Source organism: Cibotium barometz, chromosome 9 (assembly GCF_041138505.1).
Source record: "Cibotium barometz isolate CiBa-2024 chromosome 9, ASM4113850v1, whole genome shotgun sequence".
In the NCBI taxonomy this organism is placed as follows: domain Eukaryota; kingdom Viridiplantae; phylum Streptophyta; class Polypodiopsida; order Cyatheales; family Cibotiaceae; genus Cibotium; species Cibotium barometz.
Genome location: NC_141054.1, coordinates 7070551 through 7142639, shown reverse-complemented (window position 1 = coordinate 7142639; position 72089 = coordinate 7070551). Strand labels below are relative to the sequence as shown.

Sequence of the window (72089 nt, the reverse complement as noted above, 5' to 3'; positions counted from 1 at the left end):
CATGCACATGTAACACTTAAGTATCTTATGACTTTCAAGAATCATCCTATTGAAGATGCCAAATGGATGCTAGAAAATTTTTCTATTTCGACCAAAATCTCATCCACTTTTACCATCTACGTAATTGAGGTCAAATGTAACCTGTGCAAGAGGGAATGTTAGTTATAACCTCTATGGGGATGTTATTTCAAGATATTTTATTTTGGATGTTTTTTATTCATATCTTTTCTAGGATTAATGTTTTTTATCAGATGTGTGCATTGGTATGATATAATCAGGATTGATATGTCGAATCAATTGTGTGCGCTGATTAATATTATGCTAAATGTAAGCGATGATTAAGTGGCAGATTATGTGAACTAATCATGGATGAAACATCTGCTAGACCACTATGAGATATTTTGGGAGACGTGTAAACACCTATTATGGTTTCTTATTTTGGCATTAATATTTTTGTCAAGCTAAGATCTCAAACCTTTGTACATGCCAATTAGTATTTTATATTTTTCCTAGGTCCAAGACTCTATATTTATAGCTTGCTATATTTTTTGTAAGAGCTTTACGCTCAAAAACTCAAAAGCACTTATGCTTTTCTTTTCGGAGTTATCTTTTTGAAAAGCTTGCTTTTAATACATATAAATATGGGTGAGTGGTATAAGGGCCACACTCATCTAGGGGACATTCAACCCAATCTTATGTCAACAGGGCGGTGATCTCTTTCTTATTCTCTAAGCTTTCTTGTCTATTTAATTTTGTTTATTAAGGTTTATACTTTTAATTTGTGCAAGTCTATGTTAGTCTCTAATTTTTGTGCTTAAGAATTAGAATTTCTTCTCCTAGTGTCATAAAGGTCTTGATAATGTGTGTGTGTGTGTGTGTGTGTGTGTGTGTGTGTGTGTGTGTGTGTGTGTGTGTGAGAGAGAGAGAGAGAGAGAATAGAGAGAGAGAGAGAGAGAGAGAGAGAAACAGAGAGAGAGAGAGAGACATTAGGTATGAGAGAGGAGAGATAAGATATAAGAGAGAAGAGAGAGATTAGGTATGAGAGAGGAGAGGTTAGGTGTGAGAGAGGAGAGAGAGATTAGGTATGAGAGAGGAGAGATTATATATGAGGGAGGATGGAGATTAGGTCTAAGAGAGGAGAGAGAAGACAAACATGAAAGGAGTGAGAATAAAAAACTCTATAAATTATTTTAAAAAACTAGAAATCTAAAACCACACTTATCAAAAGCTCAAAGGAAGCTTGCAAAAAATTAACACCCTTACATAGCTACACTTTATCAGCTTCTAATCCTCTAATCTTGTTCTCCATAACAATATGTTATCCTCTCACATTAACTCTAGAATAGATCTGGATCAACAAACTGTTCCCCGGAATCCAGAGCGATCACCGGCAAGCGGAGCGAAGGAGCGAAGGGCTTCCCCGAAGGAAGCCTGAGCGGCCTGCAAGGCTTAGACTCTTTTCTTACAACCTTCTTTGTGCTTTACCTAGAGCTAAGAAGTGTAGAGTATATAGTATCCAAGAGGACCATTGTAAATCTAACTTCTAAGTACTTTATGCAAAGATCAACACTCTTCTTATTACTTGCCTTTGTAAGATTTCCAAGTCAATGCTTGTTACTTACTGATAAGTTGGAGAGGCATTTTGCAGAGTAAGGGGAGAAGAACCTTAGGCAAAAAGCCCTCAAGGGGAGAGAATGACATGCTGAAAATTGTTAGGGGTGTGTGCAGAGAATAAGAAGGAGAGAAATCTTATTTTCTCACATTCATTGATGATTATTCCATACATACTTTGATATATCCATTGAAACAGAAATCAAAGGTTTTTATGTACTTTAAGCACTTTGTTGCTATGGTTTTTTTTTGGATGTAAGATTGATACCCTATATATTGATCGAGGAGGGGAGTATATGTCTAAGGAGTTTCATGCATACATGGCTGATCATGGGATAAAACATCAATGTATTACACCTCAGCAAAGCGGTGTAGCTAAATGTAAAAATAGGTCTCTCATGGAGATTGCACATTGTTATGTGCTTTAAGCACTTTGTTTCTATGGTTGAAAATGTTTTTGCATGTAAGATTGATACCCTTGATACTAATTGAGGGGGAGACTATATATCTAAGGAGTTTCATGTGAATACATGGCTGATCATGGGATAAAACACCAATGTACTATGCCCTATACACTTTAGCGAAACAATGTAGCTGAATACAAAAATAGGTCTCTCATAGAGATGGCATATTGTATGGTCAAAAGTCAAGAGTTACCTCATGGTTTCTGGCTAGAAGCAATCATGTGTGCAACATATGTTTTGAACAAGTGTCCTATAAAGGCTTTGCATAGAATTACTCCTTTTGAAGCTTAGAATGGTAGAAAGCCCTCTATGTCTCACTTATGCATTTTTGGTTGTCTTGTCTATTTACTTGTGCCTGAGAAAATTCACCAAGCTTGATGATAAGGCTGTTAAATATATTTTTATCAGGTACTCTATCATCTTGGTACACCAAGTGGATTCTTATGTGAATAGAGATGTTGTATTTGTGGAAGACACAATTCAATCCTTGCTTTTGTGTTAAAAAAACAAAATGTATGTTTGCAGGACATATTTAACACTCTCCTTCTATTGTTCAATGTAGGACACATTGATGTAGAGCATTTGGGTAATCAAAGGAATGCTAAAAATAAGCCCACACAAGTTACAAAATAGCATGTTTTTTAGCCCATAGATCAACCTGTTGATGAGGTAAATGTGGATGATGTAATTGATGAGGAAATAAGGGAAATTGAGGAGACAAAAGTATGCCAAAATGGCTAGTGCAAACACTACATGACAATAAATTGGCCACTCCTTTGCCTAGCAGAATATGTGTAAGTTCTCATCACGCATCTCATGTTGATGCAAGTCATGCTCGCATTGCCAGTTTATGTAATGAGGGGAAACTTGTCTCCTTTGATGAAGCAAAGGAATCAGAACAATGGATGAGTGCTATGCAATCTGAATGTGATGCTTTACTCACAAAAATGATATTTGGGAATTGTCTGATTTACCTCATGGCAAGAAGGCCATTAGCATGAAATGGGTTTACAAGCTTAAAGATAAAGCTGACAGTAGTGTTAGCCATTGATACAAAACAAGGCTTGTTGCAAAGGTTATGCATAGGAAAAATGCATTGACTATAGTGATACCTTTGCACCCGCATGTCGTATGACTACCATGTAGAGAGTATCATTGCATTAGCAGCCCATAAAGATTGGAATGTACATTAATTGGACATCAAAACTACTTTTTTGAATGGAGGTTTGCATGAGGAGGTCTATGTATCTCAGCCTCGTGTTTTTATTTAGAAAGGTCAGGAATACAAAATATGTAGATTGAAAAAAGCTTTGTATGGTCTTAAGTAGAAACCCAAAGCATGGTATGAGAAGATACATGTATACTTGATTGTAGAAGGTTTTTACAACAGTCCTACTAATAGTACCCTCTACATTAAGGGGACTAAAGATGAATTTTTGATCATTGTGCTATACGTTGATGACATGTAGCTCACAAGCCCTGATGATGATCTTATTTTAGCTTTTATAGTAGAGTTAATTTACAAAGGTCTTTTGAAATGTCAGATCTTGGCCCATTATACGATTATTTGGGTATTGAGTTTTAGCAGCATAATGATGGCATTGTTATGCTACAAACACAATACATAGAGGCATTGTTGAAGAGGTTTAATCTTGGAGACTGTAAACCTGTTTTGCTACACATATGGAACCTAGTTTGCGACTTATATAGGTGACCCTTTTAATACTAGCCTATAACAAGAAACTATTGGATGCCTTATCTTCTTTTGCAATTCTAGGCTTGACATTTAGTATATTGAGAAGATTTATGCATAGCCCAAGCACAAAGCATTGGTAATCTATCAAGCAGGTGTTCCGTTACCTAAAGGGCACCCAACACTTTGGGTTGTTTTATCCCAAGGGGGGTAAATTACATCTGCATGCATTTACAGACTCACTCTAGTCTGGATGTTACGACACACGAGTGGTTTTTTCTTTTACCTTTGTGATTCATGTATATCATGGCCTAGCGAAGCAGCCCATGGTGGCTATATTCTAGTTGATTACAGGACAATATTTATAGCTACACTTGAGTATGTTTGGCTTAGACGCCTTATTGTTGCTGATTTGGGTACAAGTCCTTAGCCATTGCAAGGAAGTTTTTCATGTGCTCACACAAAGCACATTGAGGTAGGTGCATTATCATTATGTTAGGGAGAGGTGCTTCGCAAGGGAAATCATCTTGGCTTATGTGTGCCAACACAAGATAACATGGCATATTTATTCACAAAGGCTCTCTCACAAGAGGAGTTTGAAGATTTTCGTAAAGCTTTGAACTTACTTTCCTTTGGAGATTAGTCTAGGCTCCCTCTCATAGTCTAAAGAGCCTGGCACATCTTTGTACTTTTAGTGCCAGCTCACCTCTTATTCACATCATCACTCCCAGGGGAGATTTAGCCATATTTGGTAGTGATGAGTGCGAACACATCACTAGGACCAGTCGAGGTACTTTTTCCCTCTTTAGAAGGTTTTTTTCCCGTGCTAGTATATACCTATCTTGGGGTATACTTATCATATTTGTACAACACACATTCATTATCTATTTATCATCTCATTGTGTACTCCCTTGAGCTTTTCCACTCTGTGTGTGTGTGTGTGTGTGTGTGTGTGTGTGTGTGTGTGTGTGTGCGCGGTCCTGCAACCCTGTTTCTAATAATATATACTATAGATCACTTTATACTATTATATAGCACTATCTAGCACATATTTAACACATATATACAATGCACTATATAGTGCTATATATACTATAGAGAACTTTATACCATATAACAAAATATATACTATTGCTATATAGCACTATATAACAACACTATATCATATATACCATTACTATATAGCACTATATTATAGAGCACCATTAAGCTCATTGCACTTTGCTTTTCCTTCTTGAATACGAAGTATACTTTGGCATTAATTCTATGTGGTGCTATAATATGCAATATAGATTTAATTGTGTCTCTAATGTTCTCTATGTATATTGAGCTTTATATGAGATTCATGTCAACGTTATCACAAGCAAAAATTGGGCAATTTTGTTATACTATATCAGTAGTGTATCATATATACTATTGATATATAGCACTATATAATAGAATTGTGTTCTATGTGGTGTTGTGATATGTAATATAGAATTGTGTTCTATGTGGTGTTGTGATATGTAATATAGAATTGATTTCTTCTCTCATGTTCTCCATGTGGGATACTATATCAATATAGTAATAGTGTTTCATATATACTATTGCTATATATTACTATATAATAGAATTTTGTTTGTGTGGTGTTATAATATGCAATATAGAATTGATTGCTTCTCTCTTGTTCTCCATGCAGATTGAGCTTTACATGAGATTCAAGGTAACGTTACCACATGCAAAAATTGGGCAACATTGTTTTAAGAAGTTGAAACCATTCTTTGTGTTCAAGTTGAAGGATATGATGGCTCTTACTCATGAGAGGGCTCTTACTCCTCTCATGAGAGGGCTCTTAAGGATGATGTTGCTCTTAAGGATGATGGGGAAAGTGCAGTAATCAAGATGGCTCTTACTCATGAGAGGGCTCTTACTCCTCTCATGAGAAACTGATGAAGAGTGATGATGTTGCTCTTAAGGATGATGGGGAAAGTGCAGTAATCAAGATGGCTCTTACTCATGAGCATGACATGTCAAGTGCAGTAATCAAGATGGATCTTACTCATGAGCAACTAAAGAGTGATGGCGTTATTTCTTAAGGATGTTGGAGATGTGTGTTTCTTAACTGAGACACTAAGCAATGGATCAACCTCTACTCATGAGCAACTAAAGAGTGATGGCGTTATTTCTTAAGGATGTTGGAGATGTGTGTTTCTTAACTGAGACACTAAGCAATGGATCAACCTCTACTTATGCCTCTAAGGAAAATTATCAAATAAGTTTTTTGGGAGATAAAGGTAGGTGATATGGATCGAAACAACACTTCGGGATATGACACCATTAAAGGTACGTGATCCATGCATAGTGTATGTGGATTTTCTAAGCACGATGCAACACAAATCAGAACTATTGTGATGCGTGTATGTATGCATGGGGCATGTAAAAAAGTGGGTCCATGTCTAACTCCAACCTGGCAGATAAGGTTTTATCAGATGAAAGCACTACTAGTGACCCCGTCTATGAGGGGGGTTGTGAATATACTTTGGTTGATTTGCTTTGTGAAGGTGATAAATATGCTGTCAATGTAGAAAAGGGAAATGATGAGCAAGCCAAGTTCTTTATTTTGAAATGCACTGCAACAAAGGTAATGGGCAAAGAAAATAATTTTTGATACATGGGGGACTAAGTGCTCAAGAGGATCTTATTTTGTGTTGGGTATGTATTATAAACAACAACATGACTTTCGATAACTGACTAGTGTTTGATTTTGAAACACAAGACATTTTGAAAGGAATAAAATCTTCATCCAGCTTCGATGTGACTTGGGAACAAATATTTGATATTGATCCTATAGATCGAGCCCTGTTTTTGATTTATCTCAAAGAAGATTGTTGCAACTTAAGTCAAACCTCTCTCTCAGCTATACTCTCAATAATAAACGATGAAAGGCGCTTCTCTGATCCGAGATATGAAACACGCTCAATCTATAAAATTGAGGATCTAGAAAAGTATTTGATCACTACCAATTACTAGAGGATAAGCCAGTTGATTTACACTTTAGTTATCTAGTTAGTTCTAGAGCTATTAAATTCTCACTATAGTTAGTGGTGGACACAAAAGTGTTAGTGTTCTACCATTTTCATGAGGTAGATGAAGTGATTTATCATGTATTCTCATAAGATGTGGCAACATTTAATAGTTACTTTATTAAATTTCTATAGGCTTGGAGTCAAAGTACTTTTATTGTCAACATAAAATGATGAGGCACTGACTCAATCTCCGTAGCTTGACAAACTTCATTCATAAAAAGATAGTAAGCTTGTCCATAATTAGTTAAAAAGATATCTATATTGAGTTCATAGATGTATATACATTCATATCAGTATTTTTTCTTATCTTTCAGGTCACTTGTCTTGTTGGCCAGGTGTGTGGCAACAGTATACAAAAAACGATAGTAAAAAACATTGATAGAAATGTCATCCTTGCTATTCAAGAGCATATTCTATCTAGTGAATATCCGTAATATTCCACATTTACAACCACGACATAAGAAATCGTGTCAAGTACCATGGATCCTACTTATCATTTGGATTAAACGAATCTGGCAATATACAGTTCTCCCAATCATTGGGGATAGATTTATAGCAATCATTGTTGACCAATAATGTGTTTTTTTTATTGAACTTTGTGAATACACAGCATCAAGTTTCTTTCGAAAAATTGGTTTCTCCAAGTTCTTATGATGTTGGATGTCCTTGAAATCCTATAAGAACTATGAATAATATTGTGCGAGAATCGACCTACAACATAATAGGTGTTGTTAAATATTAGTTATATAAAAATAATAGTACTAAAAATAGGGAGATCACTATACCTAAAAATAATTTATTGTCTTTCCATTATCTAGGAAATGCTCAGACATATTACCTTTGACACTGAGATATACTATGTTTTGTAGGCTCTAGGAGACAATCCTACATAGCTATCTAGTAGTGCTATATAGCAATGGCATGTAGTAGTTCTATATAGCAGTGATATATATTAGTGCTATATATAGAAGGGAAACAGCTATATGTTATATAGCTACCACATACCTTGGATTGTATATCTATTTAGCATAGCAACCCATTCATGTCAAGTACCAATGTAAACTAGTGTAACTTTCTAGCAGATTTAACAGGATGACAAATAACCATGTGCAAACTATACAATACACACTAAGCTGAATTAAATTTGAGGCTTTGTTGGTTTTTTTTCAAAATAAAAACCAAAGGAGTGGTGCACATGGGTGGGTGAGTGTGTAAGTTGTATCTTTTGATTGGGAGTTATTTCATTGCAAATTTTTTAATGTGTTTTCATTGGTGCCAAATGTGGAGTTAGCATTTCTTTTCATGATTGGTTGAGGAGTTTACTTGCTTGCATTTGGAGTTGTTCTTTTGCCTTATCATTTTGAGTTGTTAAAGAAACAATTTAGTTTGGTGTGGAGTTTGAGAAGAAGAGTGAGAAGTGAGAAGTGTGAGAAGAAGAAGGGTGTTAGGAGAGTGAAGATTGATGAGATGTGGTTTTACAATAGAAAAGGAGTCTCTTTTTATGCTCATGAGGATGCTTCACCGATTGATCTCATGGGAGGAATGATAACCCCTATTTTTGGTACCAAAATAGTATCAACAAAGTGTTCTACATCAACAAAAGTAATTATTTTATCAATCTTTGATGGCATTTATGCCTTTGTGAAATTTTATTGAAATATTTTATGATCACTTTGTGATTGGCTATTTAGCGGGTCCGCAAATTTGTAAAAGCCAATGCACACTTAAATTTGTTTATTTCTTTGGTAGTATGAGAACCTTAGTTAACTAGAAAATTAAAGCCTCAAATTGAAACCTTAGGAGAAGTAAAAGTTGTACTCTTTTTAAATTTAATATAAAGCGTGGTTTGGGTAGTTGGATAAGTGCACAACTCCTTTCTCATGAAAAGGGAGTTTTGTCTTACTTTTTTCCCTCTCTTCCACTTTCTTGCTTCTTGAATTTTCTTCTCTATCTTGTGCAACCATGTCTCCTTATTAGTGAAGGAGAGAGCGAGAGAACAAAATCAAGAAAGCACCATAGCTTAGTTATGTGTGTTCTTTTTGAGCATAATCTTGTGCTAATCACCTTCTTAATCTCCTTCCCATAGCTTAAAGCTAAGCTTTGAGCATATACTTTGCTAGATTTATACCCGAAAATTAGACTACAAGAAGGAAAGCATTTCATTGGTGCATCTGCTAAGAGAAAGCAAGCTTTGGAAGGTGTGCAAAGAGGAGGTAACAAGCATTTCTAGTTTTCAGATTTCAAGAAGTACAAAAAATTTAGTTTTGTGGACAAGAAAAGCTTTAATTTCAAAGGTCATTTGTAAAAATTAGAGTGAAAAAAATTCAGTTATGGGCAGTAAGAAGAGCTTCAATTATTGTCCATGGGAGGGAAAATGCAAAAATCAAGGTGTTTGGGGTTTGAATTTCTTCTAATTTTGGACTTAAATGCTATTAATTATCTATCTAATCATTTTTTAGTAGTCAAATGGCTTGAATTTGAGGGAGTGTAGAGGCAATTTGGTGATAAATTTTCAAAGCAAGATGGGACACGACTGTAGTTCATAAAGAGAGAGATGAAGATAAAGGTTGCCCAAATGCCTATAGCCCATTGAATGCAATGAAGATGATGTTGCTGTTTGAGCCTTACAAGTCATTCAGCCAGGCATTGCTACACCCCTTAAACTATGAACATGGACAAAGAGACGGTGGGGGTCAACGCACATCTTCAATATCCACTTGTAGTGATGAGTAGAATTTTTTTTTACAATAATCAAGGAGAGGAATATTATGGGTAATATCAACCTTTCTACATTTGCCTACAATTTAAGTGGAAAACAGGAGGGCCTCGTACTACCACAGAGGAAAGGAGAAAATAATATCGCCTGCTTCTTTCATTTTGGGTGGCTACATGACACAAGAATCTTTTGTGCTTGATGAATGAATGTAAAGAAAAAGGCAATAGTATTGAAGCATGCTTCTGAGAAGAAATAATTAATGAAGGCCTCAATCCACTCATCCAAACGAGTAGCCTGTTGCATGCAAGAAAAGAAGAGGTGGATTCCATGTGGCAAGTGCATGAGAGAGAAGGTATGAATCTATAAAAGATGACTTATGGACTGAACATGGAGGGAGTCAAAGAAAACAAGTCGCCTATCGTGCTACCAACTCTTGAAAAGAAGAAACTATCAGTCATCACCTCCTGCTCTACAAGCACTTAAAAGGAGAAGCACCTCAAGATGATGAAAGAAACTTGCTATCATCAGAGGAAGTTTTATCATTATGTGCCATGCCAGAGTTGCTTAGTGCTCTTCATGGAGAATACAAAGTCAAATAAGAATTTGATCATGCAGTGAACTTCTATAGCAATTGGGCGAGGGCTTCTTGACCATGCCCATGCTAGAAATCATTACTGTTCAAGAAAGAGCGGTGTGCAGCACCTCAAGCTGTAAAGTATAAATATAGCATGGCCACCACATTCGATAAGAGGGTTGAGATAAGGTGCTCATCAAGGGGAGCCGTGTGCACAGCACTCTTCGAGAAAACTAATCATCATAAATTTTCTTTAAGGGCGTGTTCCTATGCAAAGTTCTTTGAAGCTGTGATTTTGCCCTTTTTCACACCAGAGAAGGGTATTTTGGCCATGATCAATGTCCAAACTGCATAATACACGCGAAGCTGAATTAAATTTGAGGCTTAGTTGGCTTTTTTTCAAAATAAAAACCAAAGAAGTGGAGCAAGTGGGTGGCTGAGTGTGTAAGTTGTATCTTTTGATTGGGAGTTCTTTCATTGCAAAATTTTTATGGGTTTTCATTGGTGAAAAAGGTGGAGTTAACATTTCTTTTCATGATTGGTTTGAGGAGTTTACTTGCTTGCATTTGGAGTTGTTCTTTTGCCTTATCATTTTGAGGTGTTAAAGAAGCAGTTTAGTTTGGTGTACGGTTTGAGAAGAAGAGTGAGAAGTGTGAGAAGAAGAAGAAGGGGGTGTAAGGAGAGTGAATATTGATGAGATGTGGTTTCACAATGGTAAAGGAGTTTCATTTTATGCCCCGCGAGGATGCTTCACGATTGATGGTGTGAGGAATGATAAACCCTATTGTTGGTACCAAAATAGTATCAACAAAGTGTTCTACATTGGCAAAAGTAATTATTCTATCAATCTTTGATGGCATTTATGCCTTTGTAAAATTTTATTTTTGTGATATTTCGTAAGTGATTGGCTATTTAGTGATGGAGAGAGAGAGAGAGAGAGAGAGAGAGAGAGAGAGAGAGAGAGAGAGAGAGAACAAGATCAAGAAAGCACCATAGCTTAGTTGTGTGTGTGATTTTTAAGCATAATCTTGTGCTAATCACCTTCCCAAAGCTTAAAGCTAAGCTTTCAGCTTATACTTTGTTGGCTTTTTACTAAAAAATTAGAATACAAGGAGGGAATTTCACCAATCATGTCATGATTTTTTCCATGCCATTAAAAAAATATCAAAATAAATATGTTGCCATGCCATTAAAAAAATCTCAAAATAAATACGATACCATGTCATCAATCATGATCCTGATGACTAGCATATCATCAATAACATGCCATAATTTTCCATGTCATCAATCATGCCATGAAAGAAAATTATAAAAAATAACAACAGTAAAATTTTACGATTAATGCCTGTGATCACACGACCACCACATCATCAACCATGCCTCTCTGGAATCACGTCCATGAAAACTTAAACCTGTAAATCACGGTGTACGAATAAGGTTAAAAAAGGAAAGAATGGCTAGCCTATAAGGTCAAAGTGTACCCATACACATGCGAATGTCTAATTTAGGCCTCGAAGCCAGCCCTATGTAGCAAATGAGACCAATGCCACACATTGAGGCCTCGCACTCCTTAGGGACTTCATACTCATTAAACTAACACTATACACATGAGTGCTCCAATCTTATCCCTTGTATAACACTAATTACATGAGTGCTCCAATCTTATCCCTTGTATAACACTAATTTCAACCCAATCACTTCTGAAATCCCTTTATCCTTTAGTGAACAAACTCTTTCCATGTTGAATAGTTTAGGAAGGGGGGTTGCTCATGGGTTAAAAGATGTCCTAGGCCAACAAGGAGCTCTCCAATAGCTCAAGGGATGGCCTTAAACATGTTGTTTGGGAAATATCCAAATATATGAATAAAGTTGATGGTTCCATGGACCCATATGAATTCATATGGTTCCATGGACCCTTATGAATTCATGCAAGTGTTTGGACAATGTTATGATGATTTTAGAGCTATTCACTGCATGTCTAAGGTTCAAGATTTCACATTATGCTTAATGGGAAAAGTCAGTCAATGGTTTACCATGCTATGGCCCGAGATCAAAGTTAGTTTTAGAACTTTGAAGGCAGCTTTCATCTATGGGTTCTCAAGACAAGGTCATTGGTGGTGTGTATCATGTGAACTTTTACTCAATTGAGTGGGAAACTGATGAAACCTTACGAGATTTTATCCTTTAGATAAAAACTTTGTATTCACGATGTGTACCATGGGAAAAATTGAATGATGCTCAATTGAAAAATCACATTTTTTTCATATCTCGCATCTCACAGCACACATGAACACATGCACCTACCCTTGTCAACGCCAACCCTTCAAGTAAAATTTTGGATGGGGGAACCATGGCAAGTGCAAGCTTAGCCTATGGTATGACCCATTGCATGGGAAACCATCGACCTTGTAGGTACCTCCAAAGATCTTCAATGCATGCAATTTACTTCAAGACGATTGCATGTCCACATAGCTAACCTCAGCTCGATTGATGTATTATCCCATGAAGAATCCCACTTAAGTATTACATCATGAGGTCGAGGCATAATATCATGTCACACCAAGATGATTTGGACCACCATCTACCCATGGAAATCATACATGTGGTCTTGGGGCCTTCAATTGCCTACACTTGAAGGACCCAAGTCATGTCCACAATAGAAGGAGGCCTTGTGTGAAGAACTTCTTCATCACATGTACCTTTCATGCCACCTCGACAAGTACCTTTCATGATGTCTCAACATGTACCTTTTATTATATCATCTTGCATCATGTACCTTTCATGCCACCTCGAAAAGCTACCTACCTCCAGGCCTACTCACTTTGCCCTACATTTGCTTTTGCAGATTGTTCCCAAACCACACCACTTAACCTCGCACAATGACACCAACTTCATGGTACCATCTACACCTTTCCATCCTAAGTCACAACTTCACTATCAACTTGGGTGACATGAGGATGTGGCCACCATTACCATTAGGAAGGGGGGTACATTAACCACTTTGTTGGTTAACATGGATTCACATGGCCGACTTATATCGTAAGGTACCTTTCTATCTTATTCTCTCTTGAACAGGCACTTATCTTTTGTGTAAGATGGTGCTAGAATATCTAAAGAAGAAGCCTTACCTTAAGCTTATTAATGTCAAATGGGGAAAGTCTTAGGACTTCATGTGCATACTTTCTTAAAGACTAGTAATAGAGGCTATACCATTTTTAAGTTTAGAAGCTTAGTGTAAAAAATGGAAAGTCCAAACACAATGGCATCTCGGTGGAGATTTGAAAACTCTAAAGTGTATGTTTGATATGTCGTGTGGATCTAATGTAGACTTTCTATGCCTGTATTGCATAAAATCTAGAAAAAACTTAAAGGATGGAAAGAAAAATTGGATTGCAAAGATAGGAAAGGAGGGTGCCCCAACTTATAATACGTAAGGAAAAATGGTCTACTTAGATCCAAAGTGGGATCCTATTCTAAAGATACCCTTAACAAGGATTCACTTTTTCACTTTACATGCCATGGTAAGGATGCTTGAAAAGTTGGTATATAGGAGTATGTGTTTTTTGCCTATAGGATGCAACCTGAGAGTGATTCTCAAGAGACATGTAAGAAAGGTCAAGTGGAAATTAAAAAGGATGAAAAGATGTCAGGGGAAAGTGGAAACTTACCTTATAAACCATGCTTTCGTGGGGCAAAGGTGATTTTTTTTTCTTCACCACCATGAAATGAAAAGGGAGATTTATTGATGAAGTAGCCAGAGAAATACAATGCATGGAAAAAGCTACATATGGTTGTTCTTAACAAGAGCAATGGAGGAAAGACTCGATTTACGAAGGTAAATTTATGGGTTGCACTTGACCAATTGGTAATTCTTTTACACAAGATGATAATGGATGATGCACTAAATTTCAAGAACATTATTACAAACTTTTACAAATTAATGGTAGAAGCTTGGGGTCATAGTAGTATCACCCAAATTTTCCAAATTTGGGTGATACTATATCTAAAAAGTGCTTTTATTTTTCTTAAAGTTATAAACTAATTATTATATGGACCTTACTTTTGCAGTACATTTTAGAGGCACATGGACCTTACTTTACCAAATAAGGAAGCTTAGCCCATATGGTCTACTCAAGGCATGGAACTATCTCATTAGCAAGCCCAATGTGGTTTTTAAAAGGGAGCATCACATGGATGTGGATTATATGATATTAATCCAATGAGGCAACTTGTTTATTGGTGGTACATAAGAATAGAAATTAAGTATGAGCAAAAGGTGTTAATGTCTGCTCATGATGAATCACATGAAGATCCAAGATATGTTATTAATGATCACCATTTATAAATCAAGTTACAAATTTTGAGCTCAATTAGCATCATAAAAACTCAGACTTATGGAACTTATACATCTAAAGGAAATTATATAAATTTTAAACACTAGTGGTATTTTAGGGGATAATAGGCCAATTTAGATACCTTGTGTCTTAAGGTCTAGTAATATATCCTCATGGGTGTTGAAGTATTTATAATAAAAAATGGCAAGAACTTCTTTGTTCATTTTACCAATACAATGACCAAGCCTAGAGTCCTTACTGATTCTTCCTCCTTGATTTGTACTAGTTTGTCCAAGAAACCCATCAGCATATTTAATCTCAAGCTGATAAAAAAAATAATTCATTAGATTGAAATAAATTGTATTGTAGATGATCTACAATGTGATAGAAAGCGGTAGAAAGGCATCCAAGGGGCCCCAAAGATTTCTCTTTATATGCTAGAGCACCTTCTTTTCTAATAAGGGTAAAAAGAACCTTCTGTGTGAAAAAAATTCATAGGAAATATCTATTGGTTTTTGTCACACTGACTAGAGATGACTCATCCCATAAGTTAATCGTCTATTTGCATGCCGGAGATGATTCTTCTTAGTAGACTATGGTATGGTTGATCTCCCAAAACTTGTTAGTTCCAATCTCTTGAATAATAGAAAATTATTCTTCTATTAGTAATCCATTCTAAGCATAATTTTATGCTTCCTTAAATAAGATATCGAGAGCCTTAGATGCACCAACATGATTTTTTTTTTGTGTCTAAATAAGAGAAGTTAGCCTTAAAATCCACCCAATCCTCCTCATCTTTAGTTTCATCTGCAATAGCATCTTCCCTTAAGGAGAACATCCTTTATATATCTAACAACAATACAAAGTCCTTATGTTCATTTGAATGATGGTAAGCATGGAAAAATCACTGAATTTTTCTAATTCCTCTCCACTAGAATTCTCCTCCTCGGTTATGAGTTGTGCAAAGTAAATTTCTTTACTTATCTTTACCTCAACTTCAAGCTCTAGAGGGTTCTCTATCTCCTCATCTTCTAGTGCATCTCTAATATAAATATTAGTTTATAGGGGCATGGTGGAGTCGAAAAACCTAAACTTTCTCCCTCCATGTGCAATACCTGTATGTATGCACTTTACATCCTCTGGAAGGGAAATATATATTTTTGTGAGTCTTAACTTCTCATTGTTAATCCTTTGAAATTCTAAAAAGAGATCTTCATAGTAGTAAGCAAAAGTTCTTGTTATAAGATCAACTAGATTAATCTTGGTATTGAGTATTTCTCTGATAGGTGTGGGCTCTTTTTCTAAAGTAAGTGTCTTTTCCAAAAAAAGTAAGTGTCTTTTCCAAAAAAAGTAAGCATCTTTTTCTAAGACAGTTACATATTATCTACATATGCTCATAGATAAAGATATGCACTCTCTAAGGAGAGTGTGATATAGATTTGATAAATCGATTGAGCCTGGCTTCTAGACATATAAAAGCCTTTGAAATACTAAATATCCCTCCAACTAGGAAAACACGTGATGGCGGGATAAAGAAGTAACGCATAATGTAAATACAAGAAAGGCAACTGATTTCATATTGAAAGAGTTCAAAAACTTGCAAAACAAAGGGCTCAAAAAACACAATAGAGAGTTACCCACATTGGATGCAAACAATGGACAATTACACTTGGACATGTCTCAAAAAGGGTCCAATATGTGCACATCATTTCTACCGATGGAGAGGGAATTTTGACTACCACAACTTAAGATGTGGAAATTCTAAGAGACATGAGAAGGGAGATCAATGATGTGAACATTATTCTCTCTTTAAGGTATACACTAGGCCCTTCATGATAGTTCAAAATAGTATTCAAAATGAATTCTTTATGAAACTAACTTTATTTTTTAGTTGAAGTCCCTTGATGATAAAGAAGTTAAATGACATACAAAGGCAAATTTGGATAGTGGATTCTATATTCTTAGCTTATATTAGACATTCAAATAGAGAAAAAGATGAATTAAGACATTGTTTCAATGGTGTCCCCTTAGATACTGTTAAAGTTTTTTTGTTCCTTTATCATGAAATATGCTCCCTCTCTCTATTCCTCTATGAGAAAGTATTTACTAATGAAAATGTCCCTTATTCAGCATCTTTTATTTTAGGAGCCATTGGAGCTTAATAGCAATTGATATTGAACAAAAAATAGTATATTTCATGAACTTGATTCTTGGTCTTCTGAGGATGCAAAATTGTAAGTATTTGTTTCAAGGTATCTCACCATGCAATAATGGAAACTCCAAAGCAAGTGCACCCCCTTCTATCGCACCATGGGCATCTTGATATCTCTATATATGACTTTAATATTTTCTCATTTTGAATTTATAATGTAAATATTTGTGAAGCATATGGTTAGAACAATAGATCATACGATGTCAGCAGAAGATTTGTATGGATCAATGAAATATTATAACAAACTTGTAAATCTTTATTTAAATATTTTTAGTTAACTAATTGGGTGGAAGCATGATAATGTGGAGTGATTTTTTGTGCTTTTAACATAGGTTCAATAGCACATTCCGTAGCACTTTCTATAGTGGTTTATAGGTCTTTGAAGGACCTTTACCAAATTACAATGCTTTTATTTAATAAAAAATTAAAGTTTTAACTAATCGCTATAGCTCGTGTCCAGTCAACAACCATGCATAATGAGCTAGACAACACCAGTCCTTTTGAGCGTGTGAGTTTGTTTCTCCCTCATATTTGCCCTAGGGATCTTCTTTTCTTCCCTCCCATCAAATGCCACTTCCCTATGTGTATCCCTCCTTCCCTAAACCATGCTATCCCTAGCTTCTTTTCTACTTTCCCTACAAGATGAAACGACTTTAGTCAAGGCCTTCTTGACATATATGAACTTCCCTATTGTATGCCCAAAGGAACCATGGAAGTTTTAGAGAGGATTAAAGGATTTTTGTGATACTCATGGGTGGATTGTTGGGGATGGAATCAATCCACGAGGATTTTTCAACTAGATAATGTCAATGATGAAGATTCGGAGTCAGTTTTCACATGCTCTAAACCCGTTCCCAAGCAAAAGATGAAATGTTACAATGTGAAGAGAGAACTATACAAGGACCTAATGATGCTATTGAACTTTAAGGTTTACTAGGATTATCCTACTAAGAAGGAGATTTCACATGCATTTATAACGGGAATTTCCTAGGAGAACTACACCTCAACCCTTTATACAGCAAATAAATCAGTGTGCATAGGGTGGATTGGGTAACCTTTGCTCAATCTATTATGGATAAGTTCATGTGCATAGAAACCTAGATAGTAAGAGGAGGGAGTTTGATATTTTGATGTATGGTGTTGACTCTTTGCACCTTTGAATGCATCTCCTAGAAAGACAACAAAAGTACAAAGATTGTGGCTATTCATGTGGTGATGCACAAGGATGCATGGCGATGCTCACAAACAAGGATACAATAGAAGAAATGTGTACTATAGGTAGAACACATCTTGCTTCAGTACTACAAGACTAGAGTGAAGGAAGCACAACATGCATTAGAAGATGCTAACAACGAATTTCATAGGGCTAAGGGAGCCTCCGCCAGCTATCCAAGATAGAATGTCATTGAAGCCACAACTATCCACATAAGACACACTGTCCTCGAAGGAGGCTGGCAAGCTTATGGAAATATTGTGATCTCTTTGTCCACCAAAGAACGAGGAGTTATCTAGGAAATTACATGCTGCAAAAGTAACCCTCTACCTTGTCATCACTATTAGCTAGATTGCTAAAACTTAATAATTAATTCCATATCAGCATTTGCTTGATTGTTCACACCTAGTATTTGATGCACCACATGTGAAGCTCCTAGATAGATAAGCAAAGTGCTATATAGAACTTACCTCTTATTTATTACACACTTTCCATAGAGCTTTTTTTATCAGCTAATCATTAACTTCTCCCAAATGCAACCATGCTATTATATGGTGTGATGACCATATAGCAGTTTGTTGTATTGCTCTATAATTTGTTCCTACTATATAGAACATTTGAGGTCAATATAGTACTTGATATAGTGCTATATAGAAATGGTTAGTACTATATATAGTGCTATATAGCAATGGTGAGTACTTGATATAGTGCTATATAGCAATGGTTAGTACTATATATACTCTTGCTACTATAAGGCCAAAGGCAACTTCTCTTTTACAAGAGAAGGATAGTGAAAAGATTGAGGGCTCCCCCTCCACTATAGCCATTCTATGCTTCTTTCACATTGGGTAGTTGTGTACAAAAGGGTTCTATACCCGAGGGTAAAAGGCATGATGATGTAGATAAGTGATATTATAATGGTCTCTATGTCTACAACAGGTAATTAGAGTTTAATTTTCCTCTTTATTGAGGGTTTAAGGCTAACATGAAAAGTATTAGTTCAATGAAATGGTTTAAGGCTAACATGAAATGTATTAGTTCAATGAAATGGTTTTGTCATACATGAATCTATATGACATACACACTACAGGTATTTATAGTATGATCTCTAAATATTGGAGATGAATATAAGCATGTTGTTTACATTGTTATGAATCTCATGTAATAAATTACGTGCTAGAATAATTTTCACAAGCTTCAAATTAGAAGCCACTTTCATCAAGGTGAAACTTTGAGGCGACATGACAACTCCAAATAAGTCATCATTCTTTGATGATGTGTAGTATATTGCAATCGAATATGCCAAAGAAAAGGCTTAAAAAATCAATTGAACACTTGCATGGAACTAGTGGAGGGGGTGGGAATGACAGCTTTAAAGATATGTGTGATGATGAAGCATCCATTCCCCTTATTAGTCATTCAGGAGGAGGCTAAAGTGTCAGATGAAAAAATAGATGTTCCCCTTAAAGATATGTGTGATGATGAAGCATCCATTCCCCTTATTAGTCAGGAGGAGGCTAAAGTGTCAGATGAAAAAATAGATGTTCCCCGTGCATTCTGGATAAAGAAGCATAAGAAGGATAAACTTAAATCTAAAACAATTGTTATGATAAATTATTAAGTTTGTTATGTTTACAAATTGAGATAGCTAGTATGATCTGTATTTAACTTGTGGAATGTAGGTCATGAGGTTGGGAAGACTAAGGTGCACATGCCAAAACCCTGCAAATGTTAATCATATATTGCAAATGTTAGAAGATGGGAGATTTTACTTGGAATATTATTCGGGATAGTTCTAAAAGTTCATAGTTGTACCAAGATGGGCGATCCTTTTTTTGGCATCAAGGCATGCTTCTCCATCCATGCCTTTTTCATCACTCTTGTGTGCTTCATAAATTATTTCTTTATTTGCTAATTTGAGCACCCTAATGAGGTAGAAGATCAACTTGGATTTCTTCATAGATGTACCCAATTGTCATCGTCTTCTTCTTTGCTCTTTAAGCGTTGTGCACACTTTGGAGATTTAATTACATGTTGGGTTTCCATTGAATGTGGATCAATCTAACTATAACAACATATACAAGATACATTTTAATCTAAGTAAAATAAAAAAACATATTTACGAAGGTAACAATAAATATAACTTACGAAATCTTGTACAATGATGTAGCCTTTGCTTTGAATTAATGTGGAGACATCACCATCTTCAAGAGGAAAAGGAAGTGGTACTTATCCCACCTCAATATCTTCAATCGACATGTCAACATACCTAGGCGGCAAAGGAATAGTTCCATTGATGGTATTGACAGTGGAGTTAAACACATGCAATACGGTGCCAATAGCTACTTTCATACCATTGAACGTTAAAAACTCTCGTGTTTCTTTTTCGAGTCATATATTTTGAAAACACATAGATTGCTTACATTTGGATGCTTAATTGTTAAGTTAATGTTTTGTTATGGAATGTGATTGGAGCTTATAACTTGGATTAGCATGTAGCTATAGTGTAAAATGGTAGGTGAGTAGATATAATCCTCTATACAAGAGAACATCATATCATAACCTATCCTCAAGACAACATAGTCTTAGCCTCCCTTGAGTGTGCCCCATACCCCTATTATATAGGAGGGCCCTCAAGTGACTCTTGACTCTCCATTTCCCATGTGTGACCCTTGGATGCCTGACCCTAACCTTAACCCTTAAGGTTAGTCCTAACCCATGCTCCACTAGAGCTTGTTCCCATGCTCCCATGCACAAGCCTAATGTGGGTTAGCCTCCTAGTATATGCACAAGCCTAATGTGGGTTAGCCTCCTAGTATATGCACACATAATGTGCATATAACATACTTCTCCTCTCTCAAAACATTGCACTCTTATGCAATGAAAAGAAGGAGAACTGTAGTGAACAATCTCAACCAACTCCGAAGTCGAATCCTCTATTTTCCTATCTTTCCACCTAATTTTAACCTCAGGGATTAGTCAACTACAAAGTTTCTTTTTCTTGAATTCAAGTACCTTATCAGGTTCATGTGGAACATAGGATAATTCTTTGACTTCAACGAGTTCTTAAGGAGTAACTATGTTATCCTCACCTCCCAATTTCCCTTTCAATCTATTGATATGAAAGACTGGATGAACTCTAACATGTGGAGGTAGTTTAAGTTCATACGTAGCTGTGCCAATCCGATGTATAAATCAAAATGGACCACAATATCTAGGAGATAAATTCGAGCATTTTCCTTTTGTGACAAAGTCTGAAAATCTTTAGGAACTTTTAAATAAACCAACGCTCTTGGTTAAAAAGACCAAGTTGAGCATCCTCTATTAGTATAGAACCGTGCCCTATCCTGAGCACTCTTGATAGAATCCCGAGCTTCGGTTAGCATTTCTTGCATATCATGCAAGAAATCCCTCGATGCATCAAGCTCGATGTCCTTAAGATCGACATCAATAGGTGTCTTGGGTTGATACCCATACATAAGCATGAACGGACTAAAACCAATAGCCGTATATTTAAAATTGTTATAGGCAAATTCCATCATTGATATATATTTTTTCCAATTTGATGCTTTTCCAGAGACATGCACGAAGCATATCCTCTACAATCTGATTCATATGCTCTGTTTGGCCATCAGATTGTGGATGATCATAGGAATTCATACTAAAAGTAATTTCCTCATTATAAACCTTTTGGAATAAAGTAGGAAAACATGGCATTATAACAGTAGGAACCAGGTATCCATCAACGGCCCGATGTACCCACATCTGCTCATGGAATTATCAGCGTCTCGAGTTACCCATATCAACATAGAGAGTCATCAACATGTCGATGAGTCACATAGTTCATCCAACCGTAAACCATCAGGTTGATTGTATAAATCACCTAAAGTACGGAACTAGAGAAAGAAATGCCAACAAAGGAAAAATCCAGATTTCCTTAATCCGAACACAACAAGAAAAACTCGTTGAACTCTAAAGAAAAAGATTTCAACAAGTGAATATGACGATGAGATTACCCTCATCAAACATGCAGGTTGTAGATAAAAAGAAGTTTATCTAGAGAATGCCCAAACAACAACTTTAAATAAATTCAAAAAATGAGATTGTCTTTAAATGTTGAGGTCAATATGCTAAGTGATGTAAGCAAAGGAACAATCTTGAGCCCAAATTATCCCATAAGATAATATATGTGAGGGATCGCTAGCGTCCCATACCACCATGATACCACCCATACATACCTTACCAATTTGAAACTCCCTATAGTATGTCGTCTAGGAGATATGAATAAAATTCTTATAAAAGAAATAAGATGGCCTTATCCCAAACTTTCATATACTAGAACCTGTCTCTATAATCCTGAGACCACATCAAGGAATAACTCTTTCCGAGTACATCATTAGAAAAGAAGTTTGAATTATTGGCGCCTTTCTAATGATAACTACCCAATAAACTCAATAAAGTTAGGGTAGAAAAATAAGATTAGTCAAGAAAGGGTAGCTCAGTGGTATGAATCCATAAACCTTCTATAATATTAGAATCATGATTTCGAGGTCAAGTATTAATATGCTCCCATGAATGTAGATGAGGAAGACATTGTCTAGGAAGACTTGAAGGTTCAGCCTAGGATTAGTGAGTAACTTGAGGATATTATAGAGCCTACTCATGTGGATGTTGGGGTTTAGCTTGGGATTGGTTGAGGATATTGCAGAGCCTGCTCATGTGGATGCTACGAAAAAGCCTCCTATTGGCCATGTGGATATTGGGCCCCCACTGCCGCCTCCACGCACCGGATTCTCGGTTGCTAGCACAGTGGAAGTAGCTTCCTCTTGTGCGGGGCAGGGTTTCCCTCTCGGGGCCTCACCCTCGAGTGTCTGGACATGAGACTAATATGGTGGTCATTCCAAAACCGAAATCGGGAAAATTTCCCTTGCCCGAAAAACGGGGATGATTCCAATTTTTTATTTTCTTAACGAATTTTCTAGGCCAATTATTTACATGCGAATCTAGACTCTACAGATCATGTGTACCTCAGGGAAGAGGGCCAAATGTTAAAACGTTAAGTTAAACACATCTCATGCATGGATACTTGGTGACAAATAGGGTAGTGTTTGTCCAAGTAATGTAGAGAAACTACTAATGAAGAAATCACATATAAACTACTTCTGGAGTCAAAATTTTGTGAGAATTGTGGATGCATATGTCGGTAATAATCAATATTATGCCCAAGGTAGACACTTAGATATGTAAGGAGAGTGAAAATCCATGTGTTTACGTGAACATGATGGGTACAAAATAAACTATGATGCTAATGAAGCAATCATCACTTAAACCAATTCCTGTCATCTGCTCCGCGCTTCTGCTAAACCCTGACAGGGACATCGGTGAAACAGTGGGCACCTGCAACGCATATCCGAAGATTGCCACCAAGTAGGGTGCTAACTTTCCCTCTGAAGGTAACTTGCATTTATCACGCACTTCCCCTAATTGCATCCTGTCATAGATTAAAGTGGCCTAATCCATCTTCATCCCTCTCTCTCCATTGTAGAGGGGTGCAAACGCCTCCTTTGACATATAGGCTGTCTTAGCTAGAATGCATACCTTGTCTAAGTACCAAAATAGATGGGTACTCCTCAGCTTGTCTGTATTCCTCACCATATAGTATGACCTTGTGCCCTCCGCGCGGGGGGGGGGGGGGGGGGGGTCCAAACTCGGCCCGCATCAGAGCATCAGAGATTTTCTTCAACTTCTGTGTTTGGATGAACGGCACCCGAAAAACTTCCGCCATAAGCTTCGGCGTCACCTCCTTGTCATCTGTGATGTATCTTGCGTTCTCCCTCAGATGACACAGCTTTCGCGAACTCGTTCTTTTCCCATGCAACCCATGGTAAGCATGCAAACTCATACAAGCCAATTCGCTTGAGCCATACCTCGATTTCTTTGTCCTGCACATCGAATCCCTCTTTGACATTGATCTCCTCCGGGTTATCTTCTCCTCCTGAATATGCTTCCTCACTCTCCTCAATGATTTGGACACTTTCTCTTCTCGGTCGCAAAAACAACTCCTCCATGGTGGTCTTCATCGACCTTGTTTGAGTCATTGACTCACTTGTGTGCTCCTTTGTGAGCGCAAGCTGCTTCCGCCTCAGACTTTCTGAAAACATCATTGCCCTCCACGAGCTGATTCGAGATGGATGGTCACACCACGCCCATGCACTTATATCATTTCCTTTTGCTTCATTCAGCGCACCGCATGCAGACTGAAATTTTCCAAAAAATGCACACTAATGGTCAACATGAAAAACTACTTTGTTCCCCAACAGATAATGCCTAAACTTTTCCAATGCAAAAATCATCCCTAAAGCTTCTCGTTCTGTAATGGTGTAGTTCTTCTTTGCTAGCTTCAACATCCTGCTGGCATAATAGACTCGTCGGAACCATCCTCGGATCTTCTCCTGCATCAAAACCACTCCAATAGCCATATCCAATGATATACAAATACATGAAAAGGTAACTCCCAATCTGGTGGTTAGAGAATAGGAGATACTACCAACATCTTCTTCATGATCTAGAATGCTTTTTCTTGAGCCTCACCCCATACAAACTCCACATCTTTCTTTGTCAAATGACTCAATGGAGCACTAACATCTGCCAAATACCTCAAATATCGATTATGCCATTTAATTTGACCCATAAACCTTGAAACTGCCTTCAAGTTGTCAGGTGCTACTGCTTTCTGAATTGCACTGATCTTATCAGCATCAATCGACATACCTTCCCGTGATGATATGCCCCAAAAATTTTCCTCTTAGGGCCATTCTAAACATTCTGCATCTTTCAAAACACTTCTTGAGATACTCCAAATGCTTAACTTTTTTTTCAAACACTGAAAAGTCATCCATAAAGATCCGCATAAACTCTGTCACACATATGGCTCAAAAGTTTTGAAAGCTGCTTTTGAAAATGAAGGTGGTCCATTCTTGAGACCAAAACTCATAACTGTATAAGCAAATGCTCCCCATTCATCAGTAATAAATGCAATCTTTGCTATATCCTCTTCATCCATCCGAATCTGATTATACCCTGAAAACCCGTCAAGAAAGCTATACATCTCATGTCCTGCTACATCATCCAGAATTGAATCAATAAATGGCAATGGGAATGGATCTGCAATGGTTGCTGCATTCAATTTTATATAATCCACACACACACATGGATTTTTCCTGACTTCTTAGGCACTACTACAATTGGTGACAACCACTCTACCCCTCCACTGGCCTTATGAAACCAACTTGCAAAAGCTTATCCAACTCCTCCTTGACTTGTTTGGCATAATTCGGATTCATCCAAATTCGGATTCATCCCATACCTCTGTGTTGAATCATTGGAACTGCATCCTCTTTCAGATTGATCTGATGCTTATACACTTCAGGATCCATACCCTTCAAATCAAAATAATCCCAAGCAAACACATCAATGAATTCTTGTAACAATTCCTTCAAATCCTCCTTGAATTCCTCATCCAAATGGACACTGACTTTGACTACTTTTGGATTTTCCTCTGATCCCAGATGTAGATCGTGCAGATCATCTTCTTTGACTCTTGAAACCTTGTCCACCCCATCAACTTGTCATATAAAAACTCTACTCGACTGATTGCCTCCTTTGGTGCAACATCTCCATCTAAACAATCCGTACCCTCCTTCAGGTTATCTTGGACACCCTTATCTGACTTCTGCGTCTGATCTTGTGCTGAACCGTTCTCCACAGGTTGACTAGACACCATCTTTGATTTCTCCTGCAAGGCATATCAATCAATAATCCGTTCCACATCTACTTCAAAGGAACTACAGTCGGGTTAGCCCGCCAAGAAACATGCCTCTTCATCATCCTCGACTTCTTCTGCCAAATTGATTGTCTGAGCCATCATCGGCTTCAATGACATCGACAACTTCTTCCTAGAACCCATCGGAAATCTTACCAAATTCTTCCCCTTTTTCAATATCACTTCATTCTTTTCCCAATCCTGCTTGAGCTTTGTTGTTTAAATCATGGCCTTCCCCCAACAACATTGTATAAGCATTCCCTGCATCTTGCATCTTTAAGACAATAAAATTTGTTTGAATCCATGCACTTTGAGAGATTGGCATCTAAGCATTCCAATTGGTTGAACCCTTGGTTGATCCGCCATCCTCACTTGAAATGGTGCTGGTTCCAACTTTGCATTTTTCAACTTTAAAAATTTAGTTTCTGACAAAATATTCACTCCAGAACCGCCATCTAGCAAAACATTCGAAAACATTCGATCGTCAAATTCTAGTTGAACAGTTGGAACAGTAAAATCCACATCATCAAGACTGATCTGATAATTCCCCACACATAATTCCCCACACTTTGCTCCAATTCATTCAAAATTTCTAAAACTTTTGACTTCCTTGCGGGCGGTTGAATGCTCTCTGAATATTGGAACCAACAAAAGCAATTGATCCAATGTGAAATGCATTGGGGTATTTAGCAATTCGTGAAACAATGCTTCTGACTTTTCCCCATTACTCTCCACCTTCTTCAGTAACTTTGCCTTTCCCTTCGGAATCGGATCTTCTTTTTGTGCTTTCAAAATCTCTTCTACTGCCTCATCACAAACATCCTTCTGCGCTTCCCAATCCAAAGGCGGTTTTAATTTTGCTTTAGCACGTGTAACAACCATCACTTTCGGATCCTCTAACTGACATTGAGAACAATCACATTCAGGAGAACAATCCGTCGATACCTGATTTGTTCCATGATCCTGAGGAATCTCTACTTCTATCAAATTACTTTGTGGTGCTTTATCCTTTTCTCCTTGTTGCGCAGGTGGTGCAAGTAACTAAGGTAATTGCTCGCTAGAGGTCCCTGCTAATTCCACCCTTGCTGATTCCAACCCTTGCTGATTCCAACCCTTGTTGCTGATTCCAACCCTGCGGATTCCAGCTCTGCTGATTCCAATTAGGTGATTGTTGCCAATTCTGTTGTTGTTGCCAACTCTGTTTTTGTGGTCGACAACTCTGTTTGCTGACCCCAATTTCCTCCCCATGATGGTTTGAAATTTTGCCATCCGCCAAATCTTGATCGACTTCCTTGATTGAAATTTCATCTGAATGGTGGTCTCTAGTCTGAATATGGCTGGTGTTGCCTTTGCCATCCTTGGTTTGTTAAATGATCTCTGTTGTCCTGAAGCTTCCGGAAAAACTCCATTGGCTTGCGCCATATTCTGCTGAACCTTCTGCTCTATCCTTTTAGGGTCCCCTAAAATTTGGATTATACCAACAGTCTTTTGTCTTATGGCCATCCTTATCACAGATGTCACACAGTGAGTTGTCTTACTGCTTGACTCCTTCTTGACTCCCAGTTCTTTCCTTCAATTTCTTTTCTACCATCTTTTCATCCAAACTATCCTTCACCTTCTTCTTAGACTTCTTACTAGATTTCTTTTTGTGTTTCTTCTTTCTGTTCCCATCTTCATCTGAACCTGAATTAGTGTTTGAATCATCCTCACTATCCGATTTTGAATCCTCTTCCGAATCTGAACTGTCTGAATCTGTGTGTGACTCCTCCTTTGAATCCTCATCACTGCTATCATCTTTTGACTTCTTCTTCTTCTTCCCGTTTGACTTTTTCTTCTTCTTATCCCTGGAGCTCTTCCGTGTGCTGAACTTGGATTTGATAATCCAAATCTCTTTTTTGCCCTTTTGTGTGGCAATGTCCACCAATGCATCTAGACCGGCTGCAATATCCACACTTGCTACCTGCATTCCGTAGCTCTTTGCGCAACCCATTCATGAAATATCCCGCCAGTATTTCATCCGTAGGTCTCTCCGCATTCGTGAACCTATCCAGATATTGATTAAACTTCTGTGCATAATCTTCCACAAACATCCTCTTTTGCTTAATTTCCCCAAGCTTGGAAAGCACTTCATTTGGAGTCTTCTCCTTTCGAAACCGATTCAAAAATCCATTCCTCAATGCATTGTAATCCACAAAATGTCCTGCATTAAAATTGTTGAACCACTGCATGGTTTTGCCTCCAATGTTGCCTCAAACTGACGCATCTTATCTTGCACATCATATACTCTGTCAAATCCTGTGGCCTGCCATCTTGTCTCAAATTGAGCTACATGGCAATAAGGGTCTTCTTTAGACTTTCCCAAAAAGGTCTCAAACTTGACGCGTAAATCCGCTCTAGTCGCTGCCATGTTTGAAGCTTATTTGGGGATAAGTGCCCTGCCTGTGCCGATGCTAATGATGATGATGATGCTGACTCCGGTGATGCTGGTCGAGGTGCTTCCAACACTGCTCTTCTCCCTACTGTTAAAGGATCAAACTGAAATCTTCTCTTGGCCAATAATGCCTGCTGTAATACTGTTATGCCTATGAATTACGAAATTATCTGCTTATTTTCCTCTAACACATCTCTTTCTCATGGTTCACTACCATACTCCTCCGTTTTGTCAAATTCTTCTGTATCCGGCTCTGATTCTTCCTCGAAACTATCACTTTGCATCTCAATTTTCTTCACCTCCTTCCTGCAATACCTGATTCTGGTCATCCTCCTGCTGCTGTGTACCTTACCGCCTTGCTATTGATCTTGTAAAATAAGGATGAGATGGTCTTCCCAAATCCTCCAGGTCGAAACTGAACAGCCGTCGGAATCATGCAACTTCTGAAAGAATTCCAAACGTCATCCCAAACAACTGCTTTTTTGTAACCTCTTTGGCACTCATCAATCTCACAGAAGAAAATGAATTCGACCATGACAACCCATCACAAGCACCGTGATCGCCAGTGTAAACTAGTGTAACTTCCTAGCAGATTTAACAGGATGACAAATAACCTGACTTCTACTTCTATTCTGACAGAAGACTCTAACTTCCACATTCTCTCTAAGATGAACAACATTGTACAGAGTACTATAAAGAGAGGAAAACCTTCCGTTAATGAGACTGATAAACATTACTGTCCAAGCTTCAAAAACATAAACATCAACTGACAAATTGACAAACTTGTTGACTTCTTCATTGCCCAAAACACACTTTTGCTTACATTTTCTACATCCTCCTTGCGCACAAAACATAATTGCCAATTTATATCCAACGCCAAAAAGGCATTCCAACTTCTCCTAAGATCCCAAAAGTCACATTTGATTTTCCTAAGGTTAAATATCATATGACAAAATAATAATCCTCGCAAGTTCATCTCCTAAACAACCAACAAGAACAGCTAATGTTTTCATTTAGAAAGAAGAATTATCATTGATTTTGGAGTCATGAACAACACTTCTTTACCATCAGTAGTAGAATCCTCTTCTATTCTTTATTTTGTCTACCCTTCACATGGTCTTCACCCTTGGTAATCACCTTGTTGACCTTGTCTACACTTCATGGTATTTATGCTTGGTATTGACCTTGTTTACCCTATCTACACGTCATAGTATTTACCCTTGGTATTCACCTTGATGACCCTCCACATGGTCTTCACCCTTGGTATTCACCTTATTGACTCTCCACATGGTCTTAATCCTATTGACCCTTAACATGGTCTTCACCTATTTATCCTCCACATTATTCATCTAAAGCATCATTATATCATTTTCATCTGAATCATCATCTAACAACCCCATTGTGTTGAGTATTATTTCATTGTTCTTATAAGTTGCATACTTGAACATCATTTGCTTGGGTAACTCTCTACCAGATGATGTTCATATTTCATCAATTCTAGGGCATGTAGAAGGTTTTTTTATCACATTTACATGGTTGGATATACTAGGTTATTCATTCACCATCCACATGCCCAAATTCCACATGGTTAATTATCCTAGGATGTATAACCATCCACATTGTAAGATTCCTCCCCTCAAGATGTCCAGTTTCTTCCCCTGTAATCAATCTCCTTTTCAGAATAATAAAAGATTTTGTTTCTACCTGTTTTGGCCTAGAGAGAGGTAATTGAGTTTCTAGATATCGTTGGATGGAAAAGTATCCCTTCTTATTAAAATAAATTTCCCCGAAACAGAAGTTTAAAAAGAAATTCCTAAGGTGCATTAGAAATAAATTATAATGTGCACAAAAGACCTTAACCTAAGGGTCTAGATTTTCTAAAAATTTTGGATTATGGATCTTATGGACCAATCAGATTAATCCAAATGTAGGGAGGAGATAAATTAAAGAATAAAAGAAAAACCCCCCAAAAATGAGTAAATGCTCACATAAGATGAAGAGTGGACTAAGGACCAAAGAAAACAATTAAAAAACTGAATTTTTACACCTCAGAGTCGGGATCTCCCCTCATGAAGGAGGCACCTTTTTTCTCATCATTACCCCCAATTTTTAATCAATAAAATGAGTTATTTTCATCTCTCCAATCTCGTTTCAAAGCTAGATCCAAAAAGTAAGTTGAACTGACCCAAAAATGGTCAAAAATTGACTAAACTGATCTGGAAAATTCTAGAATCAGTTTGCTTGGTTAGATGCTTAATTTTTCCTATAAATAGAAGCCTCCCCCTTTGTAAAAGCTTAATGGTGTTTATGCATTGTTACTCTACTCCTGTCATGAGCCATCTACATTGAATTTCTTAATAATTTAATTATTTTTGGCCTAATCCTCTCCAAAGTGAATTGGTGGCCACTCTTGCTTCAAACAAGAGTAGAATCGTCAATCCCTCAAGCCAAAGAAGAGCTTACAAGCTCTATGTAAGCTAATTTTCTTATTGTTTAATTTTAAATCTATGGTTTTCTTGATTTTCATGTTTTACAGTTAATTGAATTAAATTCTATGGTAATGCCTTTGAGGAAAAGGCCACCTCTTTACATTCCAACCTTCCTTAATCCTAGAAAGATTAACTAAGAGATTAATTAAACTTTTCTTATTGTTTACTCTCTTGAATTTTAGAAAATTGTGTAGATTAGAGTTCTATAAATCTAATTTGGGTTAATTTAAGTCAATTAAAGAATGATAAAAACGAAAAATGGTCAGCCATACAAAGGAGGTTATGGTAAAATTTTCTAGAATTTTATGGAAAAGAAAGTTTGTTTTTATGTTATTCCAAAAGAGTAATTCCCACCATTTTTGCATCTAAAAGAAATATTCTAATTACTCCATGTACATATTCACCTATGAATATGCATGGATATCACTGATATTAATTATTAAAATTGATTTCTATGCATAGAAAGATGCATAATGGAAAATTTTTTATTATAAAAGTGTTATTCTCATTAAATTTAATTTTTATGCATAGAAAGATGCATAATGGAAATTTTTTTATTATAAAAGTGTTATTCTCAATAAATTTAATTTTTATGCATAGAAAGATGCATAATGGAAATTTTTTAAATTATAAAAGTGTTATTCTCATTAAATTTAATTTTTATGCATAGAAAGATACATAAAGGAAATGTTTTTTAATTACAAAAGTGTTATTCTTATTAAAATTAATTTTTATACATAGAAAGATGCATAAATGAATTTTTATTATAAAAGCGATTTCTATGCATAAATAGATGCATAAAGAAATTCTTTTTTATTTTAAAAGTGTTATTCATATTAAAATTGATTTTATGCATAAATAGATGCATAAAAAGGTTTTTTTTATAAAAGTGTTATTCCCATTGAAGTTGATTTTTTATGCATAAATAGATGCATAAAGATTTTTTATATCAAAATTAGAATTCTCTTAAATTCTATGTTTAAATTCTATGAGTATTTCATAAATGAATAATTAAATACTCTAAGAGAGAAATTTCTATCGTTTTATATTCACATGGATGGTAAAAAGAAAATTCAAGAAATCTATCGAAGATCGAAATATATAGATAAATTATTATTTTATTCCTCATTGGAATTCGTAACTAATTTAAAAATTAGTTAAGTGAATATTCAAAGAAAGAAATTCAGTAAAATAGTAACTGAATTATCAAACCTTTTCGAGAAAGATAGTTCATGAAAAATCTTATCAGACTCGAACCTTAAATCAGACTATGACCAAGACCAAACTCTTTCGTCAGTTTCAAGGAAAGAAGATGTGACCAGTTTAGAAAAATACACTCAAAGAGGGAGCATGTGGTATATGTTTTTCTAAGAAAAGTTCGGTTGTAACAGCTGGCGGGGAGTGTTCAAAGGACAGCTCACGTGGCAAAGCCTGCCCAATATGGTTAAAAATGGTGCACTTCCAGTACAATGGGCGAGGACCAACGAAGCGGTCCTTGAGTGAAGTGCCAGGACACCGAAGGAGGATCCTAGAGGGTTCTGACCAGGCGATGCACGGGCTCGTGGTGCCTAGGACACCCATGCGTATGTCGTGGAAGATATGTATGATGGACGAAATGATTATTGTAATCTGTTACTGGATCTCGTTGGCTGACCAACTGGTCTCAACGGAGAGTCTAGAGTGATACTGTTTTTTTTTAGAAACAAGGGATGGATGAAATTTTTGAGTTATGACATCTGTAACCAATAACTGTTTGTCAATAGAGTATTTTATATGTTAAAGTTTTAAAGAGGAGTGTGTGCATATCTGTATTCGAAAGCAAAAGTTAAGAAAGGCATTCAATTATAGGTGGTTGAGTAATTGTCTGGTTCTACCGATTCCAGTGGTTGGGTGGTGGCTAACCCATGGGCCGGATGGGGTAGGCTGGAATCAGTGGAGTTTTAACAATTAAAGTGAGATAATAGGATTACGCTTAGAATTCAAGTAGTTAAATAAAACCTTGAAGAATTTCTCAAATGAGTAGATCAACGGCTGTGCCTGATTTCGGTTAGGAAAAAAGCATTGATTTCCTCAGATGACTAGATCAATGGTTGTGCCTAATTTTGGTTAAGAAAAAGCATTGATAGCTTCATTTGGTGCTGCCCATAGATTTCCATCCATAGGCCTACCCAAATACTTAAATTTCCTTATAGCAATGTCCCAATACGCATTCTGGTTTCAAAGGATATAAATAATTCTAAACTAGTAATATCTCTTGTGTATGCTCTTTTTAATGTTTCATAATCAATCCTATTACCGATTGGTTATTGAGGTATGTTCACCTCTTTTGGAAGCATATGCCATCTTTGACATTTTGGACATCAAGTCAAAGGGAGTTGAACTCCCTTGATTTCTCCCCTCAAGAAGTTCTAGAATTTCACTTGATATATTCGGAGGTTTGGTACACTATTGGGATGGTAACATATTTAGAGTTTTGGTCTCCCGTGCCCTTGGTAGCCTTCAACTTAGCTTCAAACTTTTCTTAGCACTCACAATAGCGAGTTTGTAGCTTCTTTCAATTAACTCATTTCTTGTTTAGGATTATGATGATCTTTTTCTTTTTGAACTTACAATTGGATCTCCTTTGGTACTGAAATAGGTTTGGCATTGATTGTACTTTTGCTAGCACGTTCCAATATTTGGATCCTTTTCATTGAAGATGTAGTATGAAAGCATGGGGCGAGAAGAAATGGAAGCGCGAATCCGAGCAAATAATCCACGACCGAATGGGTGGCTAGAAATAGCCAAACTTTGCTTGAGAAGTGTTTCACAACAAGAAGAAGAACTTCCGAGAACTTAAGAGGCCTTCAGCGTGAGGCTCAACCAAACGCTCAATCTAAGGTTTTGAAGAAGTCAGAAGACGCACAAAGAAAGCACAAGAAACACACCAAGGATTTGGGGTTGAGGCTAAGGTCTCCATGAAAGCTGCGTGTGCAGAAATAGAGACGAATAGAGAACAAAGGAACAAGATGGTTGGTGCAAATACCAAGTATTGTATATTGATGTACATACGACTACTGTTTACAATTGCTCGACCTCTAGTTAAATAGAGGGAAGAGGTAGTTACAAGGTTGTTATGCTGTAACGGACAAGTGTCTGGTGCATGTTGTTACACGCCGTTAGTATGGCGTAAACCATACTCTAACACTCCCCTGGTCTAAAACCGAACAATGGTTTTGTGAGGATTCGAATATGCACAGTGTATGCTATAATGTGCAAGTATGTTACATTGTTTGCCCGGATCAAAAGAGGCATGGAAATGCAAAGTGAGAGATGATGTGTGTGTTGGAGAAGACGTCATCAGTAGCTTCGTCATTTCATCTTCACGCGCGAAAGAGAGCATGGTTGTGTGACAGCTATGTCACGAACAAATCGGAGAAGATTGAAGGTTAACAATGATTCCCCCATCTTGTATGAGAGGAGGAGGGACGAGTCACCAAACCAAACTGTGAAGTACGCTAAGCGCGAGCGTTGCTTGTCCAGTTGGCTCTCGAAATGTTGATGAAGTTGGCCGTTGAAAGACAAGAACCAATGAGGTTCAAGTGAGAACCCATAAAACCAGAGTATATAAGCATCAAAAGATGCAAGGTGGTTACACAGCTTACCTTCGGGTGTGGGTGGGGGTTGGTTGAGTATGTGGGGGTGGAGATGACTAAGCTCTGAGTTGGGGAGGGTGGTTCTGCAATGCAGGAAATACGGAAACCCAAAAAGGAGGTAAACCCAAAACAGGAAACAAAGTAAGACAGCTCACCACAGAGGGTTAACTCCCCCGCTTTGTTGAAGAACTGAGGGTGAGTGGAGTCGATTGCAGAACAAATCCAGCCAGCCCGGATGTGGATGGAACATGTTGGGCTGGCTGGATTTGTTAGGGTCCCCCTTACTAGAGACCAAATGTCCAGCATAACAGTAAAGACCTGAGATACACACGGACAGAGTAGTGAAAAAACTTCACCTGAGATGCAGTTCAAGTAAGACCAAGATACCCGGTATGATGGATCGGGGTTGAAGTTGACTGCAGCAACAGATGTTGGATGGGTTAGAACAACAAGAGCATCATATGCAGCAACAAAGTGACCCATCTGTGGGGTAAACCAGAGGCAACTTTGGACTTGATCTCCTTGACACGGAGACTCAAGGGGTTCAGGAGCCCCTTGGATTCTTGATCCATAGACAACTTGATAAGCTGAAGAGTCTGCAAAGGCATGCTCCAGGTTTGATGCAACAGTTGCAGAGACGGAGTCTGCATGTGGCCCAGATGAAGTGGCTATGTTAGCTTGATAACCAGTGAGCTCGTTGGCATGGGCAAGTGCCATGAACCTGAGTGAGAGTGTGGGCCCCTTATTGATTGAGGGAGCCAATGTTTCAAGAGGTGCCCTGATTTGAGCGTTGTTCGGGCTGGTTCAAGAAACTAGGCCCCCCTTGCAAATGGGAGGATGGGAGCACAAAGAACTTATGAGTGCCTCTCACGGCTATGAAGGCCTGGTCCGATAAAACCAATAGATCCTCATGATGAGTCGGAAGAGGCTGTGAAAATTCTGCTGTAAAGAAGAGACTCGACTGTGGAGTCTTCAGTGAGCCGCCATGGGCATGTTCTTTTGCAAGAGGAGACAGGGATGTCAATGCATGCATGATTGTTGCATGCGCAACAGAGGGCTGGGCAGCAGCCTCCCCTAAAAACATTGTGCGTGCCTCTGAGGAGAGGGCTTTGATGGTAGGGGCCTGTGATGCACAAGCAGGCAAGGGTTGCAAAGAGACCGACTGGGCGGTTTTAGATATGAGGCCCGCTAGGGTGATTGTTGTTGAGTGTCCCTTAGAGGGGCGTTTGATGCAGCTTATGCAATCATTCCCCCCATTGAAAAAGGAGGAGAAGAGTTCGACTATTGCAGAAGAGCCGCTGGGCAGCTGTTGCAAAGTTAGCTGCCGCAGTGGGGCCGTGTTTGAAAAACATCCCGTGGTTGCAGGGATGCCATCTAGTGCTGCAAGGGGAGCTGATTCATCAAGTGCCATGAACCTGAGTGAGGGTGTGGGCCCCCCATTGATTGAGGGAGCCAATGTTTGGCTAGTGTTGTAGATGCGACTGAGTTGGCGGCAAGGAGGGCGTAGAGGCCAGACTCGCCTGCAAGATGTGGACTCCGGCGAGGAGTTTAAGCGAAAGTAGGAAGGCTCCCAAGGAAAGCGGTGATACCATGTAAGGATTTGAGGTTAAGGCTAAGGTCTCCATGAAAGCTGCGTGTGCAGAAATAGAGACGAACAGAGAACAAAGGAACAAGATGACGGTTGGTGCAAATACCAAGTATTGTATATTGATGTATGTACGACTACTGTTTACAATTGGTCGACCTCTAGTTAAATAGAGGGAAGAGGTAGTTACATAATGCTCATGACTACCATAAATATTCCTTTAATGCTGTTGGCTCTGCTGTAGAGATGCTGTCGACTAGTCACCACTAAAATTTTCCCTTACTCTCAGGGAGAAATGGCAGTGGATGCCATTTGCAAGTCCTCCCATCACCTTGAAGGGGACAATGGTATGCTGTAACGGACAAGTGTCCAGTGCATGTTGTTACATGCGGTTAGTATGGTGTGAACCATACTCCAACAACCTTCAACGTGAGGCTCAACCAAACACTCAATTTAAGGTTTTGAATAAGTCACAAGACGCACAAAGAAAGCACAAGAAACACACCAAGCAGCACAAACCGAAGGGATCCAAGAGCCCACGGCTGAACCAATCTGAGAGCAATCCAAGAACACTGGAGCACGTCCAATCAGAAGGTGCCATGTGGCATTGAGAACCTATAATCGTCACTCTTTAGAAAGGGTTCCAGTCACATTTTAATTCATATGCTATTATAGTCTTGTAATATTGTTTTACTCATCCTTGTAATCCAAAATACATTGAACATTGGTGCAAGCCCCATCATTTGTAAACCATCTTTGCAACATAATACAAAGCTTTTACAATGTTGTCTTCATTTGTTATGCGAAGGTGACTGCAAGTCACTGAGCCCGTCCCTGTCTCTTATTGATAGTCGACGATCACTCATTGCAAAGCAAAGTTAAGACAAAGCCAAGAATACCCCAAGTGCATTCTCGAAACCTGTAAGCGAGATTCTGAGCATCCACATTTGGCAATCCTGTTAGGGACAGTCACCAAAATGCCAAAGAAGACTTGCAAATCCCAACACTTTGAAAGAACAAGTGAATTTCCAAGCTCATTTCAACTCAAGGTTCTCATAGGGAAGCTATCTTACCATAAAAGGCACACACACCAAAACTAGAAAACAATTGTTAAAAGCCCTTAAGATAGCACAGGCACGAGAAACACTAGAATAATAAAAGAATCCGCAGTAGAATAGCATAGACCAATATGCAAAACGCATCTAGAACAAGAAAACAATCTTGAAATGAAATGGATTAAGCAAAACAGAAAGAGAAGACCGAGCAGGTAGAATAACTCCAAGGCGAAGGGACCGAGCAGCCAGAACAGCTCTAACACAGGGAGAAGCCCTGGATCTGCAACAGCAACTGGAGGACAACGATCACAACACTGCAAGGCCAAAGAGATGAAGAAGGGAGGGAGGGACTGGAAGGGAGGTAGGGATTGGAAAGGGAAGGGGAAGGAGGTAGGGAGAGGGGAGGGATTGAAAAGAAGATGGGATTGCATCGATCCATAAGGAGAGGGAGAGGTGCATATATTGACTGCATTATTGCAATGTTCGTACTCTGCCACTCTGGCAGCTTTTTCTTGAACTAATTAAAGAATCTTCTCTTGGGTTTCAAGCATGGATTAAGCAAGATTAGGACGTGGATATGATTTCTATCTTGTGTGGAAAGAAGAAAATAAAGATCTATGTTTACCAAAAAATGCTATACAACACAATGCTATATAGCCCATAACCACCAAATGAGTATCTTCCATAGTGGGTGTGTCGTCATTTCCAATCCCCAACACCCAAGTTTCATATACAATACTTTTTTCTTGTGTCCCTTGCTTGTCATCACGAGCATGAGAGGCTTAAATTCATTGCAATAAACATTTGATCTTCAATCCTCTTTTTATAACTTTACCGCTTGACCAACATGAGTTTAAGAAAGAACAGAGAAAGAAGAATATAGGAAAACTAATCAAAGAACGAGGAGTGAAGTATGAGACGGAGCACAAAACACCATTCCCCGTTTCTCTCCTTTTTACTTAGTATAAGATCATTTTTACTTATAGCTAGGTGACCGGGTTCAAACATGTTCCCCTCCAGAGGCAACAAGGTAGTGCAAGCAGCTCCGAGCAAGGGCCCATCTACATACTACTTTCATTTTGAACATGTCATAAACCTACTGTGAAATTCAGGAGACCGTGTCCTGTATCATGGTTACATTGAAGTCGATATTTGAATCATGGGTGAAACATACTTGGGATGGGCAACCAAAAGAAAAAAAAAAAGGTGGACCCAAGCTGCCAAAAGATTTAGTGGCTCTTCTGCTGTTCCTTTCTATAGGCTGGGATCATACATATCCGTCTGCCAAAAGATTTAGTGGCTCTTCTGCTGTTCCTTTCTATAGGCTGGGGTCATACATATCCGTCGATGGATATCCAGACCGATTCCACTTGCCCCAGTGTGGATCTTTTTCATCACGAGCAAGGCCAAAAGCATCAGTGGATATCCAAAAAAAATATGCATCCACGTAATGCTAAAACAAGGCCAGCCGCTTTTGAGAAGCTGCTGTAGTGCTTGACAAGTTGCATCTCCTCATTGATTTATGCTTCAAGCATTCATAGACTCGAGCCAACTCATGCACGAGATATAGCCAGGTATGGGCAGCACAATCTGATTATAAAACGAACCATCAAGAAGGAGGCGAAGTTGATCTCCCCCCTTTTCCAAGGGCATTTTTATTCTCTTTTGCCATTCTAGCTTCTTCTTTGGAGTCAGGTCCTGGCATCTCCACAGCTTTGGCTGCCAATGAGACTTCTTTGTTTTCCAGAAAATCGGACTTTTTCGGTCCATTGTCATACACCTCTGGTATAGGTGAACTCACCTTTGCTGCTTTCAGCGCATCAGTGTCATTTTCATCCTTGACCAGATTTTCTCCAATTTTAGAGAAGGATTGTGGAGCCCAATGGTGCACTTTCGCATCCTGTGTCAGCTTCTGAGTGGAAAACCATGGGAGTTCATCCAGGATTGATGTCCGGGCAGGGTAACTCTTGAAAATGTCGAGCATTTCAAGTCCCTGTTGGAGATAAACCTGCTAAGGACAACACATTGGGATGAGTAAAAAATTCTCTCTCTCTCCCCACTATACATACCAGCACTGTATTGGCCACATGACTACCTGTACTACCTTTCGCACCGACACATGTTCATAGTATGGTACCTAGTTCTCGTTTTTTTTCATCTTTTCCCATGCATCACTATTGTCATGGACCTGTTGTATTACTTTCCAGTCTCATAGACCCTTTGGGTCTTCTATAGACGTTCGCCTCTCTCTCTCTCTCTCTCTCTCTCTCACATGGATGCAAGGCAATAGGGGAACCGATTACCTCTTGGGTATCTCGGCTATTTGTCACAGGTTTGCTCTCATTATTTTCAAGAACAATCCTCCGGAGCTGGGAGTTAGGCAAGTCCTTTATAATGTGCCACTTTACAGGGAAGGACCCACTCCACTTTTGTTGCTCCCAAAAATCCATTGTCCTACTATGATTTACAGGTCCTACCATTTCTGCTACACCACAAAATTGCCTGCTGCCATTAACCTGCCGCCAAGCCAACAAAAGCCATTAAAAAACCGACATGGAACACATAATTTTTGAAAACACGGCCAATATTTGCTACCAAGAAAAAGTACATACAGAAAAGAAGAGGAACACTGGGCAGAGTGAAGACGTCCCTGCAGCTCTCCGTTGAGCGTCTTGGTATGCTTCATCCAGCTTCTTGTTCCCATTGGGCGTGCTTGCCCACACACCATATTGTATGCTTTTGAGGACATTATCCTCACTGTAAGACTTTATAATGAAGTGTTTTGCATCATCATACTCAGTCACAAATTCATTAGAATTAAACTGCTCCCCATAAGGGAGACACAAATCTGAACCTTTATGAGGGGTGCCATAGGAAGCTCTGAGGTCCTTAATGGGGGGAGGTGCTAGCTGACCTCTTACCTTAGAGACCCGTGTGTCTAAAGGAACACACTGTTTATTTACAGGCTCACACCCTTGCGACTGCTGGTGATCATCACCATCAGAGCAACTGTTGGCTTTGGAATCAGTCCTGCTTGGGATAACCGCAACATCAGAAGCCGAGACAGAGGAGATGTTTTTTGAAGCTATTCCATCTGATGAAGTAGGATTCAAAGAGCCAGATTTGTTAGATTGGACGGAAACTCTCGGTTGTTTGCCTACTAGATTGTGGCGTGTGTGGGCGTCCTTCCACTTGTTAGTCGGTTCAATCCAAGCTGGGGCAGACGCCCTAAGTGTTTGAGATGGTGGATAAGGAACAGCAACTGGAACTACTCCTTTTTCAGATGCAATGGATTGCGAAACCATGCTCATCAGAAAATTGGGCATGGTTCCTGAATATCCATTGGTGAACCCATTTGGCACAACCACCCCAGTTTGACCTGGATCTTGAGTGTCTATCATCACAACTCCACCCGCAGACAGAGCCTGAGGTGAGGGGGGAAAATGTCCATCACCCAGAGCCTGGTGATAATAGGCAGCCTGAGCTGGATATTGGTACACATGAGTTCCATACAGATGACCATTGTCCCCTTGGATTGGATACTGTATTCCAGAAGCAAGAGAACCATAGACAGGTGGGCCTAAATAATGATAATCCATGACCTGTGAAGGTAAATACAACATGGTCACAATGTCCGAAATCACCTTCGGCAAAAAGAATGAAAAACTCAAATAAATCACCCCTCACCAGATTATGGTAGTGTACGCCATCAAGGGTATAAGGTATGTAACCCTGCATGTTTGCAACAGGAGTGGGCAAGCCTGCAAACCGAGACTTTGCCGTATGTTATTGCTGTGAGAGACACGTCCACAATATGAGCATACAACAAGTTTTGAGGGCGGCTTCAGATGTTATAGTGTTATGTTGCCCACAGCCCGAACAGCAAGACATCAAAGATCATGTCAGGCTGGGCATACGGCAGAGCATCTGAAGCCACCCGCAGTCACATACACCATACCTCTTACCTGGATATATAGCTCCATGTGAAGAAAAACTGTTCGGAGCTGCCACATACACTTGTTCAGGATACTCATCCCTTGTGCCATAGGAGCTTGCTAGATCTCCAGCCCCCTCTGAGGAGGCTATAGTACCGCTGCTCTTCAATGAGTCAGTAGTAGGGCTGGGGTGTATATGCTGATCTACGTTGCCCAGGACATCCTTGGTTGTCGGAACCTGTGATGGGAAAGGACCAGGCAGGCTTACACACTGCCAGATACTCCAATTTTGAATAGGCATGGTCTCAAGGGTGAGAAAGTGGACTCACCTGCAACTTTTCATAGCCATGTTTGTGGGGATCAATCTTCATGTTGTCCAGCTTATGATTTACATCTGACCCAGAGGTGAGTAAGTAAAGGGGAAACTTTTCTTTTGACTGCATGAACATGTGTAGGAAATTACAATACTAAGTCAAGAGCACCTATACTAGCCACATAGAGGCTGCTTGTTGGAAGTGGCGACCCAATTGCTGGCACAGACCCCGCCTCCCTTACTACCCTCCCCTCCCTCTTAAAGCTGCAGCAGCCCCAGGGCTTCATGACCTACATAAACCCCCCTCCCTCTTAAAGCTGGAGCAGCCCCGGGGCTTCATCACCAACATAACCCCCCACCCCCAGCCCCCCCTTCTCTCTTTTCCTCTTCCCCCGCCACCAAAAAAAAAAAAAACCAAACAGCTTCCCTTGCATGTGGGATAATTCAACAACAATTACAAAACATTTCGCAACCCCCCAATATGTGCAAGGGGATGCAAAAAAATGGACCCTCCAACACTGCTATGCCAAAAAATCATCTAAAACATATCATGATACAAACTTTTGGAACTGTCCACAATCTCTATGCTCTAAATGAGCTCATCAGACAGATTTAAAACAAATTAAAGCCACAATTATCATGCAACTTTTTTTCCTCTCCAGACTGTCCTCGCTAACATAGAATGAAACGGATTGAACAAAATTAAGCTTTTTCTGGCCGTCCATGCTACCATATAAACATAATTATCAGGCACTATGAGGACAAATAAAAGACATGCTTATCCTGCCAAAAAATAAAAAATAAAAAAAATTGGTTGCCCGTTCTGAAATAAAACTTGAAAGATGAAACAGATTCAAGCCATAATTAACAGTACAACATGATTATCATGAAGGATACGATCAACAGCTTGATCCATTCTAAATTTTCTCTTTTTTATACTGCAAAAAAGAACGCCAAAAATTAAGAAAATTTCATGCAAAAAGGCATGCTCTTGAACAAGATCAAACAAGGCTCGATCTTTGTCGGGAAACCAACCTGTTGTCTGAGAAGAAAGCTAGCTCACAGTAAGAGGCCTGGCATCGAATCGCGAGGAGCCCTTGCACGGCCGGCGTAAACCGCACATAGAGGGCCGATCTCTACAAAAATGGTGAGAATTTTGTGAAAGGGGGAGGGCCAGATGAAAAGCAGATCGGATAGCCCAGATCCACAGTGAAAGGAGAAATGGGGAAATCTGCGTAGTTTCCGAGGACAAGAAAGCCAGAGAAAGCACAGATCAGATGGGAGAGCAGTGATCAGGGGCAAGCAGGCGGTGCAGGAAGTTTGATAAAAATTTGACTAGATCAGAGGGAAGTATAATGAAGTTGGGACTTGCAGACATCAAAGACAGGTAAGAGATCAGAGACAAGTAACGTTTGGCTGATCTAGAGAGAGAGAAGAGAGGGGAGAGAGAGAATGGTCGGTGCCGTGAAGGGGAAAGGTGAAGGATTGTGCTCCACTAAAGGTGGAAAGTGGGGCGAGTGGAGATTTTTGTTGTGATCAAGAGGGCGAGAAAGTGAGAAAATTTGAAGGAGTAGCAAGAAGACGACGAAGCGGAGGACCCAAACAGCTTTGGAGGTGAAATATCGAGCAACCCGTCAAAGGGCAAGAGATGTCTCTGCAAGACAATGCAGGGAGACACAGACAGACACGGAGAAAGGGCGGATGTAGAAGGCACAACCAGAGTGCAAACTTCAATTTCCACGACGGGGGGTTGGGTTTGGGTCAATCTGTGCACAGATTTATTTATTTTTCCCGTCTATAAAGAGAGATGGAGACTGTTGCAGTCTGGTCTTGCTGCAGAAGTCTCGACTCTCAACAAGGATTTGAATACCTGATGGGGCACTTGGCAGAACCTCTGCAGGTGAAAGGATTATAATATAGTCGTTTTTACTATTTATTATACTACACGATAATAAGCTAGGTGGCAGTGGGCACGGACATAGTCAATAAAGCCTTTTATATGCACTCAGAGATAAAGCTATGAAATGGAGACAGCCTTTTATACTTATATATATATATATATATTTATTTATTTATTTATATTTATATATGTGGAGTGGAGGTGGCAAGGGCATAGTCTTTTACTTAAGGAGGCTTGACAAGTGACGTTGTACAAATTAATAGCCTTGTGTGCCTCAGGTGGCATGTCAAGACACAACAAGAATTACTCCTCCATCCCCACCCCGTTTTGAAACATGTCCGAGAGCTCCCGAGCCAATCTAAGTGTTGTACAAATCTCAAGAGTGTGATCTTGCTTTAAAGGTCATATGAATGAAGGTTGTTCGCAGCAGGAGCTACAAAGGATGAGTGAGCAAACAATGTTGTGCTACTCGTTAGGTACCTACCCTTGATGGGTTGATTATAAGCATGTATGATGGGTTCGCTAGCCCTCATCCCGGCGGGGCCGCCTCCACCTCATGGAGGCTGGGTGTGTGTGTGTTTCTAAAATTTTATGTACCTTCGAAAAAAAAAATGTTGTGCTTAGACAACACAAACATGTGGTCACAAAGGGCCTTGGAACACACGTCTGAGGACTTGTACGATGCTTCCCTAATATACACATGTGAAGAAAGAAAGGTATGGAGGCATCATTTACTATTTACAACAAGTGCCTCATTGATGTCAATGTCGGATTTATTTTTCTTTTGTAAGCCTCATGGCTGTTATTGGATTATCATAATTGATCTACTACACTTGCATTGGTCACATAAGCAATTGGTCACATAGGCCAAATTGACTTCTTATAGATCTCTCTCTCTCTCTCTCTCTCTCTCTCTCTCTCTCTCTCTCTCTCACACACACACACACACACACGTGTCGATACTATAGGCTATATCCAAGTCTCTTAAGGCTTGTTCACACACACAAGAAGATATAGTGTAGTGATCACTACCCACCAAACTTGCAACTAAGAGACAAACAATTGATCGGGTTACCAACTGGCTCAAAACTACCTTAAACCCATTGCAACCATGTTAGAGACAGAGAAAAACCGTGGCAAGCATTGTTAAAACACCAAAAAGAAGTGTTGAAGCTCCATGGTACTTGTAAGTGCTCTAGCTCTAGGACACAAGTACCAAAACAACAGTCTGTGGTCTTTTGTATCGCCTAGAAAATTGTGAGGGCTTACTTCATCGAATCCACCTAGCCATGCATTTGAGAGGCAACCCAAAAGCTCTGTGCAATTCACTATTCCACGCTTGATAGAATTCCATGTGGCTTTCTAGTTCATGAGAACACTTGGCTTTATGGTTGGCCTAATGCCCCCCTAACTAGGCCCTTTGACATGGAAGTGCCTCAATCCACACAAAGGACCCCCAAACCCTCTAGATTCCTTAAGGGTTGCCCGCCCCTAGGAGAGACTCGTCAATACAAGACATGTAACACTTTCACGTCAAAGACAAAACTAGGGAATCTCTTCTTTAGATTGCTTACCTTCTCCCAAGTTGAACTTTCCTTAGGCCTGTCCTTTGACTTTACCAAATATTTCAAATACTCTCAATATGTCAAGTATGTCTTCCTCTTCTAGTTAGAATTGCTTCAAGTTCATGGACTAGGTGTTATTGTAAATTCAACAAGGGTTTCCTCATCTACTAGATTATCCTCATCGTCAAATTTTGTTCTTAAGCAACTTACATGAAATATGTGGATGCACCCTACATCCATCTTGTAGTTTTAATTTGTAAGATACTTCAACCATTCTTCTAAGTATTAGGAATGGACCACAATACCTAGGAGATTTAGTACATCTTCCAATCTTTAGAGAGACTTTCTCTCCTTCAATAAACTCTACCTTTCTTCAGTGAGAATTTACATAACTTCTTGCTCTGTCTTGGGCCAACTTAAACATTTGGTTCATATCCTCAAGAGAGTCTTCAGCTACATGTACCTTTTCCTTCTCTAACCCTTATTATACTACTAGACCTCTAGGCTGACACTATACATCATCGTAAAGCATGTGCTTGAATGTTTAGCACTATTACAAGCAAATTCTAAAATGGGTAAGTACCCTTCCTAGTTGGTTTACTTCATATTCACGTATGCTCGAACCATATCCTCAAGGATATGATTGACTTTCTTGGTGTGATCCATCTAGAGGATACTTAGGTGTGCTCACATACAACATCATATCCAACCTCTCAAAGACCCTCCAAAACTGACTATTAAATTTACTATCCTAGCCACTAACAATACCGGTTAGTGGTCCATAAAGGTTGAATGGGGTATACTGACTAGAGCTGACGTAATGTCAAACATGCCTCTAGAACTACTAGAAGGCAATATGAAATAGGAATCTTTTCTCAAGTATTTATGTAAGCATGTAATTCAAATAAATAAGAGATGCACACCTTCAACTAACACAACATAGCATAAGATATGAATACTTATCAACACAGAAACAAGAGATGCACACCTTCAACTAACACATCATAGCATAAGATAGGAAGAAGATACTTATCAACACAAAAGCAAGAGCATTGGGTGCCATCTCTCCCTCCCCCCCAACGTATGTGTCTCCTTCTCCTGTATGCGGTATTTATGTCATATTCATATTATTAGCCCTTAGAGCCAATAATAGCACCTTTTCCACTTTTGGGCTTTTGCTTTACATATAAATAACCTTGTCCAAAGATTTACATATGACAAAATCTTTTCCCAATAATAAATACAAATGGGCCTATACATATTCAACTACTTGTGCACATAAAATAATCTTGCACACATATGCACATAAAATAACCTTGTGTACATACGCACATAAACTTTGGCCAAGGCTGCAAATGATCAATTAAATGCTAATACAAAAGTATCATGATTGGCACAAGATCTTTATCTTTACACCATCGCTCAGTCCACCATCCATAATACGACACCTCAATCGGTATCGTCATACAATATGACACCTCAATTAGTACCCTCGCACATCTAACTACCTATACTTATAAACATAATCCATGTTAGTTAAATAATTAATTGAACACATCAATCAATACACTGCCATGAGAAATAGACAACCATAATATCAAATCACACGTACCACTAACACGGCTGTTAAGGAAACCCTACCCTAACATGTTATGGGAAGTTACCTATCCATTGAGCTCGAGCAAGGCTCAAGAGGTCCACCGTAGCTGCTCGTCACCGTCGTCCTCCCACACTCGTTGTCACGCCGAGGCGGTTGCTCTAATCCTACAGGTGATACACGCTCTCTCATGAAGATCGTGTGGGATCTCTGCGGCGGCAGAAGAGGATCGCATTGGTTAGCCTAATCACTAAAGAGAGAGAGAGAGAGAGAGAGAGAGAGAGAGAGAGAGAGAGAGAGAGAGAGAGAGGAAATAGGAGGGAAGTAAGAGGGAACAAGTGATCAGCACTAATCACTCCCAAACCCTAACCCTAAGCACACCACACATGCTAGATTAGAGTTGCAAGAGAGAGGGAGAGAGAGAGAACACTCCACTTCTATTACACAAATGGGAGAATCAGTTATCAACAAAAGAAATTGCCTTTTATAGTTCCAAGCCTTTTCCCACTAGGCTGCCCAGGGAGTAAGTGACCTGGTGCACCCAAAACATAGTCTTAAGGCTTTTCTCTATGATTTGGCCAACCGCCCAAGATCCTCTTGTCTGTCCCCATCGAAGCTCAATACCTAGGAGCATCTTTAGGGCATTTCCTTCATCAAACGACGGGATTTACAATATAGCACATGCATCCATTATATAAGTGTGTGGACATAGTTGTTGTAGGAATGTGCTAACCAATATGTGGTTAACATACTTCCCTTTTTAAAGTCGATCGTGTCCTCGTGATCGGTGAGGGGTTGTCAAGGCACGGGGGGAAGTGTCACACTTGGTTGGTTCTCCTGTCTCTCCAGAAATCTCCGGAAATGAGAGGGGGTATGATAGCAAGAATTTAGTAGAGTACTGGTGATTAAGTAGCCAGCTAGGTTGATGGGCTCTTATCAGTTTGCTTTGGTAGTATGCTTTATTTTGTTTTTTGTGTTTTTCTTCTTTTTTTTTAAAAAAAAATTCCTTTGCGAGATGGGACATCCTCATTAGAGGAGTCAGAGTACTTGAATGAGTAGACTAGCATGGAATAATTAATGACTAGTATCCCAATGGTAGGTGGTATGATTAAAGAGGAGTTAGTAAAACAATGGCGTTAGTAAGCAAGTAGCGAGGGGGGAATTCCAGAGAGACAAGAAGGCAACACACATGGAGACTGCTTGCGCTTCGAGATGTTGTATGTCTATGGCGATGTTCATGAAGCTCTAGTATCTTTGTCAAGACACCGTGATGGGTATCTTGGCTCCCATGGACGTTGAGTCATCAGGTTGCGGTGTTCTCTCTTTTTCTTTTGGTGCGTTGTCTTCTTTTGTCATTGAAGCGCTAGATTAGGCATAAAGCACGTTTATTGGGGTGAAGCGGGGGTGATTAAGAAGATCCAAGCGATGGGTCGTACCATTGACCAAGCTTGCGCCCACCATCGTCCCCCCATCCCCAGAGATGTACCTAGATGGCTGTCGATGATGAAGCTTTGTGCGGTGTGTGTGTGTATAGGACAAAGCCCAGTGAGATTTGCAGGTGTTGTACATGGGCTAGGGCAAAAGGTAGGCCCATGGTCCTAATCACCTAGAGACTCTCTCTCTTTTTTTTTTCTTTTTCTTTTTTTTTTCTTTTATTGACATGTGTTTATTGGTCAGCACCCCTAAAGAGGGTTTTGTATACTGAGTGACCCATGTGGCTAGATTTGTGAGCTTACCTTTGAGTTTATCTTTTATTGACATGTGTTTGGTCAGCACCCCTAAAGAGGGTTTGTATACTGAGTGACCCATGTGGCTAGATTTGTGAGCTTACCTTTGAGTTTATCTTTGAGTGGTTGGAGAAGCTCAGACATTTGTAGCACTGCCCCGTGGTTTGGTGATGAAGTCAAGGGGGCGGGGTGGAGCTTTGTGAGGGAGGCTCCCTTGTGAAAAAGAGATGGGCGAATTGAGCTTTTGAGTGCCCATGGGTTGGGTGTGGGAAAGTTTGTAGGATGTTGTCGAGGAGGAGGGGACTTGCCTGTTTGTTGGTCACCAAACCATCTTTGTCAATTGGACAGGTACTGGCATGGTGGGTGTGGTTTAGGCAAACTGCTGAGGGGTATGCCTTGGGAGCCAAATGATAGAATTGCCATCATTGAAGCCTTGGGCTGCTGAGAGACATTTGGGCATCCAATGTTACCACGTGATGAAGTTCTATGGTTGGCGAGACTTGTGGCATTTTTGTCGACAAGGCATTGAGCTATGATTTGGTTGTCAATGCGGAGGAGAGGATTTTGATTGTGACTTTGGGAGCCACAGGTGTGTGTTGCCATCATGAAAGCCTTGAGCTTTGAGCACATAGGTAGGCACCCAACGTTGTTGGCTTCGTTGTGCTTAGGGTTGCCCAATCGACGATTGTGGGGACTTTTGTACAGCTTCTTGGGGAGTTATGGTGGGGAAGGAGCATAGGCGGCATGCTTGGGTAGCCAGAGGCGAGTGTTACCGTCATAGTAGCCTTGTGCTCGTAACAAGCGGTCGGGGACACAAGCCAATGTTGAAGCTTGGATTTAGGATTGGGTGTTGTTGGCTTAGTTGGTTTTTTGTGCTTAGGTTTGAGAGATGGCCGTTTGGGGATCCATAGTTCTGTGTAGCCCCATCGTAGAATCTCTGAGCAGCAACAAGATTCTTGGACACCCACCATTGATTGTCATGATAAAGATATGAGGTCGGGGTGCTTGCAGTGTGGTTGGTTGAGGCTGTAGAGTTGAGAGGCAATGTTGACGATGAGGCTTGATTGTCATTGGTGGATGGTGTCGACAGTGGCCAATCGACCGGCTTTGGTGAGGCATGGGGTGTGGAAACAGGGGAGACTCCCGGTGATAAGGATGGGGCCTGAGAGGAGCCTGAGAGTGAAGGGTAGTTGGGGGTGAGGGTGTGTATGATTTTCTCTTGGGGACACAAGAGGATCACGCGCCAATTGATTTTGCAGTGAGTGGCATCAATCCAATCTTTGTGCCAATAATAATCTGGCCTTGGAGTGCACCTACATCTATGACGTGAAATCTGCACTCCAATTGGTTATTGCCTATAGAAATTATAGGAATGAAATACCCAACACTCATTAAATGCATTTCATGTGAAATTTGAATATAATTGTTATCTTTTGTTAGTGTGGGTTTTCCAAGAGCTTTCCATGCCTCCAAGAATATGAGATTGGTGCGGACTATATGATAGATGTGGGCTTGCCATCATTGGAGACCATTCTCGATCGGGAGTCCAATAAATGTTCTTAGTGGGTTGAATTCTGGTGGTAGTTCAGGGGCAGTGGAAGACGTACTAGTTATTGTGGAGGGTGAGGGAGTACCCTTTGTGGAAGCAGTTGGTGGGGGCAGAGGATTGGATTCGATGCACTCCCTGTCCCCGAGGATCATTGTTACCTTGCCTCGGGGAAGCTTGAGGATAGCTGTGTTGTAAGCTAGTTTGATTGTGCTTGTAGCGTTCTGGACCCAGCCTCCTCCAAGGATGACTTCTTCTTCTATAGTACCTGTGGGAACCACAGAAACCAAGAGATCATTGCTCCTGGCAGTGGTCTCAGAGTCTTCAGCAAAGGGAGCTTTGGCCATGGGATGTGAGTGCTAGGTATATAAATTGACCTTAAGCATTTGAGACCCTTTGCAGAGGTAGACATGATATATGTCCCAGTCATGGATTAGTTGGGTTTGTCTCATCATGAAGGGTTGACTTAAGATGGCATCATAGGCGGCATTACAAAAACCCATGACTAGAAATGTGAGGTGGAATGTCATGTTAGACTTTTACCATGAGGTCATGCACTAGGCCCAGGGGTTTTGTAGATTTCCCGTCCGCAAGCTTGATCACCAATGTGGTGGGATCAAGGCGTGGTTGGACCTAGTTTTCCCAACATGTTTGTGTGAGGATGCTTACACCAGCATCTCTATCCAGGATGCCTTTGACCACATGTCCATTATAGGAAATGGGAAAAGCTATGTTGGTATTATCACCTTCAAAGTATTGTCCCAGCACATTTACGCGAATTGTGGGTGCGCCTTTGGGTTGTGGGTTGTGGTGGTGATCGAGTAAGTCTGGATGATGGGGCTCAGATTCGTTCGAGGAATCTGAGGTAGCACCCTCCTCCATAGAAGCTTGTAGTTTGCGTTCCATCCAATCTCGAAGGTCATTCCATAAATTTGGACTACCTTTTAACAAGGTTCCTATGGGCATTTGGATTTGGGAGGAAAGGAAGGTAGAGAGACCAGCCAAGTTGCATTGATGAGTAAACACTTTTGTGGAGGGGCGAGGCCTTGATCAGAGGGTGGACCAGCAATAGTATATGGAAGTTCAATTTGGTCCTTATTTGACAGGTGTGGAGGTCGAGAGTTGGTTGCAGTAGAAGGATGAAATACCTCAGTAAATTTGTTGTGTGGACCTTGTGAGTCGCTATTGGACTCTGTGTCACTGTTCGCATTGAGTTGTTCGATGTGAACGTGGGATTTGGGCTTGGCCGTGGGGCTTGGCCATTTGTGGAGTATGCATTGGAGGATGAGGAGACGCATGAGGGGAAAAATCATTGTTTGGCAATATCATGTTGGCAAACGGAGCGGTTGCGGGGGTTCTTGCCTGACCTGGTGCGGAAGTTGAGGTTCAATGGGGGATGGCACACACTCAAGCATTGGGTCAAAGGTTACAAAAACGGGTGGTGGTTCAAGTTGAGCCTCGTATTACTCTACCAGTGCTTGGGCCTCCTGAAGATGTTGCTTCTCAAGGATGGCATTGGGATATGTGGCCAGCCATTTTTTTCATTTGGTGAGTTTTTGCTAGATTGTATGGGGGAGTGATTTGGTCTTGGTTGAGCCAGTGCAAATGCTAACCTGATCTTCTCCGTGGCCCCTTCTCCGTGGCCAACATGCTTAGAGCATTGTTTCTTTTGGGATGTGGCCTTCTTTAGCTTGGCCTGCAACCGTGTGACGACATTCTTTTGGGATGTGGCCTTCTTTAGCTTGGCCTGCAACCGTGTGACGACATTCAATGGGACAATAGAAATCTTCCCATGTTGAACGCTCAACACGTTAAAAGATGGCATGCATTTGACTCTAGAGTAAGAAATTGATTGCAAAGGGAAATCTTTGAAGTAATGGTCAATTCCGTAACCATGACATTGTGGTTGCATTGGAAGACGTGTCTTTTGAGAGCATTTAGCCACTGTATGGGCTCCATGGACAGAGGAAACACAGAAGAGGTGGTTTCCCTTCGGACCTATAGTGTGCACAAGTGGTTTAGGGTCCATATGTGAGGCACCGACAAAGGGAGATGATGTGTTAGGGGTGCCGCGAGGGATGGCAGAGCGCATGGGTTGCTCCATAGGTTTAGCAATGGACCTGGTTGGGATCTTTCCATGAGCAATAGGGTTTGCCTAGAGAGGCAACGGTTGGAACGCAAAGATTGGTACCGAAGAAGAATTTGGTAGCGCTGTGGGTGAGTGGTTAGTTTGGGGTGGTGCCACCAGTAAGGCTTGGGGGCCGGGAGGAGAGGGAGATAATGTGATAAATGAGCTTTGGATTGTCATTGGCATCATTAAGAAAGATCGCCCATTTGCAGGCTAGATCAAAGGTGGAGGGGTCCTTGATCAACATGTGGTTGTGTAGCCTTAGATTGTGCAACCCCAATAGGAAACGATCCATTAAGTGCTTGTCGCTCAATTTTTCCCTCTCTTCGCAATGCGAATCAAGGTACTTAATGTGTGCAATGTAGTCGCGTAATGTTTCCTCGTGTTTTTGTTCCAATTGGAAATAGTTGGATGATGGGGCTCCATTTGGGCCCATAGGGTGCAAAGCCAAGTATGAAGGCCTCTCTCACTGCTTTGAAAGCGCCTTTGCGCCGAGGGTCCAAGGATTGGAACCATTGTACGGCCTTGTCTTCAAGGCTAAGTCCAAGGAGATGGACTTTGGTTGCATCATTGAAAATTTTAAATTCTTGATAGATTTGGTTAAAGACCTCGATGTGGTATATGGGGTCTCCAACTCTGTGGAATTTTGGCAAAAGTTTGAAATTTTTTACCCACAGTTTTTGTATGTGATGCTTGTGGGTGTAAGTGTTGTGACACTCCCCTTCCTAGAACTTGTGCTAAGCTCAGAATGTCAAGTTATAGCACAAGGAGAGGTGGTGCAAGGGTGGGGGGTGGGAATAGATCTATGGTGGATAGAGAAGGAGGTACGTGAGTATGCATAGGGTGTCTATTCACGTCGGGGTGCATGTATGGAGGCCCCCACTAAATGAGGGCTCTTCAAAGATCGTTTCGCCCTCCTAGCCAAACATGTGTGGCATGGTGACCACATGTGAATGTGGAATTGAGGCCGGGGTGCCGCCGAATGGAATGGAGGCATTGGGGGCATGCAACCATGACCGAAAGGTGTCCATGGTGTGCGGGGAAGCTTAGAAAAGCTTCAAAAGTGCGCGCCATGGCTCAAAATAGGACTTTTAGCTCACTTTTATCTTGCGCGTGAACGCATCCTTAAGGTTTAATATGGTCTTTTGAGATGATCCTCATAAGTCGGGAAGGTAGACCAAAAACACCTCTAAAGATTTGGAAATTTTGATTTTTTTTTTAAAAAAATCGGGTTTGGTATGACCGTACACTTACAAGCATACGCCTATGGCTTTAGTATGGAACGACTGTGGTAAGTGTGGAACAGCCTTAACAATTTTTTTTAAAAAAATTAAAAAGGTTTTTTTTTGTACAGTCGTACGCTTACAACAAGTATATGCCCGTGGCTTTAGTATGGAACGACCGTGGCAATTTATTTTTTTTGAAAAAAAAAATGTTTTTTTTGTATGGTCGTACGGTCGTACGCTTATAAGCGTATGCCCATGGCTTTATTATGGAACGATGGCCGTGGCAAGTGTACGCCCGTGTGGTGGCTTTAGTATGGAATAGCTATGGCAAATTTTTCAGAATATTTTTTAAAAGTTTTCTTTTGGTAGTACAGACGTACACTTACACGCATATGCCCATGGCTTTAGTATGGAATGGCCATGGCAAAAACAAAATTTTAAAAAGTTTTTTTTTGGTACAGCCATACGCTTATGTGTACGCCCGTAGCTTTAGTATGGAACGGTCGTGGCAAACAATTTTTTTTTGGGTACGGCCATACACTTACAAGCGTATGCCCGTGGCTTTAGGTTGGTACGACCGTGGCAAATGTGGAATGGCCGTGGCAAATTGGAATTTGAATTTGAATTTTGAATTTCAAATTGGAGGGAAGTGAGTGGGGGACAACTAAGATCCCCTCATTAATGCAAGTAGGTGAGAAAGAGCTAAAGTTAGAGGCTACCTCTAAATTAGTGGATTTCTACTAATTTAGAGGCACTCTAACTTAACTAAATATTAATCTCCTTAACCCCACTATTAATCACTAATTAACCCTCTTCTTTGCCTTCTAATTACTCCTAATTGGTGAGGAGTTTAAGCATGGAGATTTGATAGGTGGATTAGTAATGTTTAGGCTAATCCAAAGATGTGATTATCTCAAATTAATCTCCCTAGTTAGGTCTCTAATTAACCCACTCAAAAGAGAAAAAATTAGATAAAAGAGAACAAATTAGTGCTAATTAAGGCCTAATGGGAGTGGACTAAACATAGATTTGGGTCAAGGCAAGTGTTTAGAATACTAATGTCACTCCAATTAGTCTAATTACAAGCAATTAGGCTCAATTTTTTAGTTTTTTCTTCTCTTTAAGTCCACTAATCACACTAGCCAGTAGATTAGTAATAATTAGTAAAAATTAAGAAATAGTTTCTATTTTTTTAGGTTTTTGGTTTGATTAGTGTTCTATCTAACAAGTCTAACCTACCTATACAAAGGAATTAAGCAAAAAAATAAGATTAAGCTAAAAATTAATAAAAATGGTCTAGGTTTAAGCAAAAATCCTCTTGATTAGGCTCTCTAATCACCCAAATCTCAAGTTTTTTCACTCAAACAAGTAGTAATCCTACTCTAAACACAAAGCTATACATGAATCACAACAAAAACATAAAAAAAAACTAAGCAAAACATCAAAATACATTTAAAAAAAAACCACATGCCAAAGAGCTTACCTGGCACCGGTTATGGAGGCTTCATCGGATTCGAATCAAAGATAGCGAAGAGACAAGTAGCGGATGGCGCTCCTCGTCTCGATAGCGGCACCAAATATGTTAAGGAAACCCTACCCTAATGTGTCGTGGGAAGTTGCCTATCCGTGGAGCTCAAGCAAGGCTCAAGAGCTCCACTGCCATAGCCGCTCATCAACTCGCGTCCTCCCGCACTCATTGTCATAGCGAGGCAGTTGCTCTAATACTACAGGTGATGCAAGCTCTCTCGTGAAGATCGTGCAAGATCTCCACAAAAGAGCTCCACCGCCGTAGCTGCTCACCATCACTAGCACCCTCCTGCACTCGTTGTCATGCCGAGGCGGTTGCTCTAATCCTATGGGTGATGCAAGCTCTCTCGCAAAGATCATACGGGATTTCCAGGGAAGAGAATCACATTGGTTAGCCTAACCACTCAAGAAAGAGAGAGAGAGGATCACATTGGTTAGCCGAATCACTCAAGAAAGAGAGAGAGGGAGGAAGCAAGAGGAAACAAGTGATTAGCACTAATAACTCCCAAACCCTAACCCTAAGCACACCACACATACTAGCTTAGAGTTGCAGGAGAGAGGGAGAGAGAGAACACTCCACTTCTATTGCACAAATGGGAGAATCAGTTACCAACAAGAGAAATTGGCTTTTATAGTTCCAAGCCTTTTCCCCTTCGGGCGTCGGGAGTAAGTGACCAACTGACCAAGATCCTCTTGTCTGTCCATCGAAGCTCAATACTTGGGATCATCTTTATGGTGTTTCCCTCATCAAATGACGGGATTTACAATATAGCACGAGCGCCCATTACATAAGTGTGCGAATATAGTTGTCGTAGGAATGTGTTAATCAATATGTGGTTAACAAGGGCATCCCTGATATAAATAAAAAACATGATTCTCAATAACTCGAATGATTTTTGTGACATTCCATCTTGCTTAGGTTGCAACTATCCTCAGTTGTATAAACCCATAAGAGGATGGCTTCTTGATCGGGGTGGAAAACTCGATCAACACATAATGCAGATATGTAACAATCCAATCAAATGAACATGTGTTAAACAAGTCTAAGTGTCGCAAGCACAAAGGCACATTCCACATATACACATAAGATGGTACAAGATAGAAGACATAAATGTGTTTGGTGTATCTACATGAAATCAATCTGATGGCCCATACCATCAAATTAACTTCATATATCACTCCTTGTTGAGAATAGTTTGAAACGGAGTGCGAAAGATCCCTGCCCCCTCTGCGCAACGGATTCGGGGGTGCTAGCAGTGAAAGTAGCACTTCTTACGTGGGACAGGATCCCTCACTCATGGCCTCACCCACGGATATCCGGACAAGAGACTAATCCCTTGGTTCTTCAAAAACCAAACCCAGAAAAACTTCCTCCTACTGGAAAGCACGCGCGATTCTTCCAGGATATTTGTACTCTAACGTAGTCAGGGTCATTATTGACCAAACTGATCTGACCGAACCTGTGAGTCACTTGGTCAGATCAAGGAAGAAACTTGCACTTGGATCATAGAAACCAAGGCTTTTTTCCCCATCGAGAGGCACAGCCATTGATTCTTTTTCCATAGAACAATTACTATCCGGGATTTACTTCATCTATCGTACTATAACAGAATTGAGTCTCATTTTACGGATCCATCAGTCCGCAGTCCCATGGGTCAACCAATTGCCCAACCACTGTAGTGATGGGATCCAATTAGGAATTTGATTAGGTTTTGTCCTGGGTACTAGGGAAAAGAGTTCCCAGGTCCCCTAGCTGGATATTCATGTAAATTTAACGCCAGTCACACCACTTACACACCCAATATGAAATTGCCTTTTTCACAGATTCAGCTATCTTTAAAACAATCGTTTAATGAAACCATAGTGTCAATGATCATAATCCTCCAAAATATCCGGTTGAATCCTAATTTCCAATCCTTCCTTCATCGGTGTACCTATGGCATCATTGGCAACCAGAACACTCACCACCTATCCCTCAGGGGCCTTTTCGATAGTTCCTAGCTCATAGTACCCGACAATATATTCACTTATAAAAATCAAGATGGAATCTTCGTTGAAGATCAACAAGATCAACCAACAGATCCACATAAAAGAGCCATGGACTCATTCGTTGAGGACCAGTAAGGTCAATCAACCAGATCCATGCCTGGTTTTAGAAAACAACTCTTGCTCCTTGTTCCAATATCTTCCCTGACACACGTGTGGGTATCTTCGGCGACCCAAAGCCAGAGCACCGTATGGTCAGCACCCTCTAGGATCCTTCGCAGGTCACCTAGCGCTTCACTCGTAGGCCGCTTCCTTGGTCCCTCATCCACCGTACCAGAAGGTCACCATTTAAATCGAGGCTGGTCCTTGGCCGATTTTGCTACGCGAGACGTCCTCCGTTGACTCTCCGTCACAGCTGTTGCAACTTTCTCAGTTAGGTCTCCACGAGCTCACTCTCAAGACGGTTAAAATGCTTCCCCAGTATTATTGACATAAAACAGTCATTTAAAAATAGGCCATAAATACAGTTTCTATAATGAACTCTCGTCTTTAACATTGTTCCACATCTGTCCACATTACTTAATCCGTATCCAATTCATATGTATTCCTATTCTCATCCAATCACATCACTTTTCATCTCATCACATCTTTCCTCATTTATCCTCATCACATCTCATCCACTCGCATCTACCCATATTGACATCCCATCACACCTCATTCATTTACATCACATATCATTCATTCACATCTATCTCAATTTACATCACATCTCATCACATTCATTTCACATCTCATCTCATTTATTCTTATCCCAATTCACATATCATTCATTCACATCTATCTTAATTTACATCACATATCACATTCATTTCACATCTCATCTCATTCATTCTTATCCCGATTCACATCACATCACATCTCATTCATTCACATCCCATATCATTCACTTACATCTGATTCACATGACATCACATCTCATTCATTCACATCCTGATTCACATCACATTACCTCTCATCCATTCATTCACATCGACATCACATCCTTTCGCATACACATCCACATCTATTCTTCCACATACACATCCACATCCATTCTTTCACATACACACCCACATCCATTTCCACTACATCACATCTTATCACATTCTATTTTCATCTTATTACATCCATTCACATCTTATTACATCCATTCACATTCTATTTTCATCTTATTACATCCATTCACATCTTATCGCATCCTATTTACATCGTATCACATCCATTTCACATCTTATCGCATCCTATTTACATCTTATCACATCCATTTCACATGCTATTCCCATTTAGTAGCTTTTTCTAGTTTGATTCCGATAATGGGACTTTTTCTAAATTTCTACCAATTGCTTGGCCTAATTAAAGGTTCCTTTTATCGAACGACTATTTCTATATTCCTTCTCAATTCCTCAATTGAATTATATTCAATATTCCTCTTTTGAATAAAAGAATTCATGGGATTTACAAAAATCAATTCTACCCATATTTTCACTTTTGATAAATAATCATAAATTAAATTATACTAAAAATTCCTCTTCTTTCCATTTAATTTCTTGGATCTCAAATACCATGGGAATTCTTCTTTTTTGCATTTAATTATTTGCATTCCAATGTCATGGGAATTTCTCTTTTATCATCAATATTTCTCATAAAATACCCATTAATTCAATATGCTAGGAATTTCTCTTTTCCCATCTAAATGCTGGAATTCCAAATGTCATAGGAATTCCTCTTTTACCATTTAAATATTTCTCATAGATAAAATAAATTTATCTAAAATTTATTTTTTAAATTTAAATAAAATAGCCATTAATTTCAATATGCTAAAAATTACACTTTTCTCATTTAAATATTTGAATTCCAATATGGTGGGAATTCCTCTTTCATCATTTAAAATTTATCTATGCAAAAAGATAAATTCAACTAAAATCCTTCTTTAATTTTTAAATAAAATATAAATTATTTTAGCATCCCAATTTTTCTCTTACTTCATTGGAATACATGGATTTTCATTGTCACGGGGATTAATCTTTTAACATAAAAATGAATTACTAGAAATTTCTCCTTTTTCTAATTAACTATTTATGCATAAACATGAAATCAAAGGATGATTAATCGTAGAATATGGTAGGAAGTCCTCTTTTCATATTATGAATGAAAATGATTTAATGTGTTAATTTTTCAAAAAATTTATCATAGCTTCGCTGCTATTACTGATAATTCTCAATAATTTTAAAAACATAAAGTTTAGTAATATTATATGATAGAATAACCATTAATTGGATCAGTATCCAATTATGACTTGATTCCTAATTTTTCCATGAATCAAATAGCATAAAAGCATTAAAAAGCCACTTATTTGGCCTCAATTCGACAAGCATAGAAATTACTTTTAGATTTGAGAATTGCTTCATGAGAAGCTGCATTTGAATATAGAATAGGTCATAGGAATGACCATTCTTTGGGGGAGAGAGAGACATGCTTTAAAAAAAACATGTAATTTAAGCATAAATGAAAATTTATGTGTTTTTTCACTACAATTCATTAAAGAACTTCAACTGTATTAAAAAGCCATTCAATTGAATGCTTCTCAAGCTTGAGAGGGGTTGAGAAGAGAGAACATTTGGAGATTAAAAAAAATACCATAAACCACACTTTACCTCCTAGATTGCTTGATTCTTTAATCAATGTAGAGGCCCCCAACCAATCAATTGGTTTGGTATGTTGATGAAGACTCCAAGGAAGATTGAAGAGAGAGAGAAACTCCAATCTCTCCAATTTGTAGAGGATTTTTAGAGGATAATAGAAAATATCATTATTTCAGTATAATACTGGCATGGTATAGTTCTCATATATTTTTACAAAGGGCTAAGGATCTATTTATAGGTGAGGGAGGCCTCTAACCAAGTCCAATTAGTTTCTAGAAATTTTCAGGTTCAGTTTGGCTGAATTTGGATAAGATTTGGATCTAGTTTGGCTTCCTTTTGATTTGGTTTGATCCAGGAGAGAGGAGAGATAAAAATATCACAATATTTTTCAGTTTAAAACTCCACCACACATGTGAAATAGACACCTCCTTTAAGAGCCCCCTTCTCCTAACCAAGGTGTCAAAATTGAATCATTATACCCAAAATATCTCTTTTTTTTAGTAATATTCATAGTTTTTTACTAATAAACCTTGTACTTAGTCAACTCTTCATCTTAAGTGGGCATTTACTCATTTTTGGGTATTTTTCTTTTATAAATTGGATTTATCTCCTCCCCACACTTGGATTGATCCTATTGGCTGGATTGATCCTATTGGCCCATAGGAACCTTAATTGGACCATAATCCAAATTTTTTTGAAAATCTAGACCCTTAGGCTAAGGTCCTTTATACTTATTTTCAATTAATTCCAAATGCACATTGGAAAGTTCTTTTTGAATTTCTGATTTTAGACACTAGGAGGATTTTTATATCAAAATATCTCAATTTTGGATTACCTCTCTCTAGACATTTTCTTTCTCTAGGTCAAAACATGGTAAAACAGAATCTTTCTTTTATTTCAAAGAGGGGAATAATTACAAGATTAGAAGGGGAGGTTCTTACACCTGTACACCTCAAAAGTCGGAGAGCGGAATCTTACATCTTACCCCACTACTCAAAAAACGCGAGATGTCATCTCGTAGGTGGAGTATGATCTCTTTCATCATCTTCTTCTTCTTCAATCACTTCCAGCGTTACTACCTTCGAAGTGGACGGCCGCATCTCTCTTTGACTTCCCCTATTCTGAGAGCGGAGGTCTTGCATTACTTTGGATTAAAACTGCGGGTTGGTTAGAGGGTTTACCTCTAGGATTTCTCTGATTTTGGCGAAAAGAAACCTGATTACTCTGGAAGGAAGGAGCTAGAGACTGGAATCTTGATCCCTGATTTTCTCGTCTTGAAAACCTTGTTCCAAAAGGAGTTGGGCAACCCATACTACGATGTCCAAATCCTTGACAGTTATTGTAAGATTCCTCCTCGGGCTGAATATTGATTAAGCCTCTACTTCAATCCCTTGTAATCATTCTATATTTTTAAACACAAGAAAATATTATTTTTCCTTGTTTGCCTTAGTGAGATAAAAATTTCTAGAGAGTGGTAAATCAATATTGGGATATTTTTGGATAAATAAATTCTACAGATATCAAAAAAATGAACACAAAATCAAAATAGATTTTCCAAGGTGCAATTGGAATTAATTAAAAATGATTTAGAAGACCCTAGCCTAAGGATCAAGATTTTTGAATTTTTTTAATTATGGTCCAATTAAGGTTCCTATAGACCAATAAGATTAATCCAAGTGTTGGGATAAGATAAATCCAAAGAATAAAAGAAAATACCCAAAAATGAGTAAATGGCCATATAAGATAAAGAGTTGACTAAGTACTAGGTTTATTAGTTAAAAATTATGAAATATTAATTAAAAAATGAGATATTTTAGAGTAATCATTCATTTTTGACACATGGGTAAGGAAAAGGGGGCCCTTCAAGGAGGTGCCTATTTCACATGTGTGGATGAGTTTTAAACTAAAAAATAATAGGATATTTTTATCTCTCCTCTCTCCTAGATCAAACCAAATAAAAAAGGGAGCCAAACTTGTCCAAAACTTATCCAAATTCAGTCAAACTGAAGTTAGAAAATTCTAGAACTTAGTTGGACTCAGTTAGTGGCCTCCCTCACCTATAAACAGACCCTCATTCTTTTGTATTCTCATTTGTGAACTAAACTATGTCGGTTATTACTATAAACTAAGCTTATTTTCTATTATCCTCTAAAAACCCTCTATAAATTGAAGAGATTGGAGCTTCTCTTGGAGACTCCAACAACATACCTAATTGATTGGTTGGGGGCCTCTACTGTGATCAAAGAATCAAGTAATTCAGGAGGTAAAGTGTGGATTATTGTCTTCTTTTTCTTAAATCTCCAAATGTTTCTCTTCTCAACCCCTCTCAAGCTTGAGAAGCATTAATTTATATGGCTTTTAAATACTATTGAAGTTCTTTAATGTATTGTAATGAAGCAACACATAAATTTCTATTTATGCTTAATTTATAATGGTTTTTAAGCATTTCTCTCTCTCCCCCAAAGAATGGTCATTCCTATGACCTATTCTCAATTCAAATGAAGCTTCTCATGAAGCATTTCTCTAATCTAAAAGTAATTTCTATGCTTGTCTAATTGGAGGCCAAAATAATGGCTTTTTAATACTTTTATGCTATTTAACTTATGGTAAAATTAAGAATCAATCCATAATTGGATAATGATCCAATTAGTGGTTATTCTAATCACATGAATAATACTAAACTTTATTCTTTTAAATTTATTGAGAATTATCAATAATAGTAGCGGAGCTATGGCAAAATTTTTAAAAAATAAACACATAAATCATTTTTATTTATATTATGAAAAGAGGACTTCCTACCATATTCTAGGATTAATTATCCTAGATTAATTGAATGATTCTCATTATAATCATGGAAAAATATTTTTTTTATGTTTATGCATAAATAGTTAATTAGAAAAAAGAGAAATTTCTAGTAATCCATTTTTATGTTAAAAGAGTAATTCCCATGACAATGGAAATCCATGTATTCAAATGAAGTAAGAGAAAAATTGTGATGCCAAAATAATGTATATTTTATTTAAAAATTAAAGAAAGATTTTAGTTAAATTTATCTTTTTGTATAGATAAATTTAAATGATGAAAGAGGAATTTCTACCATATTGGAATTCAATTATTTAAATGAGAAAAGTGTAATTCCTAGTGTAAAGGAATTAATGGAGATTTTTATTTAAATTTTAAGAGAAAATTTAGTTAAATTTATCTTTTTGTATAGATAAGTTTAAATGATGAAAGAGGAATTCCCACCATATAGGAATTCAAATGTTTAAATGAGAAAAGTGGAATTTTTAGCTTAATGGAATTAAGAGATATTTTATGTAATTTTTAAGAAGAATTTAAGTAGATTTAATTTATGGTAAAAGAGGAATTCCCACGATAATTGGATTGCACTCATTGAAATGAGAAAAAGAAGGATTTTAAGTTTATTAAAAAAAATAGGTATTGATATTTTAGTTAAAAGAAGAATTTTTATGATATTTAAGAAAAGATGGATTTGAATTAAATTTTAGTGTCAAAAGATGAATTTCCACCATAATTCTATCTATTGAATTAAGGCTGAGAAATTATGTGGCATAAAGAATATCTTTGGATATTTTAATTGGTAAAATCACTAAATGTATATTTACCCAAAACTAGATGTTTATGTGAAGGGAATCCTTGTAGAACTAAACCGAACTAAATCGAATGAATTTGGTTAGACTACATGAGGGACGGATAGTAAACCTAATTGTCCTTCTCTCGATCTGAATCAGACAAAAACTTCGTGACCAATTCGAGTTACTAAATCCAAAGAATAGACTACCGAAACTAATCTAGTTTTTCCTTAACCAAACTCACCAAGAATCTAGTTGGACAAATGGACAAAATGATGGGTAGATTACCCTCATGAGAGATCAAGGATCCTCATTATTGAAACTGGGAATTATGAAAAAAGGGTTTTCGGAACCGATATCAAACTGGAATTTTATTTGCATTGGAACCCCTGTTTTTTTTTCATTCAAAGGTTTGTTTTATGCCAGAATGCTGGATGAAGCATTTGGCTTATGTTTTTCTAAGAGGAGGTTTGTTGGAACAGCTGGTGGGGAGTCGTCAAGGGACGTTTCTCGCGGTAAAGCCTGTCGAGGTCTTGACTAGCCTCGGTACGGTTAAAATGATACGCTTCCGATACGATGGGCGAGGACCGACGAAGTGATCCCTGAGTGAAGTGCTAAGACACCTGAGGAGGATCCTAGAGGGTTTTGACTAGGCGATGCACGAGCTCGCGGTTGCTAGGACGCCCATGCATACATCGAGGAAGATTTCGGATGGACAAAAAGGAAAGATTTTTGGGAACCAAATTTTGATACTGGATCTCGTTGGTTGGCCAGCTGGTCTTCAACGGAGAGTTCAGAGAGGATACATTTTTGTAATACAATGGACTCCGAATTTTGGAAAATGATGATCAGAAATATTATGATTTCTATTGAAGGATTGTTTTTAAAGCCAGTCGAATCTGTTATTAATGGCAATTTCATATTGGGTGTGTACGTGGTATGCCTACTTTGATTTTTGCATGAATCACCGGTGGCTAGGAGGCCTGGGAACTCTTTTCCTTGGTACCCGGGCAAAAACCCAACCAAATCTTTATAAAGGAATCCCACCAATTCAGTGGTCGAGTGGTTGGCTAACCCATGGGCCGGATGGGGTTAGGCTGGATCGAAGGATTCTTGAGAAACAACTAGATACGATTATTATTTAGTTTTAAATTCTGAGAAGACCTTATTCTGTGGGGGGGGTCATCGGCTGTGCCTCGTAAATGAGGAAAAAAGCGGTGATTCCATGGACCAAGTGCAAGTCTCTTCTTGATCCGACCATGTAACTTCAGGTTTGGTCAGATTAGTTTATCTAGTTAAGACTTGACTCGTTAGAAGATTTTTCCCAATTGGCGGAATTTCCCATGCCTTCCAGGCGAGGGGGGTCTTCCGGGCCCCCCGGTCTCGCAGGGGTCGCCCAGGCTAGCCTCTCGTCCCGGACATCTACGGGCGAGGCCTCGAGTGTGTGGACCCCGCCCCGCGTGGGAGGCCGCCGATGCCGCTTCTGCCGCGCCGGCAGGAGCCCCGGAGCGGGGTGGGGGACCTCACAGCTGGTATCAAAGCCTTGTTGAAAGCTAATAAGGATAAACGAATTCTTATCAGAAATTGATAATAAAAACTCAGAAAAAAGCATTTTCATAATATATTTTCATTCCGTAAAGCTTCTTTAATGAAGAAATTTTAATCAAAGAAATTATTTTTATAGATGGAAGTTCCATAATTATCTCGTATTCCCGACCTCACCCAGGTCGCAAGACATGACTGCGTTCGCCTTTGAGCATTTCATCTCTTCCACTGTAACTCGAACAAGCCGAGTTAGACGACTCGCACGCCATTTCGAGGATTTATATTTTCCTAACCCAGCGGAGAGACGATAGCATAAGTGGTTTGCAGGGCAGTATGTCCATGCCTCTTGTGACCGGCGTGCAACGCTGAGGCAAAACCTCTCATTGGATTTGAAAGTGGTACATGGTGTCATTCTATATCATTCAACGCCTTGGAATTTCAGACTCTCATGCCAAATCTATAGACTCCTTAGTCGCTTTATTCCTAAGGAGAAGATAATAGCTCCCTCGGCAGTAAGTGAACGTTTGTATCAAGGCATGGCTATGGCCCAGTACCGCCGTCTTATGTGTCTCCTGAGGAGATTTTGATTTCTGGAGCCGAGCTGCTCTATGTACATATTGAAACTTTTATATAAATAAAGAAATGTTTTTTAGAGAAAAATTCCCTGCTGTATAAGTGACTGTTTATGGACGAACCGATAAAGAAAAATCTCTTATCGGACATATGTCATAGATCTCCAATAAGATCATTTGTCTTGTTTAAGAAATTATTTTCCGAACCTCTTAAGTCTTAGGATCTCGTGGACGATATCAAAAATAAAAATTTAATAATATATCATTTTTGGCAGAATCATGAGACGAGAAAACCGTGGCCGTCAACCAGACCCTCTCTCTGAAGATGATGAGCTTGACCCTGACGTTCGCAAGGCTCTTCATAGAACTCAGCCCCAGGACCCTTCAAAGGAGAAGGGGAGAACCTGGGCGAGGCTGTGGAGAAGTGGGTGGAAGCCATGGAAGAATATTTTGACGTCACCGGCTACAATGAGCGAAGCAAAATGGCTCTTGCTGCTGCTGCCAGGCTGAAGATAGTGGAAACAGCCAGGGTGGCATGGAGGAACCATTGTGACACCAAACGTCTGGATAGAAATACTCAGTCCTGGAACGACTTTAAAACCTATTTAAGGAAGAGATTTTGTCCCCCTAGATTTTTGGAAACCAAAATGAACGAATTCTTAGAGCTGAAACAGGGGAGCAAAACCATGGAGAAGTATCATCAGGCCTTCACTCTTCTACTCAAATATTAACCACCTCTAGATGAAGAACAACTCATGGCCAGATTCATTCGGGGAGGAATGAACGAACCCTTGGACACACTGGTCAAAAATGCCAAGCTAGTGTCCATGGCTGAAGCTGTCAGAATGGCGAAGGACTTTGCCAAAGCCTTCATCGTAAAAGTCCCGCCAAAGCCAGCTCCCTTATCCTTTAAAAGATTTCAGACACCGGGAAGTTCTTCCAACTTTCTGCCTCCAAAGAGACACCAAGGTCCTAACCAAAAATGAAGGAAGACCTTTCCCCCGAAGTACATTCTCAGGAACTTCGGCTCTCTCCAGAATGCAAAGGGAAGAACTTCGAAGTGAGAACAAATGCTTCGGATGTCAGGGATTTGGGCACCAGCTTAAGGATTGCCCATCTCCTTTGGTGGGCCAAGGAAGCTAGGGTCCCAGAGTTCAGAGACCGACTCCTTCATTTCAGTCCCAACCAGGGTTCCCCACGCCAGAATCACAGTAACCCAAGAAGAGTGCCAGCTCAGCCTGCAGCCTCCATGCAAAGCAGTTTCTGAACTCCCTTCCAAAATTGGAATAACCAAAGAGAGAGAGTTCCACCTCAGACTGCAGCAGCAGCAGCCAGAGCAGTCACCATAGCTGAGGAAGTGGAGGAAGAGAAAGGACAGATCTATGCAGATAGAGCATCAGGAGAATAACCGTCAATTCTCAGTCCTCCAGACTCCAGCAGAGTACCAGGGTAAGCAATTCAAGCTTTTGATTGATTCAGGCAGTACTCATTCTTTTATTTCCCCAGGATGTCTGCATAAATTAAATCAAAAATCAGGGAAACCTATGCAAGTGGAATTAGCCAGTGGGAAGATTCTTTTCACTCACCTTGAGACTGACCTTATTCAGTTTAGCCTAGATGGGAACGTAACAGAGTGCTAGTTCAGAGTCCTACCCCTGGGAATATATGATGGAATCCTTGGAATGTATTGGCTCCAAAAGAATCAGCCTGACATTCATTGTCACAAAGGAACCATCTCTTTCCTTGACCTTCTCGGGAATAAAGTTCAAGGAATTGGAATTTTCGGATCCCCATTGCTACAATTAGTCAAGGCTTCCAAATTATTAAAAGGGCTCAGAAAGAGGCAAGCTATGTATGTCGTTAAAATGAATCCGGTAGACATAAAATGCAAGACTAAAGAACCAGAGTGGTTAAGTGAGTATGTAGATGTATTTCCTGAAGAGCTGACTGAGATGCCTCTGTCTTGTGAAGTAGATCATGAGATCGAATTAACCCCCGGAGCTCAGCCACCAGTAGCCCAGCGTGCATACAAAATGCTAGTCCCTGAAGCCATAGAACTTAAGGAACAGTTAAGACAACTATTAGAGCAGGGATTCGTCAGACCCAGTGTTTCACCTTGGGGTACGCCCGTTCTCTTTCAAAAGAAGAAAGATGGAACGTTAAGACTCTCTATTGACTACAGAGGATTGAATCAATTAACAATTAAGAATAAGTATCCTATTCCTAGGATTGATGAACTTCTGGATCGGTTAAGTGGAACCCAAATGTTCACAAAGATAGATCTCAAATCCGGTTACTACCAGATCAGAATCAAGGAGCAAGACATCCCAAAGACAACATTCAATACTCGCTATGGGCATTATGAGTTTGGATTGACTAATGCCCCGGCGACATTCAATCGTCTTATGCAAGATATTCTCAGAGAATACTTGGATGATTTTGTTCTTGTCTTCTTTGACGATATCTTAGTATACTCAAAGAACGCTGTAGACCATGAAGCAAGTCCTGGAAATCCTAAGGAAACACCAACTCTTTGCAAAGAAGAGCAAATGTTCTTTCTCTGTTGACCAGGTGGAATAGATAGGATTCATAGTGTCAAAGGATGGGATTCATAGTGTCAAAGGATGGGATTTCTCTTGACCCCGCAAAGATCCAAGCAGTAGTTGAATGGCCAGAACCCAAGTCAGTAAAGGAAGTCAGAGGATTCCTAGGGTTAACTGGATGGTATAGGATCTTTATACCTAGGTATGCTCAGATAGCGTCCCTAACCTTCTCAAGAAAAGTACACTTTTTCAGTGGACTGCAATGTGTTAGAGTGTCTTTGACAAGCTAAAGACAACCTTAGTAACCAACCCTGTCCTTAAATTGCCAGATTTTACCAAACCTTTTGAGGTAGTTACTGATGCCAGTGGGTTTGCCTTAGGCAGTGCTTTGATGCAGGAAGGTCATGCAGTGGCCTATGAATCCCAAAAACTCAGAACACATGAGAGAAATTATGCCGTCCATGACTTGGAGTTACTCTCAGTAGTGTATGCTCTGAAGTTGTGAAGACATTATCTTTTGGGACAAAGGTTCACCTTGATGACAGATCATCAAAGTTTGAAGTGGATCTTCACCCAAAGGGATCTCAACATGCGTCAAAGGAGATGGATGCAAACCCTGCAGGAATTTGATTTTGAAATAAAGTATCAGCTGAGGAAAGAAAATGTGGTTGCAGATGCGCTCAGCAGAAAAGCCTCCTTGCTTGCAATAACAGTGGTGTCAAATCCATTGATCAATGAAGCAAAGGAAAAAATCTTGCAGGACAAATTCTTTTCCCCTATTGCTACCCTTCTGATGCAGGAAAGCAAGACTCCTCAGAAAATGAGTCGAGTTCTTGGATACAAATTGGATGAAGGATGCATGTATTATAATAATCGGCTATGTATCCCCAATAATGAGGGAATAAAGGGAAGAATTCAGAGAGAAGCCCATGATAGCCTGATAGCTGGGCATCCAGGGTTTATAAAAACCTATATGTCTGTGAAGAAAAGCTTCCTCTGGCCAGGACTCAAAAAGGATGTACTTGATCATGTACGAAAATGCTTGATGTGCCAAAGAGTCAAGGCAGAGAGAGTCAAGATGCCAGGGCATAAAAACCTTTAGGCAAAGGTTGGATGGTTTATGGGAATTTTCTAAGCCATTGGATGGGTATCTAGATCAAAGGCTTCAAATCTTTGTCACCTTTTTCCAAAACCACTTACCACTTGTGCAGATACCACCTTGAGGAAAAAAACCACCTTTTGATTCTCCCATCCTCTCCAAAATCTGACCTTATGGAAGAAAAGAGCATGGGTTGAAGATCATCTAAGATCTCCCTAATCTCAGTTCATGAGCACCCTAAACAACTAAATCTATAATAGACGGTGTAGAGAAAATTTTCAAATTTTATCCACAATTTTGGAGGAAAAGAAAAGAATTCTAATGTGTGCTACAGCTCGTAAAAACATGATTATTTTTTTGTCTCCTTTTGCTACCCGGCTGTTAATTTCTCTCTCTTCTACGATCTACGCCTTCTCTCTTCCATCTGTGCTGCCAGCCCATAAAGCTTTTATATCATTAAAAGCTTTAAGATTTAAATGTTTTTTTTTTCCATTTTTCTGTCTTTCTTGCGCCCAGCGCTATCGTCGGCCTGTTTTTTTCTCCTTCGTTGATGCGTTGGTCGTAATCTTCTCTCTCTACTTGCCGTTTGTCGGCAATTTCTTTTCTCTCTCTTTAAAATATATATAATGCCTAATGCCTCTACTATCCCTTAAAATTCATACCTCTAGATTTAGGAAAAGAGGAAGACAAAAATAAAACCATAGGTATTTTTGTATTTTTGATAACAAAAATTCCCATGGATTCAAAATTGAGATAGTTTAACATCGGGCACTTGTTCTAGTGGTTGATGGGGGGCTTGTAACCTAGAGGTACTAGGTTCAATCCTCGACTGGACAGTCGATAGTTACCTTGCCCTCGTTTTGTACAGGATATGAGGGGTCCGCACGGAGTACTTTGCTCCCTCTAGTGCCAATTTTTTTTTAAAAATGAGATAGTTGATTCTAGTGACCATCTCTCTTTGCTAGGCATGCACCGCCCACCACCACCACAACCCAGACAGTGTATTTTGTTGCATTGGGCCTAGCGCTGTGTTGAGGCATCGATGGTGGAGATATTCTCAACCCCAACGATGGCGAAGATGTGCTGAAGAAGCAATTGGCGAGGTCGTGGGGGCATGTTAAAATTGTGAAGGGCGGGAGGGCACAACAACACATTATGGAATGCAGGAGGCACAGGCGAAGGCGAGACACAAGTTGCAATAGACATTATGAATGCAACCCTTGTAAAATACGCTCATTTTCTTCGTTGAATGGCCATGCATGCACTACCACCACTACAGCGTGGATAGTGTATTTCGTTGCATTGGGCCTAACGATGTGTTGAGCCGATGATGGTGGAGACATGATCAACCAATGATGGTGGAGATGTGCTAACTCAAGTAAATTATTCAGCCCCATCATGTGCGGTTTCTTGATTTTAGCCACGACTTGGACACCAACACCATCATCTACTTCATATGCACATGGCGGGAGACACCATTGAAGCAATCAGATGCGTTTGTTTGTCCATATTGCTTAATGCATTCCTCTCGCGAAGGGCTTAACCCCCTTTCTCTTCTCTCTAAGGGTGAGCATTTCCAAATAACTACTCTGAAAATTTGTCGCCTCCTTGCAAGTGTATCGCTGGTGAAGAGATTCTTTGCTTCCTTGGAAGCATATAGGGAGCATTTTCCTGGCAATTGGTGGAGACAAAATGAGAAACTCGCTGGATGCAATTGTTGATGATGTCAAAGCACGGCCTCAAACTGCAAGGGGTGCATCCTATCATCTTTAGAGTTTAAATGATTACGTCAACCTTAGTCGAAATTTTTTTATTAATTAATTGTTTTCCTTTTTTACTCATTGCAGGTCCCTATTGACTTCTTTTGTTTTCTCCCTTGCACTCTTTTCATAAGCTAAGAAAAGCTTTAATTGTTCAAAGCTTTTAATTAAAAAATCTACACTTTTTAATCCCTCTACTTATTTTTTTTAAAAATAAATCTTTCTTCTTTTGATTATTGTGCCAATTACTTTTGTTTTTCTCTCTTCTTTTTTTTTTGGTTTTTGTTTTTTTGCTGCCTTCGCTTTTCCTGCTGCTGCTGGTGCACTTTCTTTTGTTTTCTTTTTCAAAGCTTTCAAAGCTTTATTCACGAGCTTTCTTTTAGAAAAAAATTAAAAAACTTTAAAGCTTTAAAGTATAGCAACTTTCAAGTATCAAAGTTTCCAAAAAAAAAATCCTTTCAAATTTTCAAAAACCTTTCCAAAAAAATAAAAAATTCATATTTTTGACAATAAAAAATTGCCAAGTTTCAGAATTGTGTTTTACAACATCTGCCTTTAAGTTTTGAGCTGTTTCCGACATACTCCAAGTAATAGGAATAAGTTTTTTTTTCTTCGACAACATTAAATCTTGCAAAAGGTTTTTACATGAGAAATGTGGCAAAGCGAGATTACGAATTACTTGGTATCCTCATTTTGATAATTTCCTCTTACTTTGAAACAAATTTTATTTCATTACTGGTTAGAAAATTGATGAAGTATTATTGGAAAAATACACTTCTGGCATATTAAGCTAACATGGCAGGAAATTCAAAATATATTATCGCAAATCTCAAAGATCAAAATTTTATATGAGATAAGAAAACTGTAAACTCTTCTTTCATTTAATTTTCTTACTTCTTTCAAATTTCCTTGCTTCTTAAGCTCCAACAATTCCACATGTGGAATTAAGACAATAAAAAATTAGCTCTTCTAATTTCTTGTGAAGTAATACTATTTTTAAGTTCATTCATTATTTTAGGAGTTATTTTCTAACTAAAAGCTCTAAAGTTTGTATTTAAAGAGCCTTACATCTTACAAAGCTTAAAACCTAAAGAGCTTAAACTTCAAAACTTAAAAAGCTTTGGAATTTTCCTTCAAAGTTTCAAAAGTGTTGCTTCTTCAAAATTAAACTGAAAGCAAGTAGCTAGCCTCATTAGCCTAGATAGCCTAGAAAACATAGGCTAGCAAAAATTAGCAAAGATGAAATATATTAGTCTATGATTAGGGAAAGAAATGGTAATTTCCATTAGAAAAGTGATTATCAAAGTTACAAGAGATTAGGACCCATATTCACTTATATACTAGGCCGCCCTTTCACACTACACTTAAAAGTGTCCATGGGCATGCCCAACCCTAGACCTAACCCTTGGCCCCTTTCACATCCCCTTCATCCCTTTGACTTGGGTCCAAATTGACTTAATTCCCTTTTTACTTTGTTACAAACTATCCCCACCCAAGAGGTTTCATCTCCTCTTTTACATGAGGGTTGACATCATCTACTTTTTGGAAGACCATGGATGGCTCATGCTCTTTCTATCCATAAAGAGTCTCAAAAGATGACATATCAATGCTTGAGTGAGAGGTATTATTTATTGAAAATCTCAACAAAATAAGTCCATTTGTTCCAAGTGGTTTGAGTATCATGGAAATAATATCTCAAGTATGTCTCCAACCACTTATTAACCCTCTCTATTTGCCCATCGGTTTGAGGGTGATAAGTGTTACTTAGGGTAAGCTTGGTGCTTATACCTTCAAAAAAAACTCTTCCAAAAAGAACCCATGAACTTGAGATCTGTATCACTTAAAATTTGTTGAGGCATCCCATTTAGCTTGAGTACATACTCCACTTGAGTGGCCACTTGAGAAGCTGAAAATTATGGGTCTTTGTTTAATGAAATGAGCAACTTT

The 72089-nt window shown here is 39.1% G+C and overlaps 2 protein-coding genes across 3 annotated transcripts; both read right to left on the bottom strand.

Annotated features, from left to right (window-relative positions):
* Positions 1-33977: 33977 nt before the first annotated feature.
* LOC147635207 (uncharacterized) lies at positions 33978-35850 on the bottom strand. The gene is made up of 2 exons (XM_086802419.1): positions 35675-35850; positions 33978-34980 (listed from the first exon to the last, which is right to left on the bottom strand). The coding sequence occupies exon 2, from the start codon at positions 34974-34976 to the stop codon at positions 34122-34124; it is 855 nt and encodes a 284-aa protein (XP_086658545.1). The 5' UTR covers positions 34977-34980; positions 35675-35850; the 3' UTR covers positions 33978-34121.
* Positions 35851-37702: 1852 nt separating this feature from the next.
* On the bottom strand, positions 37703-43034 carry LOC147635206 (uncharacterized). Of its 2 annotated transcripts, XM_086802417.1 has the most exons (8): positions 42183-43034; positions 42045-42085; positions 41164-41228; positions 40865-41072; positions 40587-40660; positions 39512-40501; positions 39203-39415; positions 37703-38907 (listed from the first exon to the last, which is right to left on the bottom strand). In XM_086802417.1, exons 2-8 carry the CDS (start codon positions 42061-42063, stop codon positions 38509-38511), a joined length of 1968 nt encoding a protein of 655 aa, XP_086658543.1. In that variant the 5' UTR covers positions 42064-42085; positions 42183-43034; the 3' UTR covers positions 37703-38508. The 2 variants fall into 2 exon arrangements, with proteins under 2 accessions (XP_086658543.1, XP_086658542.1); XM_086802416.1 differs by lacking the exons at positions 42045-42085; positions 42183-43034 and having other exon boundaries at positions 41164-41388.
* Between the last annotated feature and the right edge of the window lie 29055 nt (positions 43035-72089).

Bases quoted from the DNA above. Each gene is read 5' to 3' on its own strand.
- LOC147635206 (XM_086802416.1), bottom strand. From the start codon at position 41,283: ATGTTCATGCAGTCAAAAGAAAAGTTTCCCCTTTACTTACTCACCTCT. The intron at 40,661-40,864 runs GTAAGAGGTATG...CTCGGTTTGCAG, and splicing joins ACATGGAGCTATATATCCAG to GCTTGCCCACTCCTGTTGCA. The intron at 38,908-39,202 runs GTAATCGGTTCC...TGTCCTTAGCAG, and splicing joins ATAGCCGAGATACCCAAGAG to GTTTATCTCCAACAGGGACT.
- LOC147635207 (XM_086802419.1), bottom strand. From the start codon at position 34,976: ATGGCACTTGCCCATGCCAACGAGCTCACTGGTTATCAAGCTAACATA.